The 72089-nt window shown below is 35.6% G+C and overlaps 4 protein-coding genes across 4 annotated transcripts; all 4 read right to left on the reverse strand.

Annotated features, from left to right (window-relative positions):
• Positions 1-10478: 10478 nt before the first annotated feature.
• On the reverse strand, positions 10479-11318 carry LOC122358716 (uracil nucleotide/cysteinyl leukotriene receptor-like). Its single transcript, XM_043258555.1, has one exon. It carries the CDS (start codon positions 11316-11318, stop codon positions 10479-10481), a length of 840 nt encoding a protein of 279 aa, XP_043114490.1.
• A 13367-nt stretch (positions 11319-24685) lies between these two features.
• Positions 24686-25513, reverse strand: LOC122358717 (somatostatin receptor type 1-like). The gene has a single exon (XM_043258556.1). It carries the CDS (start codon positions 25511-25513, stop codon positions 24686-24688), a length of 828 nt encoding a protein of 275 aa, XP_043114491.1.
• A 10702-nt stretch (positions 25514-36215) lies between these two features.
• On the reverse strand, positions 36216-37052 carry LOC122358718 (uracil nucleotide/cysteinyl leukotriene receptor-like). The gene has a single exon (XM_043258557.1). It carries the CDS (start codon positions 37050-37052, stop codon positions 36216-36218), a length of 837 nt encoding a protein of 278 aa, XP_043114492.1.
• Positions 37053-38121: 1069 nt separating this feature from the next.
• On the reverse strand, positions 38122-38958 carry LOC122358719 (C5a anaphylatoxin chemotactic receptor 1-like). Its single transcript, XM_043258558.1, has one exon. It carries the CDS (start codon positions 38956-38958, stop codon positions 38122-38124), a length of 837 nt encoding a protein of 278 aa, XP_043114493.1.
• Between the last annotated feature and the right edge of the window lie 33131 nt (positions 38959-72089).

A 72089-nucleotide genomic window follows, 5' to 3' on the forward strand; every position in this document is an offset into this window, starting at 1 on the left:
GACACGGTACACAGTTTGATAAATGGGTAGTGATACAAGGATTAATTAACTCAAAATGTTACTGGTGCTTAAACAAGACAGTTTTCCAACTCGATGCAGATAAAGAACAGATGGTACAAATCCACCCAGCATAAAACAAATGTAATTAGCTGAGTCGAAAACATCAGAAAAATAATCCGTCACAAGTAATAACAATACACTTACAGTAAATGGAACATATCGATAACCGTGTTTACGGTAGTTATTAGAAAGAGATAAAATGCTCTTTTCTTCACATGGTTTTCCTCCTCTCTCTCTCTCCCCTTTCTCTCCTGGTCCTGACTGCTTCAGAGCTCTGAGAACAGCCACACAGCAGAACATCTGGATTGAGAGGAAGAGGAAAAATTGCAGAAAGAGGAACCACATACACATATAAAAATCAAACATGAGAAAACCAAGCATGCAGAGTATACAGGATGCAAGAGTGATTATCCAGGCCGCAGAGCAGCAGATCACTCTGTATCTGAGAGGTTTGTACTTCAGAAAGGTTACAGGATGAATCACCGCCAGGTAACGCTCTACACAGATCAGACACTGAAAAGTGGTGAACCAGTGATGGCAGACCCTAGGAAAAACTGGGTTAACATTTCTAGATTTGGAAACGGAAACAATTTTGCGAAAAATTCAAGTAAACAATTCACAGAGTACAAAGCCCACAGATAGAGAGATTGAGGTTGAACAACTCTGCTGCAACTCCACTTCCTGCTCCTGTGAGGATGAGCCAGATCACATAGGCGTTTGTAGGAAGAGCAAACAAGAAACTGAAGCCCAAAACATTCAATTCTAGGATGTCAGGTATTGTGAAGTTGGTGGATGTTGGTGGATGATCTGTGGTGAAATTCACTGCAGAGTTACTCATGTCTTCCTCGTCCATCTTCTCACTCTAATAGATAAATAAATGTTGCAAGTGTGATCTAAAGAGAGAAGTGCAAACACAAAAGTAATTGTAATGGTCAAACTATATGTATCAGTTAAATAACTAAAGCAGGATTAGAATTGCATTTCAATAGAAAATCTCTCAAGATATGGTTTTAAGTAAATAGTACCACTTCAATGACCCCTTATACAGTAACCAATCCATTCTTACATCCAAATATGACTGATGATAACAATGAAGTTAATAAATAACAAAGCACAACAGAAGAAAAAACTATCTAAATTAAAAGAAGAGTTTGTCACCTGAAGAGTGAATGCTCAGTCTCAATGCCTCAGGCTTCAAAGGTGTCAGATATAATTGTGGATGATTTTACGTTGTAACCATCAGAGCACATCAGCTATGCAAACAATAAATGGAAAAATGCATTTCATGGTACTTTGTTTTGTGGCACAATTTCACGGCACACAACTTCTGAAGCCCAAAAGAATGCATTCAAGCAATAGATGCAAAGTATAGGTCATTTAATGCAAACACCCACAAACATGAGTACATATAATAAAATGCATTTAAGGCATTCCAGTCTGGAAAATCACCAACAAGATATACACAGATAATCAAACAACTTCACTTCAATTTTAGAAAATCCTAGGTAAACAGAAAAAAAAAACATATATAATGTCATTTTCATATTTTCAGAAACCTGTATTGTGCATTGTTCTCAGAATGTCAGCCCTGACTTAATATAGCTGCCAACTGCAGATTCACAAAGTAATTTCCAATCTGTGAAACAGATATGATTCTTAAAAGGTTCACCCAAAAATGAAAATTCTGTAATTGATTACTCACGTTCAAACATATAAAACCTCTGTTCATCTCTGTTTCACATAAATTAAGCATTTTTGGTAATATCTGAGAGCTCTCTCAGATATTATAGATAGATAAATCAGTTCATGTGACACCGGTATAACACAATGCTCTACAGGCTGAGCTACAGGACACCCAAATTACAAAGCAGATAAAATATTACAAAACAGTGTAGGGACAGCGCGATTGTAGTGTACACTCTGATGGGTCATATTTCAGGGATTCGATCTATGCAGGCATGTTGGTTGGAGGACATGTAGGTATGCAAGTAATCTTAAAAATTTGACACAATACCCAGTTTAACTACTTTTGATCCAAGGTCAAACATTACATTCTAGGTACAAGTTTGCAAGTTTATAAAAAGATAATGATACAATTATTCATCAGCTAAAAATGTTACAGATGTTGAGGCAGGAGATTTTTCTTAATCGATGCAGATAAAGAATGGATGGTAAAAATCCAGCCAGCGTAAAACAAAAACTACCAACTGTCCATAGGATCAGAAGAAAGTGCTTTGTCACAATAAATATCAATGCAGTTACAGTTAATGGAGCATATGTGATAACCGTGTTTACAGTAGTCATTAGAATTAAATAAAATGCTCTTCTCTTCATGTGGTTTTCTTCTGCTTTCTCTTTCCTCTCTCTCCTGGTCCTGACTGCTTCAGAGCTCTGAGAACAGCCAAACAACAGAACATCTGAACGGAGAGGAAGAGCAGGAATTGCGTGAGAGGAACCACATATACATATATTTAGTAAGAAAACTGCGCATGCAGATTAGACAAGAACCAAGAGTGATTATCCAGACCCCAGAGCAGCAGATCACTCTGTATCTGAGAGGTTTGTACTTCAGAAAGGTTACAGGATGAACCACTGCCAGGTAACGCTCAACACAGATCAGACACTGAAACACAGGATGACCGGTGACAGCAGTTCCTAACATAAAGTTAGTAGATAATTTTAAACTTCGATTCACAAAAAACTTTATGAGAAAACTTAGCAAAGAGTACACAGAGAAAAACAGCCCACAAACAGAGAGATTGAGGATGAAGAACTCTGCTGCAACTCCACTTCCTGCTCCTGTGAGGATGAGCCAGATCACGTAGGTGTTTGTAAGAAGACCAAAGAAGAAACTGAAGCACAAAATATTCAATTCAAGAATGTCAATTTCATTAAATACAAATGTTGTAAGGTTGATGAATGCTTCATCTACGGTGAGGTTCACTGCAGAGTTACTCATGTCTTCCTTTATCTTCTCACTACAAAATAATTAAAGAAATATTTCAGTTGTGATCGGCAAGAAAGAAGCTTAATGCAAAGCTTAATGCTAGGAATCAGACCTTATGCACTTCAGTTAAATCCCAACCAGTTGTGAAAACAAAATAATACAGTAAAATAGAAATGAAATTGTTTCTATATAAATTCTAGAAAATTATTATTCCAAAGGAAAAAACTAAACAAAAACAACTTACATCAGTAATTACAACGGTAAATTACATGCAATTAAAAAAAAGAATTCACAATCTTTTTTTATAAAATAACCAATTCATCTTACACAGCACAACAGAAGAAAATGATCTGAACTGAAAAGAGGAGTTCATCACCTGAAGAGTGAATGCAGTGTGTGGATTACTCAGATTTTATGTTCTCAATATCACACAGTACATCAGCTATGCAAACAATAAGTGGATATAATGCATTGTATTATACTTCATTTACATTTTTGTGATACCATTTAATGCAAACTCTAACCATCACACAGTACGTTAGCTTTGCAAACAATAAGCAGAAATATATTTATTTCATGTACAGGTCAATAACTTCATTTAAACATACATGAAAATGCATTTAAATCAAACATACAATGTTACATAAAATGATGACATAAAATGATGGTTATTTTTTGGGGGGGTAAAATACAGAAACCTTTGTGCTCCATTTGTACTCAAACATAGAAAAATCCTAGGATGTTCCAAGTAGGAAAGTTTGACTGGAACGGCCCTCAAGCTGGATTTCCAACAGCCTTGACTCCCAAATCCAATATCAGCATAACTGAAATAGTAGCAATACACTATTTATTAGCATTTCTGTTTGTCTGTGTCTAATGATAAAGTTAAATGACACATTCATAATGGCCATGCTTTACATCAAAACAGATCAAAAAGGCCTGACCAACACATTGTAGACTTCTGGATACTGGAACAATGGTGTAGTGATTATTTTCACCAAAAAGGTCGAGCTGAAAGCTACACTGACTCTAATTAGTCTACTTAGTAACATTCCAGAACATTTAATTTTAAATTAAAGTATGATTGTGTTTTATAATGGGGTCTGACTGCAGGATAGATTTGCACACAATTTTAAATGTCCTCAAACGTACCAGTCACAATTTAATAATAACTAACACAGCTAAACAATTACACTTGCCATAATTGCAGAAAACACATCTTTTGTGTTACACTACCTCATTAAATATTAATAAGCAGCAAATAAGGAGTTTATTGAGGCAAGAGTTGCTGTTAATGGACCAGAGATCTAAAGGCACACGTTAATATGGATAATTTTGATAATGTTATTTTCTTTTACCTAACTATATCCTTTGGATTTACATTCAGGCACTTGGCAGACACTTTAAACTATTGGCTAACATTGCATCTAAGGCATGCATTTACGTTTTGATAATGAATAATGATACATGGATCAATTAACAAAGAATTTTGAGATGTCAAGGTAAGAGAGTTTTCCAAGTCGATGCAGATAAAGAACAGATGGGACTAATCCAGCCAGCATAAAACAAACATAACTAACTGACCAGAAAAACTGATAAAGTTGCTCTGTCAGAGCTGATACTAGTCCAGTTATAATGAATGGAACATATGTGATAACTGTGTTCACAGTAGTTATTAGAATAAGATAAAACACTCTTCTTTTCATATTGTTTTCCTCATCTCTCTTTCTCACTTTCTCTCCTGGTCCTGACTGCTTCAGAGCTCTGAGAACAGCCACACAGCAGAACATCTTAATAGAGAGGAAGAGTAGAAACTGCACAGAGAGGTACCACATATACATATAAACAGTAAATCTAAGAAATGTAAGCATGGAGATAATACAGGATCCAAGAGTCATTATCCAGGCCACAGCACAGCAGATCACTCTGTATCTGAGAGGTTTGTACTTCAGAAAGGTTACAGGATGAACCACCGCCAGGTAACGCTCAACACAGATCAGACACTGAAACAGAGGAGAACCGGTGACGACATGTCCTAACAAAAACTGGGACAAGACTAGTACACTTGGAAATAAAAACCATTTTGTGAACAAAATGAGCAAAGAGTTTATGAAGGAAAAAAGCCCACAAATAGAAACATTGAGGATGAAGAAGTCTGATGGAACTCCAGCTCCTCTTCCCGTGATGATGAGCCAGATCACATAGGCGTTTGTAGGAAGACCAATCATTAAACTGAAGCCAAAAACATTACATTCTAGAATGCCAATATCATTAAATATAGATATTGTGAGGTTGGTGGATGCTTCATGTGTGCTGAAGTTCGCTGCAGAGTTATTCATGTCTTCCTTATCTATCTTCACCAAAAAAGGTAAAGGTAAAATAAAAAATTAAACAAATAAATATTGCAATTACTTTCTAAAGTGTGAATTACAGAGCCACACACAATAAAAAATTAAAATATATATTTTTTTATTATCATTATTTACTGAAATGTGCACACAATTACTATTTTGTTTCCTATTTTGCTAATTTTCTAATTTGCTAATTTGTTCCCTTTGACTTATAATTCATGCACAAGATTTACTCATTCGTTCCTCGATTTTTAAATTGACTGCACGAGAGAACAAGTAAGTTGTTTGCGCAATTTATAAGTCAAGGGAGCTAAACAGTACACACAATTTAGCCTACAATTTTTTCCCCTACATGCCATGTGCCGGGCTCCGTAGTGTTCAGTTTGAAAGGTTTGGGATGGTAGACACAACCAGATTTGAAGATAAATTTGAGGGTAAAATGAATGCAAACTACAATTCTAATAATTAAAACAATAATGGTTTTAAATAAATCACCTACAGAGACATAAACAGAACTCGAACCCTTTTTATATAACCACCAATCTATCTAACCTTCCCAGAACTCCTAAAATTTGACTTACATCAACACTGAATATCACACAGCACAACAGAAGAAAACAAACTGAACTGAAAAGAGGAGTTTATCACCTGAAGAGTGAATGCTCAGTCTCAGTGCGTGGATTTCACAGCCATCACAAGTAGTCGTGTCTCAATTTATATTCACACAGTACATCAGGTATGCAAACAATAAGTAGAAATAATGCATTTCTTTAGGAAATAAACTGAACACATTCAAGCCGCAAATGCAAAAGTATGTCTTTTATCATGCATGGGTTATTTAATGAACGGGCCATTTCCTTCACACATGGGTTAAAAAAACGAGAGACACCCGTCCAAAATAAATCTACAAAGGTCATTTTATATGCATAGAAATGAGTGAAATTTCTAGTGAAAATTTTTTTTAATAGCGTAACAGACATTTATGTACAAATGAAACACAGTATATAGCCCCATCTATTTACTAAAGATGTTTTAAATGTTTTTAATCTCCATTTCACAGTACTGAAGAATTCTGTTCTGCTGTTGAGCGGTGTGTCCAGAATAATCAAATATATGAAGCCAAAATTAATCTTGTGAGATTAAAAATAAATAGCAGGTTAAACATGGATCTGTAATAAAATTTTAACTCAATCCTAATGAATTAAGTGAACTTTGCAGAAAGACAAATAAAACACGTCTCTCCTGTGTAACTCCAAACCAGCAGAGGGAGCCCGCGCCCGAGTACTGTCTGGGCTTTCGCCCTCTGCTTCTTCTCTCCTCATTTCCTGTTCTGAGGCCTTTATAACCAGAGGCCCTCCAAAAGTACGATGTGAAATATTGCCAGTTGACCTGCCTTACAGAGCGTTCTGATCTACTCTGAATATTGCTGTTCCTGTGTATGATATTCGCCTGTTTCTCTGTTTTATGACCTTGGATTTGCCCCTCTGCTCTGGTTTAGACCCCTTGCCTAACTAATCACGTTTGCTTCTTGAATTCACCCTGTGCCTCTCGACAGATCAGACTACCATTGTCTACACTGACCTCCTGCCTGCCTTCTTGTATCTGATTGTTGTCTACCGCATATGGATTCGAACTCAGCCTTTGCGTCCTCGTTACATCCTGATACAGAGGAATTTTTAATTATCTTGGTGGCCAGAAATAAAAAAATTATTATAATAAAAATATATAAAAATAATTAATTTGCTGCAAGTACGAGTTGTAATTAACAGTATACTGACATTTCCATTTATTTATGCTGATGCTTTACATCTAGCAATGCTTAAAGTTTAGGGTATACTTTTTATTTTGATATTATCATTATTATTATTTTTAGTATTATCACGACTATTATTTTCAACATTTGTATTCCATAGTTGTTGCCCTGGAATTGAGTCTTTTAAATAAAACAATTAATTCTATAGTGTTTACATATTGTTGTATTTCTTTCTCAGTTTAAACTAAATCATATTTGTAACAATTTACTTTTTTAACATTTTATTTGTTGATATTAGTTAACGATAAACCACACTAATATGAATTACAGTAACAATTAACAGTACTTCAACATCAGTGATTGATTCATCTTTCAGCAGTTACCTACATTTTTAGAAACAAATGTTAACAATCAGCAGAAGTATTTATCAACTAACTTGAAAAAATGAATGATTTGACGCTGTAAAAATATGTACTGTTTTTTAAACAGAAAATAAATAAAAATATGGAACATACAGTGCATGAATCTAAAAATTTATGATAAATGCTAAATTACACTTCCATTAAAACAATATCATGCATCAAATTCATTTAACCTAAATTATGTATTGTAAAAAAAAAAATTTTTTGTAATATTATTGTATGTTATTCTGACTGATCAGATGTTCTGTTCAACTTGTGTTTCATCTCTCTGCAATCTCTAGTAAGTGTCTCAAATGAACTTTTCTGTGTGTATGAAAGTAATTTTTTTGAAAAATTAACAACATAATATCAGGTAATCAGGATTCTGGCACTAAGCAGAGAATAAAAGGATTTATGACCAAATCCCTCAGTTACAAACACGTCATACCTGTCATACCTCTAGCTATTTTGTATATATGTATATTATTCCTTTTTATTATATGTGTCTTGTCTTTTCTGTTGCACTGTTGAGCTTCCGTCACTAACGGAAGAAGTATAGTTTTCCAGTTCGGTGCAGATAAAGTACCGGCTGAACAAAACCAGCCAGCATGAAACAAGTATAACTAAGTGACCAAGCGATTTGAATATTCTGCAGCGTCGCAACAAAATGCCATCCAGTGATAGTAAATGGAACATATGTGATAACCAAGCTAGCAGTAGTCACTCGGATTACATAAAAAGCTCTTCTCTTCATGTGGTTTTCCTCCTCTCTCTCTCTCACTCTCTCTCCTGGTCCTGACTGCTTGAGAGCTCTGAGAACAGCCACGAGACAAAACAACTGGATGGAAAGGTAGAGAACAAACTGCAGTGAGTAGAACCATATATATACATGAACAGTAAATGACAGAAAACTGAACATGCAGAACAAACAAGAGCCAAAAACAATAATCCAGGACACGGTGCAGCAGATCACTTTGTATCTGAGAGGTTTGTACTTCAGAAAGGTTACAGGATGAACCACCGCCAGGTAACGCTCTACACAGATCAGACACTGAAACAGAGGACGACCGGTGACAATGAGTCCAAAAAAAAACTGTGTTACTGCAGTGAGGCTTGGGAATGGAAACCATGTTGTGAATACAGAGAACACAGAGCCCACAGAGAAAAAGATCCCACAAACTGACAAATTAAGGTTGTAGAATTCTAATGCAATTCCACTTCCTGTTCCAGTGATGATGAGCCAGATTACGTAAGAGTGTGTAGGAAGACCAGATAAGAAACTGAAGGCCATCATCCAAATTTCCAATGTGTCTACTTTCCAAAATGAAGACGCTGTGAGGTTGGCAGATGAATGAGGTTCAGTGAAGTTCTTCATCAGTTCCATGTTTATCTTCTCCAGCCAAAAACAAAATACCAAGCAAAAAAAGTTGCTGCTGTGATCAATGGAAAGAGAAATGTCTAAGTGTTTCAAGGAAAATCAATAAAAAGCAGATGATGACAAATGAACTGACAGATAAGTGTAGGTAAATGTAATAATTCTACGTAATACCCCAATTATATACAGAAAATAAGTACAGAAATGTCGAGCAATAAAACAATAGTAATTGAAATAATTTTTTCCCCTCAGAGCTCAATACAGTTGTACTTAAAAATTCATCTAGCATGCTCATAACCATTGTCTTATACTCAACCACAATGAGTTTATTACATATCATAGAGCAGAGACAGGGTTAGTCACCTGAAGAGTGAGTGTTCAGTCTCTCTGGTTTTGCTCGCTGCTGTTTTATGTGGTAACTTCACTGCTGTTATAAGCCCATGTGTGTATAATTTTGCTTTTAAATCATCACATAGAACATCAGCTATGCAAATATTTAAAGTGTACATCAGGAGGTTAAAAACCATCTTGAGTAACCATGAACAGACACAAAAAAAAAAAAAAATTCTCTGTGGAAAAATAATTTGAATACAAATATACACAATTACCAACTAAAACACTACTTACAAGTATGCCAATTCATTTTTTACTCTTTTTAAATACTTTACTATGACTGTCTATTTGACAGAATAACCATACTTAAGTAATTCTGTAAAGTATATCTCTGATTATAACATTTAGACAAAGTATACACTCATATTTTGGTTTAATAGAAGTAAAAGCAAACTTTATTTATTTATTTTAGGGGATGCTTACGAGGAACAGATGCAGGAGAGTTTTCCAGTGCGGTGCCGATAAAGAACCGGCCAACAAAACCAACCAGTGCGTAACAAATCAAAGCAGAGATCCGCAGCTCCAGACTATTCTGCTTTGTCACAAAAGCCCATGAGATAGTAAATGGGGGAAATATTCATAAATATTCACTAATTATTCCCAACTAACAATTTCTTTATTACAAGCTAATTACATAGTAATTATTGTATTAATTACAGTGACTAGTATGTTTATCTATGCATTGATTATAAACTATTAATTTGCTAATTATTTGTAAGCACTTTATTAGTGTATGCTTACTATAAAAACTAATTAGCTCAACAGCTAATTAATAATCAGGCCTGAATGGAATAACAAACAAATTAGGTTAAAATTTTTCACCTGAAGAATGAATGTTCAGCCTCTCTGGGTGTAAATTACACGCGGCCCTGTTTGTTTAGTCTCACAAACATTTATCAAAGATGTGTCACATTAAACAAAACATGAGCAAATACATGTGGTTGAAAAATGTGTGATTTGAATGATGTCCATTCAAACGAATGAAAACATTTGAATAGATTGAGAGATGGATTAGCTCACATGCAGAGCTGTGGAAAATAATCTTGTCTACTTTTTAAACATAATTAAATATTTGTATAATGTTTTAACATAATGAAATAGCTCTTACTACCCACAAACAAACAGAAAACATGATACTGCACAACATTTATTAACACATAAAAAAATGTACATTAAAAACGTTAATAATAACAGTCAATTAGCAAACCTGAAAGGAAGAGAGGCAGGAGAGTTTTCCAAAGCGGTGCAGATAAAGAACAGGCTGAACAAAACCAGCCAGCAAATAACAAAACAAACAAATGCACCAAAGTGCATAGATATTCTGCTTTATTAAAATGGTAAAGAATCCCGCTAGAATATATGGGACGTATATGATAGCTGTGTTCACAGTACATATTAGAATGAAATGAAACGCTCTTCTCTTCATGTGGTTTTCCTCCTCTTTTTCCCTCACTCTCTCTCCTGGTCCTGACTGCTTCAGAGCTCTGAGAACAGCCACGAGACAAAACAACTGGATGGAGAGGAAGAGGAGGAACTGAACTGAGAAGAACCATGTATGTGCTATCGTATATGGTGGGATGAACTCAGAGAAAAAACATGAGCCAAGAATAATTATCCAGACCACAGAACAACAGATCACTCTGTATCTGAGAGGTTTGTACTTCAGAAAGGTTACAGGATGAACCACCGCCAGGTAACGCTCAACACAGATCAGACACTGAAACAGAGGACGACCGGTGACAGCTAGTCCTATCAAAAAACATATTAATTTTGTGAGACTTGAAAACCAAAATGACAATATAAAAATCAAGCTCTCCACACAGATACCAATCTCACAAACACATAGATTCAGTTTGAAGAACAACAGTGCAACTCCACATTCTGTTCCTGTGACAGTGAGCCATAAAACATACAAATGTATTGGAAGACCAACCAGAAAACTGAAAGCGCACACACACATTTCAAGAATGTCCACTAGCACAAAGGAAGGGGCTGAAGAAGCTTCAGGTCTGGTGAAGTTATCTGTAGAGTTGTTCATTCTCTCCTTGTGTTCTCGAAATCTCACAAAATGAATAAATAGATGCAGCAGTGATCTACTGGAAGAAGAAAATTTCATTTTCTATAATACAACTTTTATGTAATTTTCCTTAACAAAACGCCTGGTGAAATATTAAAATCTGGACTCAATTCATCAATAAAACAAATTATATCTAATAATCACAAGATGTTTTGTTGCACATTACTTAATGGAATAACAAGTAAATTAATCAAAAGAAGAGTTGGTCACCTGAAGAGTGAATATCCAGTCTCTCTAGGTGTAACTGATAGTGTTGTTTTTGCAGTATCACTTTACAGCTGGCACAAGGCATGGCTTCATATATGTCACATAAAACAAAACGTATGCAAACATATGCAAGAAATGCATGCAATTCTAAATTATCCACGGGCTTCTATTCAAATGGATTAAAACATTTGAATGCAAGTGAGAAATTGTGTGCATTTGTTTTTTGTGGACCAATTTAACCACGGAAATGAAATTATATATAGCACTGAGCCTTTAACCATTCGAGTCCGAGTCTAAAATGGGCAGAGTCTGCCTCAGATCTGAGCCAAGTCTGTACTGATACTGTTTGTCAGTGTCTTGTTTTAACCTTTACAGTTACTCTATTTCATCTCGCCATTTAGATTTCACATCATCTCATAATTAGTGACCTGCTCAGCAAACTTATGCCACTTAACAGAAGTCATCAAAGACTTGATTTATGTATTTCACATAGTTCAGAGTGAAACAGCTTTTAGAACGTGAAAATTATAAGGCGTGAGTCATCGTGATACATCTACAGCAGCAAATTCAAGGGTGGTGGTGAATGAAATTTGGAAAAAGAGACCTAAAGAGCAGAAAATGCACAGAATCTTGTACACTTTTCCCAAACTGGCAGACTATAATGTAAGAAATCGAGTGCAACATTTGGAGACATTTAATTTCATCTTGTAGAACCCATCTGCATTTTAGCTTGCAATTTAGAGGCATGCTGACCCTCAAAACAAGTTTTTTACTTCAGATAATTTAACACTGCATTTATAAATTAAGTAACGTGACTTTAGTAACTAATGAAATTACAATGTAACAGACTGCATTACTGCGCTAACAGGAAAAGTAATTAGAGTGCAGTAATGTAACAACATTATACCCAACTGTGATTAAGCCATATAGGGATTTCAGTTTTAGTTTGCTTGACAGATACAGTGCAAAAGCATAAATTGAAACTGAAATGTTTGAATAAGTCAAAATAAGACAAAATACCCATTTCATATGCACTATGAAAGTTTTAAGGAAAAAATGGTTGTAAAAAATGGTGAAACCGGGTGAAGCAGGAAGTATTTATTCAAATGAAATAAACCACGAAAAACTACTTCTGACAAACACACACATAAAAGGCTTAAAGTGTATGCAAATGACAGTCAATGATTTACATCATAAGTTGGTTTGAAGTGGTGGACCTCTCTCTATAGAAGAAATGACCATGAACATGTTTTGGGATCATAAACTCTGAATAAGGGAAATGATATCAATTTAGATAATAAATACATAAAAAGTAAAAGCATTACGGTGTCAGCAGGTATCATGAGGAACAACTTAATTTTCCAGTTCGACGCAGAAAAAGAACAGGCTGCATAAATCCATCCAGCAAATAACCAACTGAAGCGATAAACCACAGAACTGAAATATCACTGTGCGTTAAAATGAACGCTGAGATTTTATATGGGACTAACACGAAAACCAGGGCCATAGTGGTTATTAGAATGTGAATAAATGCTCTTCTTTTCATCTGGTTTTCTTTCTCTTTTTCTTTCTCCTGCTCTCCTGGTCCTGACTGCTTCAGAGTTCTGAGAATTGCGAAAAGAGAAAACAACTGAATAAAAGTGAAAAGCAGAAACTGCACTGTGAACAACCGTGTATACGGACTGCTGCTGAGGGAAATAAACATGCAAAACAAACAAGAACCAAGAGTGGACGTCCAACCCGCCGTGCAGCACATTAATTTATATCTGAAAGGTCTGAACTTCAGAAAGGTTACAGGATGGACCACCGCCAGGTAACGCTCGACACAGATCAGACACTGGAACAGAGGACGACCGGTGATGACGAGTCCTTGCAAAAATCGTGACAATGTGTTAAAAATCGTAAACCAAACGGACAAAACATCAATTAAACATTTCAGACAGTTTGCAACTTCACAAACGGACAGATTAAGGTTAAAGAAGTCCGTTACAAGTCCGGTTTCTGTGACAATGATCCATATAATATAAAAGTGTAAAGGAAGACCAAGAAGGAAATTGATGCTGCACACACACAGCGTCACGCTGCTCACTAGTCCAATGGAATGAGTTGTTGAGTTTGTAGAGAAGTTGACTGTAGAGTTCAATTCCTCCATTTCTTCTGAGCTTAAGATGAAAAAAAAACGTTCTATCATTCTGCAGTTCCAAATATAAGATCAAAATAACCAAAGCATACAGTATTAAAATAATTTGTGATTAACGTAACTTAATAAATACACAAATTCTGTATTTTTGCTGTGCAATACTTATATAGTGCATTAATTATTATCAAGCAGTTTGAATTTATGACGATCACATCATTATTTGCATATTATTGACTGCAAGAATAAATCGTAGAATTCGTCCGAATGTTCTACACGCGAATAATACTCACCGTGTGCTGTTTTTGTAGTCTTTAAAGCTGTCAAATGAATAAATGGCTTTATACGCAACACTGCACATAAAGTGGATATGCAAATTAATAAAAAAATCCTGAGGTGCAAAATGATACATTTGATTCAAATGGCTTAAACATTTGAATAGAAAGAAAAACAGAAAAAATAAACTCTAAAGAAAATTTTTTTGAATTTCTCACTTCTATGAGGCATATTTTGATTAACAAGTTACTACATCGCAGTTGGCCCGAAATGCAAAAGCATGGCATGGTATTATATTTGTGGTATAATAAACACAAATGCAAAAAAATGACGAGACAAGTCTGATAGAATTTTTAAGACAACTCTAACGCTCGTCATGCTTTATTCAAAAAGTAAACCACGCAACAAGTAACAATGTATATCAGTAATATTTGATAAACAAGCATACAAAAATGATCATTTGCATATGAATAAAATGTTGGTGTACATGACTGCTGGTCATGCTAACCATGCATGCCCTGGACTCACACTAAATAAATGGAAAAAATAACTTTATTACTTAACGTTGCTTCCATTGTGGTTGCAAAAAGGTTTCTTAGAGAAAAAGAACCGGCTGCGCAAAACCACCCAGAACATAGCAAAACACAGAGGCAAACCAAAGACCCGGAAAATGCTGTTCAGTTAAAATAACAATGAATCCTGTCACTGTAAATGGAACATATATGATAGTCATGCTAACAGTTGTTATTAGTATAAGATAAAATGCTCTTCTCTTCATAGGGTTTTCCTCCTTTCTCTCTCTCCCTCTCTCTCCTGGTCCTGACTGCTTCAGAGCTCTGAGAACAGCCACGAGACAAAACAACTGGATGGAGAGAAAAAGTATGAACTGCATCAAGAAGAACCACGTATAGATGTTAATGGCAAATGATATTAAAATTAAAAAGCTGAATAAACAGGAAGCAAAAGTAATTATCCAGACAGCAGTAGAACAGATCACTTTATATCTGAGAGGTTTGTACTTCAGAAAGGTTACAGGATGAACCACCGCCAGGTAACGCTCTACACAGATCAGACACTGAAACAGAGGACGACCGGTGATGGAAAGTCCTTGTAAAATCTGTGACAATGTCTTGAGATTTGAAAACCAAAATGACAGTACAACAAACAAACTTTTCAGACAGTTACCGATTTCACAAAGTGAGAAATTGAGGTTGAAGAACTCTAATGCAACTCCGCCTGTTCCATTTATAATAAGCCATATGACATAAGAATGTGTAGGAAGACCAATAAAGAAACTGAAGCTGGACACACACATTCTGGAGATTAGATCCAATGAATTCACTGTGAAGTTTGTGGATGCGTCAGGTGTGGTGAAGGTCACTATAGAGTTATTCATCTCTCTCTTCTAAGCTGAAAATGGGGTATTAGTTCCAATAGTCATCTATTCTAGGAAAGAGATGCAAAAGTTCAAATTATTATGTAAGAAATGAAAAAATAAAAAATAAATAAATAAATAATAAAAAAAAAAAAAATATATATATATATATATATATATATATATATATATATATATATATATATTCATTCACTCAGCATTACCAAATAAAATCCATATAACCATAACCATTCAAAAACAAATGACTTTCATGCACAGGCTATTTAAAAACAATAATGCATAACAATAATTATTTAATACTTAAAGCAAACTGTATCCTAAATTAATTACTTTAATATATAATTATATTCATTATCACACAACGTGCTATTTATCTGTTATATACAAAATCTGATTTTCTAAACATCCTTGAATAAGTTTGGTTAAACATTTACTTGATGTTAAGTCAGATATACTCAGAAGCTAAATCATTTTACTTGTCCTTACCCTTTAAACATATTTGATAATCACACAGATATTTTGCATATTTCTAAACGGAATAGCTAACAAATGAATCACAAATAAGAGTTTGTCACCTGAAGAGTGTATGTCAAGTCTCTCTGGGCGTAAATAACGCTTTGCTGTTTTTGTAGTCACACTTCAAAGTTGTCACAAGTCTATATTTGCACAGCTTCATATGCAACATTTCACATAAAATAATATACAGTTTATGCAAACGCCACAGTCAAATACAAAACATGATAGATGGCGTTTTAAACTATTTCAATAGCACACAGTGGTTAGTGTTACGATAAACGTGTGTTAAGATTCTTTCATCATAGAGTTCTGTAACGTGTGAATTCGTAAGACTGAGGTCGTATGAATTAGACATCTCGTTAAAGTATGTACGAATTGCTGTGAGATCGGAGTGGTTGTGCCGCTCTGGTAACTTGATGAAATTGTGATTTCTAGCTTTAGCTTCTAGCATTTATTTTTGCTACATAAGATATCTTCTGAAGTTCAAAAATCATTGTGAGTCATCTGCTGCATCCAATAATAACAACTTCCGATAAAAACAATGATCATCCAATATACAGTTGTCATTCTAACCCACAACTCTTTTGCCACTGTTCGTCATAAAACATAAAATTTACACCTTATTTTATGTTTATTGCTATGTGCTCTACACGTCACATTATTTGGCCGGTAGGTGGCACCAGTAGAAACTGTAGTACAAAAACAAATTCTCACAGAGATGCTGAGGTTGAAGAATATTGATAGCCACAGTTTTCCAGAACGTTCAGTAGCTGAATTTTATTCATGAGTTGTAGATGTCACAAGTTATTAATAAATAATAAAACAACTGTGATCTAGAGGAAGGGAGCGTTGTAAATGTATGTTCAAGACTAGAAGTAATAATGTTTACATTGAAATTTTTAAAGAGATTGTAATTTCTCACAATACAAGTAATTGGAAACATTTCAGAATTAATCTAACATTTACAGCTTCAAATCCGGAGTCATTCTGCTCTAAACAACACCCAAATAACTTAATAGCATATAGCACAATCTTATATTATATGATTTAAACATGAAATTATATTCAAAGAAATAGCCCATAACTTTGATTTTCTAAGAGTGATTATGCATGGGCAGTTTTATCACTTTATATCTGTTATGGGTCACACGGCACATAAAATAAGCAGATAAAATTAACCTTCTTTTATTGAATGCCTAAACCATATCACATGCTTAAAAACCTTATACATTAAACTGCATCATAAAAATGTTAACTATAAATCGTAAAAATTACATTAGTTTACTCTGTTACTCTGATCTATATTTCTTTACAGCCTGATGATTACAAAACCACAAAACTGAAGAATACATAGCTAATATAAACATTTGAACGAGTAGTACTTTCCTATTACTAAAAGAAAGAAAACTGCACACAATAAGTCTTTCTTGTCAGTTAGGAATATGTGTGTTAAAAGCATCATAAAAATATGTTTTGTATGCTCTCAATGTTAATTTATGATCTCAAGGCTAGATTACTGTCTAACTGGATCTGCTAGCGCTAAGTGGCTTATCTCATCAGTACTTATTATAGTCCTTCATCTATATTGTGGTCTCGAAATTCTGGCAATGTTGTACTATTGGAAAAACAAACAACAACAATGCATAAAATGTCAAATGCTAAATGTCGAATGCTCACATGTTTTCAGGTTCAGTAATTTAAATAATCTGATGTTCTCCTGAGTGCAAAGACGGGACAGTTTTCCAGCTCGGTGCAGATAAAGGAGATTATGAACCAAACCACCTAGTATATAGCAAAAAAACCCAAAAGAGAAAAAACCCTTAATATACTCTTGTGTCAGAATGAAAGATATCCCTGAGATAATACATGGAACATATATAATAGACATAGTCACAGTATTTACTAGAATTATATGAAAAGCTCTTCTCTTCATGTGGTTTTCCTCTTCTCTCTCTCTCGCTCTCTCTCCTGGTCCTGACTGCTTCAGAGCTCTGAGAACAGCCACGAGACAAAACAACTGGATGGAGAGGAAGAGGATGAACTGCGGTATGAAGAACCATGTATGTACATTTTTTTGATTTGCGATGAAACTAAATATGCTGCACAAACAGGAGCAAAGAATAAATATCCAGGCCATAGTGCAGCAGATCACTCTGTATCTGAGAGGTTTGTACTTCAGAAAAGTTACAGGATGAACCACCGCCAGGTAACGCTCTACACAGATCAGACACTGAAACAGAGGACGACCGGTGACGCCTAGACCTAATAAAAACCATCTTAATGTGGTTAAGTCTGAAAACAAAATACAATTATCTAGTATATAGAAGAAACATTCCAGACAGTTACCAATCTCACAAACCCACTTCCTGTTCCTGTGACAACGAACCATATAACATAGGAGTGTGTAGGAACAACAAACAGAAGATTGAAGAAGTACAGAAAGATATTCATTCTGTTCATCAACCAAAAGCCATGAGTTGTGGAGTTTGTAGATGTTTCAGGTGTCGTGAAGTTCACTGTGGAGTTCATCTTGCCTGTGTCTCTGTTCTCAGTTGGAAATCTCAAGATATGGAAAATACAGCATCTGTGATCGACAGTAAGAGGGAAGTGCAACTTTAATTCAGACTGTATAAAAAAAAAGCCTGAAACATGCTGCATGAGTTTCAGCTTTTCCGGATGAAAGATTGATCAGAAATCGCTGTGATTGGACCCAAAATCGTGCAGTGTGTTTAGGACATCCACACTTCATTCCACACAATTCTATATAAAAATTAATATTTGGATATTAAACAGAAAACACTTACAGGTCATTATAATATACTTTAATACACTACTACGAGTCATTCTGTATGAGCCACACTTTATATTATGTGATCTTAACATCAATAACAATGTACAATATACTTATTGTAGTCACATTGTATCTAAATTTTTTTCCCAGCTATTGCTATTATATGTGTAAGGTTAGGAACAGGTTCGGTGGTATAGGTAGGTTTAAGGGTGGGTTAAGTAGTAAGGGACTGGTCGAATGTGTAAGTATAAATGTATTTGCAGAAATTATATACAAATGTAACTATATATAAGTATTTTAAAATATAAGTACAATATATCTGCACACTAAATGCACTGTATTTAAATTTAAGCACATGCAGTAATGGTTGAGGACATCTAATATAAAGTAGTGAATAATATTAAACCACAAAAGGAATGCAATCTGATGTTAAATGACTTCAGAATGAGAAATGATTGTATAAATTCAAATAAAAGAGTGTTTTACTTACATGGCCTGTTCTTGTATGAAAATTCCATGCAGATTGTTTATACTCCCTTTAAACGGCTTTCACATTCTTACCTCTTTCACAAAAGTTAAAATCTATCACATATAACATGTATATCTCAACAGTCACCTACAGAGTGAAAGTCCACAAATCTCTGTGCTGTTTTACAGCTGTCACAAGAATATAAGGGAATGAACCAGATATGAAAATATTAGACGCAATTTAAAAAGATGGATGGTCTTATGTGTAAATATAGAATCATGAAAGAAAATCGCATGTCGACGGCATACAGTGTGTCGTTTACATATATGCAAACAAATGACACTGATTTAGGGAATAAGGAATTAGTTGTGGAGTTTTACATGTGCCTTTATTTAGTAAAATTGTAATTCAGATCACATGAAGGTAGTTTCTATTTAAAGGTTCTATAATAAAACATTTTAATATTCAGTATCTAACTCATAACTCATAACACAAGTCACTTGCAGAACCTGATTTTACTGAGCGTGTTGACCCCTGGAACAACATTGTGTTTAACCAATCGGGTTTGAAGAACCAGTTTATAGTTTTTGTGAAATTTAGACTTACAATCTGTGTTTTTGATCTATACTTTTCTCTGATTTCAGTGTTTACTTGTGGGTAAGGTTAGGTTTAGGTGCAGAAATATGGTCATAATTTTTGGATTAAAATGTTGTTCCTGGGTCAACAAAATATGTTGACCTAGCAACCCATCTAACTCAGCAAAATCAGGATGTGCCAGGTCACTTACACCAAAGTAAATAACAAATGCAAATCAAATAAATAAAAAATGCAATGAAATATTAAACGACTTCAGAAAATCTACCACATATAACAAGTTTATGTGCCACCTGAAGAGTGAATGTCCAGTCTCTCTGGATGTGTATAAATCTCTGTGTTGTGTTTTGTAGACTGACTTCACAGCTGCCACAAGAATATATGCATATATATGCATGGACCAAATATGAAAATATTAGAAGCGAATATAAACTTGCTAAAGATGGATCACCTCATAAGTAAACAACTTCTAAGCACTCCATCAGAAAATTCCACATTGCACACAACATTACATCAATGCAAAAAATGTATTGCATTAGCACTTAAACATTTTATTGGAAAAATACCAGCAAATAGCCTCTATATTTACATGTAGAATGAGACTAATTTAATGATTTTAAAGAAAGCGGAAGAGGCAGAAAAGTTTTCCAACTCGACGCAGATAAAGAACAGGCTGAACAAAACCAGCCAGAATAAAACAAAAAAAACTAAAAGAAAAGAGTTGACTAATAAAGTGCTCAGTGAAAATAAAATAGAATCCTATTATTATGTACGGCTCATAAATTATACCCATGCTTACTGTAATTATTAGAATGAGATGAAATGCTCTTTTCTTCATGTGGTTTTCCTCCTCTCTCTCTCTCACTCTCTCTCCTGGTCCTGACTGCTTCAGAGCTCTGAGAACAGCCACGAGACAAAACAAATGAATGGAGAGGAAGAGGAGAAACTGTGTTGAGAAGAACCATGCGTGAGTTTTACGATTATCTGAAATGAACATTGTGAGCAAACAGGATGCAAGAGTGATTATCCAGGCCACGGCGCAGCAGATCACTCTATATCTGAGAGGTTTGTACTTCAGAAAGGTTACAGGATGAACCACCGCCAGGTAACGCTCTACACAGATCAGACACTGAAACAGAGGACGACCGGTGATGGCGAATCCTTGAAAAAAATGTCTTTTTATCATTAGTTTTGGGAAGAAAAATGACAGTAGATTGAAAATGGCACTAAGACTGTAGACGGTCTCACAAACAGAGAGATTGAGGATGAAGAACTCTGACGCAACTCCACTTCCTGTTCCGGTGATGATAAGCCATACAACATAGGAGTGCGTTGGAAAACCAAACAGCAAATTGAAGCAAAACAGAGAACTCTCAAACATGTCCCATTTCAAATTTGTGGAGTTTGTAGATTCGTCATGTGTGCTGAAGTTCAATGTGGAGTTATTCATCTCCTCTCTATTTTTGTCTTTTCAGCTGAGAAAAAAAAAACATATATTTAGGCTCATGAAAGGATCCTATCAATTTCAAATGAAATAATTGCACATGCATTTATCAAAATGGACTTTTATATGCCCATATGCCCACTAATCTCATTTGCTTTGTAGTTAAATCATCTCACAAGCTAAATCTTGAAGCAAAAATTATGAATATTATGGAATTAAAAACACAGTATGAAATAAAATAAATAATAAAGACTTGTCACCTGAAGACTGAATGTCTAGTCTCTGTGGATGTACATAAATCCCTGTGCTGTGTTTTGTAGACACAAACTTCACAGCTGCCGCAGGAATATAATATGTGCATGATTTTATATGCTACACCTCACATAAAACATCAGATATGCAAATATTAAAAGTAAAAATGAGACCGAAAAAGACTGTATTATTTGTGTTAACAGGACTTTTTTTTGGATGAAAGATGGAAATCTACATTTAATTAGTGGTATAAATGACCAACAACAAATATCTGACACTGATTATATGTACAAGCCATTTACATTTTTGAACAACAATTTACTTACACTAATGAAAAAAAATACAATTCTGATTAGCTGTTTTGAAATTTTGTTACTTCATAAGAGACTTATTTTGTCTTGAAATGGTTTTGAACTAAATGTATCATCAAGATTAACAACAGAAAATATTATTGTTAGGTAATGTTCTTGAAAGCTATATATATATATATATATATATATATATATATATATATATATATATATATATATATATATATATATATATATATATAAGTCTAACTAAACCTCATAACACATTTAACAAGTTGTTGTTTTTTTGGGGAGTGGCGAATGTTTAACCATTTAATGTACTAAAAACAAAAAGCAGGACAACTTTCCAGCCCGGCGCAGATAAAGAGTAGGCTGAACAAAACCAGCCAGAATAAAACAAAACAAACCAACAGAAAAAAGGTTCACAATAAAATGCTGAGTAAGAATGAAATAGAATCCTGAAATAATTAATGGCACATATATACAAGTCATAGTTATAGTAATTATTAGAATGAGATGAAATGCTCTTCTCTTCATGCGGTTTTCCTCCTTTCTCTCTCTCCCTCTCTCTCCTGGTCCTGACTGCTTCAGAGCTCTGAGAACAGCCACGAGACAAAACAACTGGACGAAGAAGAAGAGGAGGAACTGAATCGAGTAGAAGTATATGTACATTGTATAATTAAATTGTTCTGTAGCAAACATGCAACACAAACAAGAGCCAAGACAAATAATCCAGGCCACAGTGCAGCAGATCACTCTGTATCTGAGAGGTTTGTACTTCAGAAAGGTTACAGGATGAACCACCGCCAGGTAACGCTCTACACAGATCAAACTCTGGAACAGAGCACGACCGGTAACAAGGAGTCCTAATAAAAACCCTGTTAACCTCAGATGCGAAAACCCAGCAAAATAATTAAAAACATATAACAAAGAGTTCAGACAGACACCAATCTCAGAAACAGAGAGGTTGAGGATGAAGAAATCTGATGCTACTCCACTTTCCGTTCCTGTGAAGATGAGCCATATAATATATGAGTGCGTAGGAAAGCCGAACAAAACATTGAGGCTGTAAATAAAACTGTCCAGGGTGCTTATTACCCCTGTGAAATAATTTGCGGAGTTTGTAGATGTATCAGGTTTGGTGAAGTTCATAGTCGAGTTATTCATCTTCTCTGTGTTTGTCCTATTAATTTTGCCTCTACAGGGGAAAAAGTAAGAAAACTGAGTCAGATAAATTTTGTATTTAAAGAATCAATAATATAAATATAATTTTCTATTAATAAATTTAGATTGCCTAGTTGTAACGTTACATAAAAAGGTCCAGGTTTGCTTTATAGTCTCATGAAAATAGCATATTCATGCTTTTTCTGGATGAACAGATGATTATGTCAAAATATTTCAAGACAATGTATCACTATCTATAAATATTCAAATTTGCAAAACATCCAAACTAATTTTAATTTTTAGCTAGTGTCCCACTTTGTCAGAACATCTGAAAAAAGCCAGTTTTTTAAAGAGCTTCTTACTAGACTTCTTACTAAACTGCAATGTAAAATTATCAGCTTGATAATTATTTGTTTTTTAAAAGACACAGTCTCAGGTCCAACCAGAACAGGTTGATTATTAAAAAAAAAAAAAGATCCAATTGTATCTGTTTTATTTTAAAATTAACTAGCTTGACACTGCAACTGAAATAAAACAACAATGTGAAGTACAATTTGAAATTTTCAGTATATAGATAAAAAACGACTTTCATCAGTATCATTTTCTATTGATAAAAAATAAGTAAATTTTTACTTATGCCTAACGTATACATACAACCTGTAGTTTATAAGAAGAGTTTTATCACCTGAAGAGCGAATGTCCAGTCTCTCCGGATGTATAGAAATCTGTTTGTGTTTTGTAGATTTCATAGATGTCACAAGAATGCATATGAAAGATCTAATGCATGTCACATAAACAACCAGATATGCAAATATATAATCTAAACAGACTAAACAGTAACACGGAACCCGATTTTTTGCTGACGTGTTCCTGGATGAACATCTTTGTCAACCCTGGAACAACATTGATTTAAAAGAACAGGTTTATAGTTTTTGTGAAGTTTAGGCTTACAAATAGTGTTTGGTGATTGTATATCAGTGTCATTTATCTATCATTTCTTCTGATTTCAGGCATTACTCATGGGTAAGGTTAGGTTCAGGAGTAGGGATATTGTCAAGATTAAATGTTTGGAATAAAATGTTAATATTTACCATTTACTAAAAGTCATTTATTAGTAATAATTAAGCACATTAATGCCTTATTCCACATACTTAATCCTACCAAATACCTAAACTTAATGACTACCTTACTAACTATCAATAAGCAGCAAATTAGGAAATTGTTAAAGGAGAAGTCACAGTTAATAGTGAACAAGTGTCCTTTGGACTAAACATTTGAATTGACAGCCAATGACTGACTTAAATTGGAAATGCAAAAACAGAAAGAATGTTGACAGGAAGAGAAAAAGTGCATTTTATTGTAAAATCTAGAACAAGTCTCTAAATAGCAGTAAAACCTATTATTTGATACAAATTATTATTACGAGACACTTATACATTACACTTATCATTAACAATAGCAACACATTAGCATATTACAATCCTGATAAGATGTTTTGATATTTTGTTTTAAATTTATTTTGTCTTGAAATAGTTTCAAACTAAATCTATCAACTGACTGGTATTATCTACATGTGCGTGTACAACACAACAAATTATGAAGTCTTCCTGAACCACATGAATCTATCCTGCACAGGTGCGAGAAATTTATCACAATAAAAAAAAAAAAAATTCAAAGATTCTCTCAAAAAGATTAGCAAAATGAACACATACAGTAATGTCGTTTATAAAAAGATAAAATCATTTAGTACAAAATCCTACAAAGCCATATTTTATGATGAACAGAGGCAGAAGAGTTTTCCAGCCCGTTGTAAATAAAAAATAGGCTGCACAAAACCAGCCAGTACATAACAAAGACAAGCAGGAGACCAGAAATCAAAAATATTCTGATGTGTTACAATGACGAAGAATCCTGTGACAGTATAAGGTACGTACAGGATAATCATGTTCATTGTTGTTATCAGAATAAGATAAAACGCTCTTCTCTTCATGCGGTTTTCCTCTTTTTTTTCTCTTCCTCTCTCTCCTGGTCCTGACTGCTTCAGAGCTCTGAGAACAGCCACGAGACAAAACAACTGGATGAAGAAGAAGATGAGGAAGTGCAGGGAGAGGATCCATACGTATGCTTTCATGTCGAGCAAGACTAAACTAAAAAAGCTGACTAAACAGGATCCAAGACAAATTATCCAGGCCTCAGCGCTGCAGATCACTCTGTATCTGAGAGGTTTGTACTTCAGAAAGGTTACAGGATGAACCACCGCCAGGTAACGCTCGACACAGATCAGACACTGAAACAGAGGACGCCCGGCGACTCCCAGTCCTTGCAAAAACTGTGTTAACATTTTAAAATGTAAATAGAAATATGACAGTATCCCAAAGATTGCATTAACGCTGTTACCAATCTCACAAACAGAGAGATTGAGGGTGAAGAACTCCGATGCAACTCCGCTTCCTGCTCCTGTGATGATGAGCCAAATAATATAGGAGTGTATAGGAAGACCGACCAGCAATAATATACTCATTCCTTGACTCTCCAGTAGCCCAAAGTCTAAAGTTGTGGATGCTCCAGCTGTGGTGAAGTTCACCGTAGAGTTATTCATCCTCTCAGCTCAGAATTTCACACATTCAGAAAAGTTACAGCTGTGATCTACAGGGTGAAAAAAAATGTTTATGAGGACAATCAAATGCATTCCCATATTCACCCTGAATGACAAAATCATGCAAACATAAAAACAATCTTTGCCATATTACATATCACAATGAAATTAAAACATTACAATTATTAAAATTTTTGTCACCTAAAGGGTCAGTGTTCAGTCTCTCTGGTTGTATACAAATCTCTGTGCTGTTTTTGAACTGAATTCACGGCTGTTACAAACATATGCACATGACTTCATCTGATACAAATCACATTTGCAGATATGCAAATACTAAAGTAAAAAAAAAAATGTTCAGATGTTGTTCATCTCTGTTTTTGTCTTGTTCTTTGGGAAACAAGTTAAATGTCAAACTGTATTAAAACAGCCTTTGTGTTTAATTCCATTCCACATTTTTAAACTTTAGCGCAAGCCACTTTGATACTCCCAAATAATATGAGAGAAATGCATCCCAATAAAATGCTTTGACATTGACACTTTATTCATTTCTGCTAAATTACTCTTAACTGCTTTTTACATTTTTAGCATTAATTTTAAAATTTAGAGACACCAGCCCTGTTTTGTTTCAATGTTCAGCATTCATTTCATACAGAAAATTAAATTCGTAACCTGAAGAGTGAATGTCCATTCTCCAATCTCTACGCTTTGTTTTGCAGACTGACTTCAATTCCATCACCATTATTTCATCTGCTTCACATCACATAAACATTAAATGTAAAAAATAAAATAAAATAAAATAACAATAACTAAAGATGGACAGTCAACTCTGAGTCAACTACAATGTATTCTGTGTGGAATATTTTATTCTGAATGCTTACATTATTTCATTGACTTTTAATGTGCACGCTTAACAGAACAATTACATTTAAACATAGAATAGATTAGATAACACAATTATGGATTTTGCTTTCAAATGTTCTCTTATATTTAGTACTTGGTAAAACATTTATGGGAAAATTTGTGGAAAACAGAGACAAGAGAGTTTTCCAGCTCGGTGAAGATAAATAACAGGCTGAACAAAACCAGACAGCTCATAACAGAAATGACTAAAAGTAAGAGTTCTTCAATAAACTGCTGAGTCAAAAGGAAAAACAATCCAATCATTATATAGGGCACATATATGATGCTAATGCTCAGAGTTGTTATTAAAATGAGGCAAATTATTTTTCTCTTAATGTGGTTTTCCTCCTCTTTCTTTCTCTCTCCTGGTCCTGACTGCTTCAGAGCTCTGAGAACAGCCACGAGACAAAACAACTGGATGAAGGTGAGGAGGAGAAACTGCAGCAAAAAGAGCCATGCATATGCATGACTGTTATCTGACGTTAAATTAAACATGGAACAGAAACAGGATCCAAGAGTGATTATCCAAGCCACGGTGCAGCAGATCACTCTGTATCTGAGAGGTTTGTACTTCAGAAAGGTTACAGGATGAACCACCGCCAGGTAACGCTATACACAGATCAGACACTGAAACAGAGGACGACCGGTGATGGCTACACCTAATAAAAATGATGTGAGGCTTGAAACCCAAATAAATATATGAAGTATATAGAACAAACTGTTCAGACAGTTGCTAATCTCGCAAACAGAGAGATTGAGGATGAAGAACTCTGATGCAATTCTACTTCTGGCTCCTGCAATTATGATCCATATAATATAGCAGTGTGCTGGAAAACTAAACAGCAAACTAATGCTGTGCAAACAAATGTTTAAACTTTCCACTTCCCCAATGAACTGAGTTGTGGAGTTTGTAGATATTTCAGGTGTGAAGTCCATTGTAGAGTTGTTCACCTCCTCTATTCCCAGATCAGAAACTTAGGATATAAATAAATATAGCAACTGTGATCATCAGGAAACAAAAAATGCTAAATTCAGACTGTATTAAACTGCCTCTTTTAAACTTTTACAGCCAGTTTTGTTTAAGTTACTTTTTATACATCAAATATTGAGAGACATGCATCCAATATTAAATGTATATTTTAAATAAACTACTTACATAGTCTATATATACATAAAAAATCTATTCAGTTGTGTTTTATTTACCTTATTGCCTTTAAGTTTCTTACAATTAATTTTTAAGTCTATATAGATATAAGCCTCGTTTTCTTTGAAACAATTAAACCAAGTGATATTCATTTCATACAAAAAGCATCAAGTTTATAAGAAGTTCTTCACCTGAAGAGAGGTGTCCGGTCTTTCTTGATGTGTGTAAACCTCTATGCTTTGTTTGTAGACTGAATTCACAGCTGTCACAAGATTATATGTGCATGACTTCATCTAACGTCACATAAATATCAGCTATGCAAATATATATATATATATATATATATATATATATATATATATATATATATATATATATATATATATATATATATATATATATATAATATAATAAATAATAAATAATAAAATAAATATATCTGAGATGTTTGTACTGCAGAAAGTTTACAGGATGAATCACGGTAACTCTCAACACAGATCAGACACTGAAACAGAGGAAGATGATGAGCAGTCCTAATGAAAACCATCCTAAGCTTGAGATATGTCACAGCCCCAGCCCATCAATAAATTAGAGAAAGCAATAAAAGTTCAGGAAGATACTAGTCTCACAATATGCGAGACTGAGATTGAACAAATCTGATGGAACTCCAGTTCCTGTGATGATGAGCTATGTACTCAATCAATCAATCAATCAATCAATCACTTTTATATTGCTTTAAACAATACAGATTTTATCAAAGCACTGAACAGTGCTTTGACAGGGAGAATACAATGACAGGGATGTATAATGAAAACATTGAACAATTTGTTATTAAATGCATCAAATCAACGAAAATTGCTATAAAATAACCAAAACCTCATCTATACAGAAAAGAGAGAAAAAAAAAACAGGCTCGGTTGGGGCCAGATCTCTTTTGGTCGGATGCACTTAATTTCTAGTTCAACTTTAAACAACTTAAATACGGGTTAGGAGATTTAAAATAAGCGCCGTTAATACGGTTAACAAAGTGAAACAATACACATTTTAATGCAACAAAAGTATGCTCACTGAGAGAAAAAAAACAGAAGAGAAGTTTATTAACAACTTATTGTTCCTGTTAGCAAACACTGCTAAAACATGTGCATTATTTAATGTCTAAGCAGGTAAAAAGAGCTAAAAACAAGAAAATAAAAGAATATGTCTACAGTGTCTAAGAAATAAACCAACATTTCCCAGCGTGGTTCAGATAATGAACAGGCTGAACAAAACAACCCAGCATGTTACAAGCAAGGGCAAAATAAAAAAGTGCCATAATGTTATGTTGTGTTACAATAACAGAGAATCCTACGATTGTAAATGGTACATAAATAACAACCATGGTCACAATAGTTATTAAAATAATGCGAAACGCTCTTTTTTTCATGTGGTTTTCAACTTCTTTCTCTCTCCCTCTCTCTCCTGGACCCGACTGCTTCAGAGCTCTGAGAACAGCCACGAGACAAAACAACTGGATGAAGAAGAAGAGCAGGTACTGCAGCGAGAAGAACCATACATAAATATATCTATGGTCTACCGTAAATATGCAGCACAAACAGGAGCCAAGAGTTATTATCCAGGCCACAGTGCAGCAGATGACTCTATATCTGAGAGGTTTGAACTTCAGAAAGGTTACAGGATGAACCACCGCCAGGTAACGCTCTACACAGATCAAACAATGAAACAAAGGAGAACCAGTAATGACTAGTCCTCTCAAAAAGTTTGTCAATGTCGTGAGGTGTGAAAACTGAATAAATATAATTAGTATACAGAACAAACTATTCAGGGAGCAGCCAAGCTCACAGACAGACATGTTGAGGATGAAGAACTCTGATGCAACTCCATTTTTAGTTCCTGTGAAGATGAGCCATATAATATAGAAGTGTGCCGGAAGACCAAACAGCATATTTATGCTGTACAAGCAAATATCTAGACTTTTCAGCCCGATGGAGTCAGTTGTGGAGTTTGTAGATGATTCAAGTGAGATGAAATTCAGTGTAGAGTTGTTCATCTTCTGTGTTTTTGTCTTTCTTAGCTCAAAACGCTATGACCAATAGGAAACAATGAAAGGGAATTCATAATCGATTCCACAAAACGATGTTTCTGGTCAAACAATGTTAGGTTCTCAAATACTAATCTGACAATCCAAATAACAAAATAAATAGAATCTAATATGATTTCAGAACGTAAAATGGCTCTATTCATTCAAATGGAGTACTTGTGTAGTCTATATCTCATTAAAATGACATTCAGTATCTATTACATTTTTTCAACTGTCTTTATACATTTTTACCATTTTTTTCAATTCTAGAAGATATCACATATTTTATTTAAAAACAGAACCACCTTACATTCTCGTAGACATTCTCTAGTAAACATAAGCTGAAAACAAGGAAATAAATCAAAAGTTTATCACCTCATGAATCTCTGTGCAGTGTTTTGAAGACTGACTTCACAGCTGTACCAGTATATGTGAATGACTTCATTTGTTACACTATACATTACATAAATCATCACACATGCAAATATTAAAAGGTACAAAGGTAACTTGAAAAGAATGGACAGTCTTGACTAAGTAAACAAGAGCAAAAAAAAAAAAAAAAACTATTCTATATGGGGATGTGTTTGCTGAATACTTTCATTGCTTCTTTATTTTTACAACTATATATATATATATATATATATATATATATATATATATATATATATATATATGTATGTACATACAACATACACACACAGAAGAATCAATTTAGAATGGGACAGTCAAGGATTTTACTTGCAAATGTTATGCTGTACTTTGTAAAATAAACATGATTTATGGGAAACAGAGGAAGGGCAGTTTTCCAGTTCTTTGTACATAAAGAATAGGCTGAACAAAACCAGCTAGTACATTAAAAAACTAGCTACTAAAACTAATGAAAGTACTCACTGGTGAACGATTTCTCTAAATAGACAAAATATAAAACACATCAGCATTTTTCAGTGTCATAGAGTAAGAATATTTGTTTAGTTCACTTACAAGCATTCAATAGTAAATGTAGCACAGTTGAACAACTGCATGTTTTATGGAAGACAAATGCAGAAAAGTTTTCCAGCCCTGTACGAATAAAGAACTACCTGAACAAAACCAGCCAGAATAAAAGATAAGAAAATAAGAAAGATTCTAAATTAACCACTGCATAAGAACAACAATAAATCCTGAGACAATAAATGGCATATATATATATATATATATATATATACATTATCATATATATATATATATAATAGATTGAGATGAAATGTCCTTCTTTTCATGAGGTTTTCCTTTTCTCTTCCTCTCTCTCCTGGTCCTGACTGCTTCAGAGCTCTGAGAACAGCCACAAGATAAATGGAGAGTAAAAATATATGTAAATCAGAAAATTAAATTGGTTTGTTGAAAACATGCAGCATAAACAAGAGCAAAAAACAAGAACAATAAAAAGAACAAGATCTAGTTATCTTTTTTGCAAACGAATACAGTATAGCTACTTACAATCTCATAAATAGTTAAAAAAATGATTTAATGCAATTTACACTTACATAATAAATCTGTTAACTAACTAACTAAATGTAATCTTCATGCAGAAAAATAACAAATGCGCAACTATTGGTTAGGTTCTGTTTGTGATGAGTTACACTAACATGATTTGAGCCACAGATTCGGCACAGAAAATTTCAAAAATAAATAAATACATAAATGTTTTATTGAAAACAAAAGAGTTTTCCAACCCTGTTCAGATAAAGACCAGGCTGCACAAAACTAGCTAGTACATAACAAAAAAAAGCAACAGTAAAAGGTTCCTGAAAATAGTCTTGAGACAGAATGGAATGCAATCCTGTAATAATATATGGCACATATGTGATAATCATACTCGCAGTAGTTATTAGAATTAGATAAAATGCTCTACTCTTCATGTGGTTTTTCTCCACTCTCTCTCTCTCACTCTTTCCTGGTCCTGACTGCTTCAGAGCTCTGAGAACAGCCGCTACAAAAAACAACTTGATGGAGAAGAAGAGGAGAAACTGCAGTGAGAAGCAGCAAACATGAATATAGAAGTTACATGAGACTACAATTAACATGCAGAACAAACACGAGGCAAAAGTAATTAACCAAACCACGGCGCAGCAGATCACTCTGTATCTGAGAGGTTTGTACTTCAGAAAGGTTACAGGATGAACCACCGCCAGGTAACGCTCTACACAGATCAGTAACTGAAACAGAGGGTTACCAGTGGTACTTAGCCCATATAATAAATATGCTATTGTTTTGAAACTCGAAAACCAGCGATTAAGTACATAGACCCAAATGTTCAGAGAGTAGACAAGCTCACAAACAGAAAGATTGAGGATGAAGAACTCCGATGCAACTCCACTTCCTGTTCCTGTGACGATGAGCCAGATCACGTAGCAGTGTGTAGGGAAACCGAACAAGAAATTAAAGCTGTGCAGACATAGATCCACAATTTTCAGTGGCCCAATGTGTGGATTTGTGGAGAATGTAGATGATTCAGGTAAGAAGTTATCTGTGCAGTTATTCATTTCTTTTGTGTTTAGCTCTCACCTCAGAATCTCACAGAAAATGTTGCCATTCTATCAGAAAAAGATACAAGATTTGAAGGCAAATTTTAAACACGTTCTGATACAGTTTTATTAGTCCCAATTCTAGTGAATGAGAGTTTTCTCACCTGAAGAGTGAATGTTCAGTCTCTCTGGATGTTTATCAATCAGGGCTGTGTTTTATAGGCTGACTTCACAGCTGCCACAAGAATATATATGTGTGTGACTTCATCTGCCTCATAACATAAAACATCACATATTTGAATATATGAAGTAAACAAACATAAGATCGATTATAATTTATTTCGTTTTTTTATATTAAACATTAATATATCTTACAAAGCATCTAAATGGATTGACACTGACTACAAGTCCAAAGATTTATTTTAGAAATACAATAATAGCAAAAACAAACAATAATAGCATTATATAAATATAAAAATGTCATACATGTTACAATGGAAAGCTCACTTTTAAAGGTAATGGGAGATGAGAATGGGAATGGGAGTTTATTGGATTCTATAGATGTTATTGGTTGTGACAATCACAGTGTTTATTTCCTACACTATGCTACAAAATGCTAATGCTAAAATGCTAACCAGTTAACCTACCCCACATCCAGTCTCGGCCTCAGATGCCACGCCCACAGACCATTGACAAAATGGCTGATGTATATGGTACACAATATAAAAAGTCTTAATCAGACTGGTTACATTTTACATTTCAGACTGGTTAATGTTCCGGCCTTGAAACAAAGATACCGTCAGACCAAACAGAGAGAAGAAAGCTGTTGTGTTTACGACTGTGATGGCGAGCGCTTATCAGGATCAACTAAATGATGGATTTTCAAAAATATGTGCATAGAATCTTTACAATACGTCCAAGATTAACAATACGTTATACGTTATTGTGGCAACATTTCCAAGCCCTGAAATGTGATGTGGAACATAACAAACTGTGATTGGTCATTTAACATCCACGCTCAAGCGGCCTCATGGGTGGATCTTGGCTAATGAACGCTACCATGTATTCTAGACCTTCAGCCATCAGTTTGCTCTCACAGAGAATATTGACTTATTATTTTTGAATATTCATTTATATCGCGTATTTTATTTTAGATAAGCTAGACGTGAGGTCTAATTTATAAAGTCTTATTCCGAAATTAGATTTTATACCAACTGGTTAAATCAAACCAATAGTAAAAGTTTTGGCGTAAGGACATTTTAGAGGTTCTGGCCATTTTCGAGTACCTGCCCAGTTATACCTACTTGTTTTTTTCCGTCGTTATATTAGCCAAAGTGGATTTGGAAATGCCATGTGATCTATGCACTTAGAACGTTAAAATAGTCACACTATGTCTTGTTTTGTCTGTGAGGCAAAAAAAAAAACTAACAAACAAACAAACAAATGTTTATTGAAAACATTAGAATTTCAGATAAAGAACAGGCTGAATAAAACCGGCCAATAAAGAACAACAGCAAAAAAGCTACAGTGAAAGTTTGCTGAAAATAACTTGAAATAAAAACTTGAATGAAATACAATCCTGAGATAAAAAAAGATGGAACATTATATGATAGCAGTGCTTACAGTATGAGAGTGAGGTAAAATGCTAACACATGCATTAGAACTGCTTGATTTCAACATACTCATATGTTTCAATAACAACAGTCTAGAAATAAGTGGAATAAAGTTTAACAGTGTCAGAAATAAGTCATTTTATCTTATAATTATCAGATCGGTATAGAAATGGAAATATGTGTGTGTATAATGCAATTAAGCCAATGCACATTTTTATTTCTAATTAATTTTAATTCAATTTAAATTTGTTTGTCAATTAACATATGCTGCACAACAATCAGCTGACTCGCATGCAGTGCTAAGCACGACAGCAACAGTATATACAAAGGTAAGAGCAGATCACTGCTTAAGTATTTGCTTCAGTATTTATTCATTTCTTTTTTTGAAAGCAAAGACAGGACATTTTTCCAACCCTTTTTAAATACAGAACAGGCTGAACCAAACCAGCAAAAATATAACAATATAACCCAACGGTTAAAGAATCCTCATATATCCCTATATTCAGAATGGAAAGCAATAGTGATATAGCCAATGGGACATAAATGACAGCCACGTTCACTGTAGTTATGAGAATTAGATAAAACGCTCTTTTCTTCATGTGGTTTTCCTCCTTTCTCTTTCTCTCTCTCCCTCTCTCTCCTGGTCCTGACTGCTTCAGAGCTCTGAGAACAGCCACGAGACAAAACAACTGGATGGAGAAGAAGAGGAGAAACTGCAGCAAGATGAAACATAAATATGCTATATCAAGTTTGAAAATGAAGACGAGACACAAGCAGGAGGCAAGAGTGACTATCCAGGACGCAGCGCAGCAGATCACTCTGTATCTGAGAGGTTTGTACTTCAGAAAGGTTACAGGATGAACCACCGCCAGGTAACGCTCAACACAGATCAGACACTGAAACAGAGCACGACCGGTGATGCCTAGTTCTAGGAAAAAACTTGATACGAAAAACGAAACCAAAATGCGAAGTGTGGAGAGCAAAGAGTTCAAACAGTTACCAATCTCACAAACAGAGAGACTGAGCATGAATAATTCTGATGCAACTCCACTTCCTGTTCCTGTGACGATGAGCCATATAACCCATGAATACACAGGAAAAGCAAACACAAGATTGAAAATGTCCAGCATGTCTATTGGATTAAAGTAAACAGCTGTGGAATTTGTAGATGCTTCAGATTCAGTGAAGTCTAGTGTAGAGTTACTCATCTTCTGAATTTTCCCTCAGCTCAAACACTCACAGAACAGTTCTATGGAAAAACAAAAATACTTCAAAATATCTTTATTTTGTGTTCAACAGAAGATTTTTAATCATAAGTTTTGGTTCTGATCTAGAATCTCATTTGCATTGTGGTTTCAGAATTTTTTTTTTTTTTTTACATTTTTAAACATTGGCATTTATAAAATGAATAATCAAAGCATACACCGAACAATAATCCATGCATACACCAAACTGTCCATTCACTTTCAAAGCTACAGTCAATTTATTTACTGATTTGTTGCACTAGTTTTAATTTAGAATTAAGAAGTGAACAAAGCAGTAAGATTTTGAGCACTTCCCAGTACAAACAACCAGAACACTTAGATATTGAGAATGTAATATTTGGTTACACAAAATTTAAGGTCCAATTCCCATTAATAACAAACTATTAATTACATATCTTTTCTTAATAATCTTCTAAATTGCTGCTAAGATATAGATAGTAAGATATATATGTTAGAATAAGTGCTTTATATGTACTAATAAACAGCAAGAATGTCATTAGTAGATATGCTAATAAGCAACATGTTGATAGTGAGAATTGGTCCTTATACTAAAGTTTTACCTATTTATTTTATAGTCTACAATCTGACAGAATATCTCATTATTTAATAAGAGGAATTTGTCACCTGAAGAGTGAATGTCCGGTCTCTCTGGCTGCGTATAAATCTCTGTGCTGTGTTTGGTAGACTGATTTCACAGCCGTCACGAGAATATATGTGAAGAATGACTTCATGACTTTATTGACACATTACATAAAACATAACTTATGCAAATCTTTTATGTAAAAATATTCAAATAGACAGTCATTTCTGAGAAAATATTTGAGCCAACTAATTTTGAATTGGACATGTTTTTTTTCATCTTTGCAAATAAATGACCAATCAAAACCTCCAAAGTTTTATTTATATATATTTATACTAAGTTTGTCACCTGAAGGGTGATTGTCCAGTATATCAGTAATTTTTGTAGACTTGATTTTACATATATGTGCATGAATTCATCTGCTACACGTCACATAGATCACCAAGTATGCAAATAGTAAAAACAAACAAAATAATTTGTTCACAGGCACATTACAATTTTTAACCTTTACCTTCAGTGTTGACAACAGCATGATTGTTATTATGGTATTGTTATCTTTTCCCTAAAAGAGTAAAAATGCTAGAAGATAAGACGATTTGGAAAAATATTACAATTGCGCATCCTATGAGCAACAGAGACAGGAGAGTTTTCCAGCTCTGTGCAGATAAAGAACAGGCTGAACAAAACCAGCCAGAATATAAGAAACCACGCCAATTACCCAAAGAGGCAAACTAACGTTTTTCATCGTAATGTAAAAGAATCCAGTTATGGTAAGTGGAACATATATAATAACCAAGTTTCCAGTTGTTATCAAAACTAGATCAAATGCTTTTCTCTTCATGTGGTTTTCCTCTTTTCTCTCTCTCCCTCTCTCTCCTGGTCCTGACTGCTTCAGAGCTCTGAGAACAGCCACGAGACAAAACAACTGGATGGAGAGGAAGACAAGGAACTGCAACGAGAAGAACCAAGGATATGCAACCATGATATTTAGCAGTATATTTAGGCAGACCAAACAGGAGCCAAGAATAATTATCCAGACCACAGTGCAGCAGATCACTCTGTATCTGAGAGGTTTGTACTTCAGAAAGGTTACAGGATGAACCACCGCCAGGTAACGCTCAACACAGATCAGACACTGAAACAGAGGACGACCGGTGATGCCTACTCCTTGCAAAAAATTTGATAAAATCCAAAGACTTGATAAATGAAATGACAGTACAGCTATCAAACCATTCAGAGAGTTGGCAATTTCACAAATAGAGAGATTCAGGTTAAAAAACTCTGATGCAACTCCACTTCCTGTTCCTCTGACAATGAGCCATATAATATAGGAGTGTGTAGGAAGACCAAACAGGAAACCGATGCTGTACAAAAAGATATCCAGACTTTTCAGTGATGTAATGGACTGAGTTGTGTGGTTTGTTTCAGGTGTCATGAAGTTCACTGTAGAGTAATTCATCTTCTCTGTATTTTTATTCTCAGTTCAGCATTTCACATATATAAGATTTCTATGGAAAGGGTTTTAAAATATTCATAATTAAATGATATAATATAGACAATCCTAAGTTGTAATTTTAATTACAAATAACAGAACCACTCAAAAATGTATATTCTGTTAATTCAAACAAATGGATGCATCTATAACCTTTCTTTTAAATCAGTAGATTTGAGTTAAAAACAAGAATTCAATCAAAATATAATCACCTGAAGAGTGAGTGTCCAGTCTTACTGGATGTGTATGACTTTCTGTGCTGTGTTTTATAGACTGACTTCAGAGCTGTCACAAGAATATATGTGTATGGCTCCAAATATACTACTACACGTCATATAAACATTGTATGCAAATTATTAAAAGAAAAGCTGGTTAAAAATTGACAGATGTTGTCTGTCTGTACACTGCTACAGAAATAATTGCAACATTAGACATTTTAGAAATGGAATGATGAAACTTTTGACCACATTATGGTATTATGTATCTATGGTAGAAACATTACGCAAGATTGTGAAGAAAAAGCCTTACTGCTGCGAAAATGGTCATACAATTAATGATACATCTAACCACACCAAAAAACTGACGACTGCTTTACTTTTCCGACACAACACTAAGCAAACTTATGATGCATAACAGAATTTTTATAGCTTTCATTTCATTTCATTTAAACCTATATGAATGCGTAGGATAAGTGTGTATTTTGAGCATGTTAGAATCATAGGCAAGAAAAACCTCTGACAGACAAAAGCTTAATCTGCACAAAAATGGGGAACACCTGCTATGTAAATGTTTAGTGTGTCAATTAATAAACTGTTCTTTGTGTGGTTAATAATTAATTATAGGTATATTTAATTGTAAATCTCTGAGGACCTCAAAATACACAAAGCATTGCAAAAACACACTAACATGTTCTGGCATAAACACTAATATAACGAAGAGAGACATTTCATTTGAAATTAAAAGTAATGAAATATACCATCAAATAAGAATGTAAGGAGAAGTAATCTGACTTTGTAATGTATCACAATGAGAGGTTTTATGGGTAACAGAGCCAGGAGATATTTCCAGCTCGATGCAGATAAAGAATGGGTTGAACAAAACCAGCCAATATATAACAAATTGAAGCAGGAACCCAATATATATGAGTATTCTGTCCAGTCAAAAGAACAGAGAATCCTGTGATAGCATATGGTGCATATGTGATAGTCATGCTCACAGTAGTTATGAGAATGAGATAAAACGCTCTTCTCTTCATGTGGTTTTCCTCTTCTCTCTCTCTCCCTCTTCCTCCTGGTCCAGACTGCTTCAGAGCTCTGAGAATAGCCACGAGAAAGAACAACTGGAAGAAGGTGAGGAGAAGGAAGTGTGTTGAGAAGAAGCTTATCTCTGCTTGAGTATTTTGTGCAATTACAATAAATAAACAATAGAAACATGATCCGAGAGTGATTATCCAAGCCACAGCGCAGCAGATCACTCTGTATCTGAGAGGTTTGTACTTCAGAAAGGTTACAGGATGCACCACCGCCAGGTAATGCTCTACACAGATCAGACACTGAAACAGAGGACGACCGGTGAGTATTAGTCCTTGTAGAAACATTGGTAATAATTTGAGACTCGCGACGTAAAAGGGCAGTAAAGAGACCAAATTATTCAAACTGGTACAAATCTCACAAACAGAGAGATTGAGCATGAAGAACTCTGAGGCGACTCCACTTCCTGTTCCTGTGAGGATGAGCCATAGAACATAGACATTTGTAGGAACGCCAAACAGGAAACTGATGCTGAGCGCACTGATTTCAATATAGTCCAGAGGTCCCACTGTGGAGTTTGTAGATGTTTCAGGTGTAGTGAAGTTCAGTGTAGAGTTATTCATCTCTTCAGGGTTTGTCTTCAACAGCTAATAAATCATATATAATATTGCAGCTGTGATCTTTTCAAGAAAGAATTTTACAGTAAACTAAACATTACCATAATACATTTTTTTAAATTCAGTATTCATAATTTTTATATTGTATTACTTTGTACAAAGTAACTAATTAGCAGAGTATGATTTCAAACTCTGGTTACATATATTCAGTATTATTTATGCTTATAGCCTAAAGATAATTTATTTTTGTTAATTTAAGGTGCTATGCCTGTTAAGTAAAAGAAAAATAGCTTAAATCAATAGTTAAAGCATTAAACTGAGTGAAGCCTTTTTTTAAACTGAAATAATAATTTTAAAGAAACGAAAAGTAAGGTTTATCACCTGAAGAGCGTATGTCCAGTCTCTTTGGCTGTTCATAATCTCTATGCTGTGTTTTCAGACTAGAAGAATACATGATTTAATCTCCTATACGTCACACAAAACAAGCTGCATCATTGGTGAACAAAAGGTAGCAACCACTTACAACTATTTCAGATCGAATCGATTAGGATTGATAGTTTACCTATTTCTAAAATGGTTATTGTAAAATAAAATAATAGATTTATGGGGAGAAGAATTTTTCAGTCTGGTGCAGATAAAGAACAGGCTGAAGGAAACCACACAGAAAACAAATGAAATTATAAAAAAAATATCCTGTTTTGTCATAATTAAAAAGAATCCAGTGATGGTAAAAGGCCAATATGTGATGCTGACAGTAGTTATTAGAATCATATAAAAAGCTCTTCTCTTTATTGGGCTTTTGTCATCTCTCTCTCTCTCCCTCTCTCTCCTGGTCCTGACTGCTTCAGAGCTCTGAGAACAGTCACGAGACAAAACAACTGGGTGGAGAGAAAGAGTAAGAACTGAACTAAATGTATGTATTGTATGAAATGCGGGGAAAAAAAGATTCTAAAATAAACTTGAAACAGAAACAGGATCCAAGTGTGCTTATCCAGATCACTATGCAGCAGATCATTCTATATATATTTAAGAATAGAAAAGTAAGGTTATTACTGTAATACAAAGCTGATTGTATTATGCACACTAATAAAGTTTCTAAGATGAAGGCAGTTTATCAGTGATTTAAATATTTAAGAAATTATTACCAGCTCAGTGAAGTATTTCTGATGCTAATAAGCAAGCAGTTAATAGTGAGAATTGGTCCCTATACTAAAGTTTTATGTAATATTTTTTTTACAGTTTACAATTTGACAGAAATTCTTGTTATTTAATAAGATGAATTTATCTCCAGTTTCTCTAGATGTGTATAAATCTCTGTGCTGTGTTTGGTAGACTGATTTCACAGCTGTCACAAGACCTTATGTGAATGACTTCATGACTTTATTGACACATTACATAAAACATAACATATGCAAATATGTCATGCAAATATATGTATATGCATACATGTAAGACACTGAAATGACTATTAAAGTAAATGTAACTTTTTACTAGAGAATCAAATTGAAAAAAGTCCATCTTTCAAATTTATAATAATAATAATAATAACAATAAATAAAGCAGTCAGTGAGTTTGAATCTTGCAGTGATTAAAGTTCTGTTTCTCCATTACCACAAATGAAAGCCAGTATTTAACAGGACTATGGAGCTTTACAAAAAGGTAGTTTTCCAGTCCTGTGGAGATAAAGAAGAGGCTGAACCAAACCACCCAGCACAAAACACACCTGACCAATAGACCAGAGTGATAAAATAAACCCATGTGCCAAAACATAGCTGAGTGCTGTGAACAAATATGAAGCGTATATGAGGAGCATTGCCATTATAATCATTACAATGATATTAAACGCTCTTCTCTTCATGTGATTTTCCTCCTCTCTCTTTCTCTCTCCTGGTCCTGACTGCTTCAGAGCTCTGAGAACAGCCACACAGCAGAATAATTTCACAGACAAAGTGAGCAGAGCCTGACACAAACAATAACATAGGAATGCATGAAATTTGTTGACAGTGAAAGCAGCAAACAGACAAGACAAAATAATAATTATCCAAGCCCCAGCAGAGCAGATCACTCTGTATCTGAGAGGTTTGTACTTCAGAAAAGTTACAGGATGAACCACCGCCAGGTAACGCTCTACACAGATCAGACACTGAAACAGAGGACGACCGGTGATGGGAAAGCCTGTTAGAAATTCCACAAAAGGCCAGAGATCTGGACAAACTCTGCTCACTGGACACAAAAAAGACTGCAGACAGAGGAACATCTCACAAACAGACAGATTGAGGCTGAAGAACTCTGCTGCAACTCCATTTCCAGCTCCTGTGACGATCAGCCAGATCACATAAAGGTTTTCAGGAAGCACTACAATGAGGCTGAAGATCCATCCAGGAGTGTGAAAGTCCAAGAATGACACACTGTTTATGCTGCTGTTGTTGTCCGAAGAGGAGAAAATATCCATTTTTTCATCTGACTTTCAAAAAAAGAAGTAGAAAAAAGACAAATTTCAGAACAGCTTGTAATTTCTACGTCAACAGCTCTGAAATCTAGTACATATTTAAATGCCCCTGCTAGATAAATAATCCCAAAACACACATTGTTCATGGACAATGTTGGTTACCTGAATAACAAATTTCAAATTATTTCAAATCTTAAACTTGAAGCTCTGTATCATGAGGAGATCTGTGCAGCTCGTTCCAGGATCTATAGTGCTGGATTTACTGTGTTAGCTGTCACATATGCACAACTGTATGCAAATATTATAATAAATAGAACAGGTAAAAAAATTAATAATAACAATAAATAAATCTGAAACTTTTGATTGTGAATGAAATGTACTGTATAACAAAATTGGATAAAAAACACATATAGTTTTGACCTGGCCCATCATAAAAGAGATTCGAGACAACCCTAGCCCTTCATGTGAACCCACAAAATGAAGAGGTAGGGGAATAGGTTAAGAAGATGTGTATGGCTGGGGTGTGTGCCCCATATGGGATTTTATATACTTTAAAAAATATTTTTTTTATCATGGTACTAATTCGTACGACCAGTTTTAGACAAATTGTGCAAAATCATACAAGTGAGGTCATATGAATTCTTATAAATTAGCCACAAACTTGCCAACTCTTAAGATATGTATGAATTGGTCGTGAAACTGTATAAGAATATCTTGATTTATATTTAAATAGAGTGTAAAATGCAATTTTTTCCTTTGATGCAAAGCTGAATTTTCAGCATCATTACTTCAGTGTCACATTATCCTTCAGAAATTATTGTAATATGCTGATTTGCTGTACAAGAAACATTTACTATTATTTGATGAAAACATTTGTGGGGAAAAAAAATTAAATAAAATATATATATCTCCTGAACTATAAGTTATGTGTCGTAAACTGATCAGTGCAGATATTCTGCTAAATGTACAATTCTGGATTTATTACATACAACTACATGCAAATATTAAAAATCATAGATCAGCCAGGTGAAAATGCAAAGCTCTTCTTATCAACACAGATCAAGTCTGTAACGTTGACAGGAATGAAATGACAAACAAACAGGTGATTAATCAGCTCACAAATAATTTTAGTTTATTTTTAATTTAGATGCACAATTCTGCTTTAAAATGTAGTTTCACTTTTGATGGTCAGTTGGTTTGAATCTTTGAATCTGTTAAATAAATAACATAGATCCAAGTTAAGTTCCTGCATTGCCACTAAATAATCACTGTGGACTTGAAAGCTAAAATGCTAATGGGACTATGGAGTTTTACAAAAAAGTAGTTTTCCAGTCCTGTGGAGATAAAGAAGAGGCTGAACCAAACCACCCAGCACAAAACACACCTGACCAATAGACCAGAGTGATAAAATAAACCCATGTGCTAAAACATAGCTGAGTGCTACAAACAAATATGAAGCGTATATGAGGAGCATTGCCATTGTAATCATTACAATGACATTAAAAGCTCTTCTCTTCATGTGATTTTCCTCCTCTCTCTTTCTCTCTCCTGGTCCTGACTGCTTCAGAGCTCTGAGAACAGCCACACAGCAGAATAATTTCACAGACAAAGTGAGCAGAGCCTGACACAAACAATAACATGCAAATGAATACATTTGAAATCCAGATACAGCAAAAATGCCAAACACACAAGACACAATAATAATTATCCAGGCCACAGCAGAGCAGATCACTCTGTATCTGAGAGGTTTGTACTTCAGAAAGGTTACAGGATGAACCACCGCCAGGTAACGCTCCATACAGATCAGACACTGAAACAGAGCACGACCGGTGATGGAAAAGCCTATTAGAAATGCCGTAACAAACCAGATCTTTTTAAAAGCTCTGCTGACTAAAGACAAGAAAGACTGCAGACAAATGAAAATCTCACAAACAGACAGACTGAGGCTGAAGAACTCTGCTGCAACTCCATTTCCAGCTCCTGTGACGATCAGCCAGATCACGTAAAGGTTTTCAGGGAGTGCAACAAGGAGGCTTAATATCCATCCAGGAGTGTGAAAGTCCAAGAATGACACAGTGTTGCTTGTTACGTTATCGTTGTCCGACGTGAACAAAATGTCCATTTTTTTCTCACTCTCTTGGTCTTGTTTCAGCCGACTTCCAAAAAAGAATGTCAAACTTAAATAATGATATACAAGCATTTTTCATATTGAAATGTAATTTACTGTATATTGTATATTTGCAGTTTACAAATGAACAGATCTGTAATTGAGTCAATTTTCCCATTTTAAATAATAATAATAATAAAAATGCTACCTGAATAATGCATTTTTAGTCATTTCAATCTTGAATCTCTGTATCGTGAGGTGGTTAGTGCAGCTTATGTCAGAATCTACACTGCTGAATCTACTAGCTGTTGCAGACACAACTATATGCAAATATCATGAATAATAGAACAGCCATCTTTACAACAGCATTCACCACATGTCCAAGTCATATAAATCACAGAATTGTATAATGTTAAATGTAAATGTATCTTTGTAAATATTGCTGTGAATATATTTATTGTGATCACTGCTGATTAATTGCATGCTATTCATTTATCACCAATCGGTGTACCAAAATTTGACCTTCTTAAATTTATTCTCATTTCTATTATTTCAAGGCATAAAATAGTTTCCACTGATACCAGGTGCATTTTCATTCATCTGTATTTCATTATCTGTATTATCTATCTATATATACATTCAACTAATGTCATTTTTTTCAGGCGTTCATGGTGAGAATCAGCTAGCTATTGAGGTTTAACCGGGAAAGCAGATCATTTTATTTTTATTTAATTATTACAAATGTCTAAATCAATGCCAAAAGATCTATCAGCAGTTTATTGACATTTTGTATCTAATGCATATTTTTAGTGATTACATAGTTTTAATGGAGTATGCACATTTTACATCAGTGCTGGAAATGGTGTTGCAGCATAGTTTTTCAGCCTCAATCTGTCTGTTTGTGATCGTCCTCTGTTTCAGTGTCTAAACTATAGACTGTAAAAACAATGGACGATGCGACTACAGTACACCACTAGAGAAAGTGAAGCCAGAACATTATCAGTATGGCCGTTGACATCTTGCAAAAATTTATGTCATTTGGAGACATTAGTAGTGTAGACAGTAGAGATTGTGAGGTGTAGTCGTGGAATCAAAATCCCGCCCAAACTCCCGCAGAGCCAATCACAAGCTCACAATTATGACACCACGCCCCATTTTTACAAAATCAATCAACTAGTATAAACTTTTTTGAAAAGCGAACACTTGAACATACATCAGCATGATAAGAACTACCTAAAATAATAGTAACTATCTTTGTAAAAAAGTTATTAGATGCTTTGTATTTGGTGGCAGCCCTCGTTCTGACACGTCAGGTTTTTTTAATGCTTTTTACTGTTGGTCACGTATGTTTTAACACATATTTTTTACCAGTTTAAGGAAGACCTTTTTACCTTAAAGTAATGACCTGTTTACCTGTAACATCCAGCCAGCAGAGGGAGCCCTCGCCCGAGTACTAGCTTGGCTCCCGCCCCCAGGTTCTTCTCTGTTAATTTCCTGTTTGGAGACCTTTATATTCTGAGGCTCTCCAACAGGACAATACAAAGTATTGTCAGTTTACCTGTCTTACCGAACGTTTATCAGCCACACGAGGCATGCCAGAAGAGGAGCACTGTCTCCATGAGAACAGGACCTAACCAACACAAGTGTGACTTATATACAATTTTTTTTTTCCTCTCTCTGTCCAACAAGAAAAAGAAGCAACAACATTCAACTTGTTCATGGAATGAAAATCCCACTTTAAAATCTAAAGCCTGATATGCAAATATTTGTATATGACAGGCAAGTTAATGACGATTCATTTCATCTGTTTAAACATTTTAGTTTGGTATCTCAAGTTCATGACCTTCAGACAAAGAACTGATAGGGAATTTCTAGTTTAAGGTTTTACAGGGGGAAAAAATTCAAAGTTTTTATTGCACTGTCAAGGGGTAAAAGTACAGACATCTACTTTAAGTTAGCATCGTCAAACTTCAGAAATCGTATAAAATGTTTACATGGCCAGAATACAGAAATGTGTTTCACTTGTTATATTTTTAATTTATTTTTCTATTTTAAATTTACCTTTTAGATATAACAAAGTTGATCACAAAACGGTGGCAAGATAGAAAAGTCATTCATGATTATCTAAATGACATGAACCCAACATAACTTTCAATACCTGCATACAAAACACTTCTGTCACAGTGGTTTCACTCAAAAACAACTTTGGCAGTTGTGCGTGATTTACCTTGCAGCTAATTCCACAAATATGGCCGCTTTGATAACACATGGAAGCATTCCAGGCATAAACCTATTCAAATAAGAACTATATGTATGTTCGATGAATTATTATCAAACTAAGCATGAAACGTTTCAGATTCCTTTTTCTATTGCCAGATTTCTTGTCTTTATTATAAAAGAACACTGTCGATGACATCTTTATAAATAAATATTACATCACATGTTTCAATAGGATGATAGAAGATGGATTAAAATAGTGTTTTTTTTGTTTTGTTTTTGTTTTTAATATTTGATAAAGGGCAGTTTCCTCACCCTGTAAAGAAAGAGAAGAGGCTGCAACAAACCAACAAAAGTAAAACAAATCCAAATAATAAAGAAGACTGTGTCAGCAGGTTGTGCTGACCCAAAAAAAGCTAGTAAGATTATAAATGGAACATACAAGATAACTGTGCTTATAGTAGTTATTAGAATGAAATGAAAAGCTCTTCTCTTCATGTGGTTTTCTTCCCTTCTCTCGTTTCCTCTCTCTCCTGGTCCTGACTGCTTCAGAGCTCTGAGAACAGCTAAACAGCAAAACAACTGGATGGAGAGGAAGAGAAGGAACTGTACAAACAAATAAATAAAGAAACGCAACATGTAATAGAGCATTAAACACATACTGACCCCACCAGAGAATAAACTTAACATGCATATAAAAGCAGAACAGATCACTCTATATCTGAGAGATTTAAACTTCAGAAAGGTTACAGGATGAACCACCGCCAGGTAACGCTCAACACAGATCAGACACTGAAACAGAGGACGACCGGTGAGCGCGAGCCCATCCAAAAAACACACAACTACCCAGATGATTTTAAATTTGTAAGAGACAAAAATAAAAATGGACTGCACACATATGAGGACTTCAAAGACATTAAGATTGAGACTGAAGAACTCTGCAGCGAGTCCATTCCCCGTTCCGGTTACTATAAGCCAGATTACATAGGAGTTGACAGGAGAAACCAGAACTGCACTGAGGAGATACAGTACTGAAATCCCACTGAAATTGTCTTCCACCATAGTGCCGTTGTGAAAAACGTAACTATAAAACTTTGATCCATCAGTGGTGAAGATCTCGCTGGAGATGTTCATCTCTTCACAGTGTGCAGCAAAAAACACAACTGTGATCTATGAATGAGATACAAGTGTTAATAAACCAGAAAAGTCTGGGACTGTACAGAGTAAACCTGATCAAATTTTATTCTTCACTTGTTTGAAATGCCACTCTAAAAAACAAAAAAATAGGCTCCTTACTCTTTTTGGTCTTCAAAGGTGATTATATGCTTCGTTCAAATAAATGTATATAATACTAGCAATAAAATGAATTCAGCAACATAGCAACATAAAAATATGAACAAATGAAAAACATGAAAAAATAGCAACATAGATCTGTTTGCCATCCAACGTGATCTGCTCATGAAATAAAACTTTACAATCTGAAACGTTTCCTGAAACTCTGACATGCAAATACTTGTATATGACATGCAAATGACATCATAATAGAATTTCATGTCTGGAGTGTACAAATGAGAAAACATTCACAGAAGTCATTTATGATCATCTGAGTGATATGCATATACCTTTTTAAAAACACACCAAAGCAGGTGCTGCATACAGAAAAATATAATTAGTAACTAGAATAAGATGATGTGGTTTTCCCCTTGCTCTCTCCTTCTCTCTTCTGGATCCTGACTACTTCAGAGTTCCAAGAACAGCCACGAGACAAAACAACTTGATGAAGATGAAGAGAAAGAACGGCATGCAGAAGTAGCATGTATAAATATAAGGGGACACATTGGAGAAAAACAAATATGCAGGACACACAAGATCCAGTTATTATCTAGACAACAGTACACAGTAAACTTAACATTTTCTTTTATAGAGAACATTTTCTTTTATTTGCATTGTTGAGAGGCAAACATTCATGTAGGCCTAATGCATGTTTCATTCATACTGGCTAGAGGGTGCTCTCGCTCAGAAAGTTCTAAAGTAATTTATAACAATAAACACACAACTGCAACAATATAAAGGTTATTTGACCAAGTCATTCCACATATTTTCACTGTTTATAGTATAGTTTGGGTAAAGATATTTAACAGTGTCCCACTTTACCAGAAAGTACCATTTGTTTGGAGTGCATGACCCAGTGTTTATTGGAATATAAACCTATTTCAGATTTAAGCATTAAATAAACTATAAAAATGATGGATGGATGGATGGATGGTTGGGTAATTAACTTGCACATTTAAGTGGCTCACTTTACCTCAACGTATGCTACATATAATACTGATTTCCCATTCCTAATAGTTAATTTACATTTCACAGTGGCTACATTTATGAAAACTAAAACATTTCAAATGAACTACTGAATTTTCATAACGTAGTCAATGTGAAATGAAGCATGCTAAATTTACACACAATGCATTAAAATTTGTTTAGCTACCCAATCAACAATAGAGCTTTCTATTTTCCTAAACTGTTAAACAAATATGATGATATGTTGTGCCTACCAACATCTAATACAGAGTTAGCAGGCCCCCATTGTGAAGGGGATAATGATCATTTGGCATACATTTGAATCCAAATCGACAAGTACTCGACAAGGTACACATATACAGTTTAATAAAAGGATAATGATACAAGGATTAATTAACTCAAATGTTATTGGTGCTTAAACGAGAGTCTCAAAGCAGATATAAAACAGTTGGTACAAATCCAGTCAGCATAAAACAAATGTAATGAGTCAGTAAGTTTGAATCTGTTTATCTACTGCCCAGGATGCTGGATTGTCCATTTATTATGCATTTAAATTATTTGGTTTGTGGATTTATTGTTTTGGACTTGTGACTGGAAAAGGATGAAGGAAATTGGATTTCTTTGGTACTGTTCTCTACTCACCCATTACTCCTCAGAAAGCATTCTACAACACACTTTGGACAGTGTTTTTTTACAGTGTACCATGGATCTGCCTTTCATGTGGTAGATCTGGGTACAATTACCAAGCAGGTCACCCCATTCACCTCAAAAGACCACCTAAACCCTAGCTATACTGATCCAGTCGATACCAGTAAGCCAATCCATTCAGTTCATGCTTGCTAGCCTCCAGACCTTCCTCTGATCTTCTACACACTGTTGCCACTCCCTGGCTTGGAGAATACTCACAGACATCCTGAGAATGTTAACACTAAGGAAATTGAAAATACACTTTCTAAAACTTATCCACTTGTGTCTATATTTTTGGGTCCAGTAGTAATTCCTTCACAAATCACAACTGAAATGTTCCCACAACCAGAAATAAAGTAAGGACATTTCATAAATCTTGACATCTGCCAGACCTGGTGCCATTAAACCATTCTTCTCCCAGAATTACTGTCTTCCACCATTTTGAAGAGTACCATGCATGAGGGTGAATGAATAATGCCATAACAAAACTAATTGTCCAAGCATTATCTTTGCTTTTGTATGTGGTTTCATATATTAGCATTGGACATACAAATCCACATTTCTTGCCTGGATGTATGATCATCTCCTTTCATCTTTATCTTCAGTGTCTGATGTCTTTTCTGTGTACCTGTCTTGCAGATTCCCCTTTTTTATTTTCATTAAAGCATTTGCAGTTATCTTGTATAACCTTCCACGTTTGTTAATTTTTCGTTCTCATCTGTTGACAGTTGTTAAATACCAGAGCTGTGTTGAAAATAATCAACTTATTTTAATCGACTCAAATCAATCTTTTAGTCTGTGCTGCTGAGCATACATTATTTGTAAAATCCCGGATGTGGACCAATAATCTTTTCCACTCTGCTGTGTTAACATTGTTGGCGGAATAGATCTGCTATGCTGCTGCTGTTATAGCTTTTTATTGCTGCTCTAAGCAAGTACAGGAACTTGCTACTGCAAACACCCACCAATACGGTGCTGTCAAAAGCCATACTGTAGGGTGCTGCACAAATATCATAAAATAACCTACAGCAAATCTACACAGGTTTTCAGAGGAACTTGCAAAATGCTCAAGTGAATGCCAGCTATTTAAATGTAAAGCTGCAAGCTCAACATGCAGCATGAACCAATCAGCCTGTGCCAGTTTGTTTTACACGGTAAGTATCGTCCATTTATATTAAGTACTCATCAGTCTGTGGGCTGCTAGAGTTTATGTATGTCATCTCACATTAACAAAGATACATAAGCACTTTAAAATATATCGCTCATTGTTAGATAACCTTAGCTGAAACATGAACTGATGTTAAGAAGCTTTATTGCTAAATGTTACAGCAATATGACATTGTGACCTAAAATAATTCCGAAAGAGCTGTTACAATTTATTTATAAAACAAAAAGCAACATGCCTTAATTATATAGAATGATGAAACTCACTTGTAAAAATATGGTAACTCTAAATTACATGTACAGTATACTTAACACTAAAAAAACTTGACACATGATTCATCTCACCATTAGATAAAGCAATAAATTAGCTAATGTCTTATAAACATTTTAGTTTTAAGCAATTAGTCATGTTGAAATGATGAACAGAGTAACCTAACCTAAATATCTATTTTAAAATGAAAACCACTGTGATTTAATTTTACTTTCATATTATTGAGACAAAACAACTAAATCAAAAACAAGAGTAGAATGATGCAATGAATATAACCACACATACTCACTCACTCACTCACTCACTCACTCACAATAAATTATATTAAGCTAAATATTCAGAAAAATAAGAGCCAAAATAAATATCCAGAAGAAAGTGAAGCAAATCAGCAAATCAGATTTTGATATAGAACTTCAGAAAGGTTTCAGGATGATTATCAGGCACTGAAATAGAGAAGGACCCAGGGACAATAAGTCCAAAGAAAAATTGCAATCCTTGTGAGACTGTCACTGCCGTGAAAAAAAGAGAGAGAGAGAGAGAAAAAACAAAAATCAAACAAAGAGACTGAAGCTTTTCAATTCAATTCCTGCGATGATTAGCCATTTAGATCATATATGAAGATGATGGTCAGCATTTTATCTACAGTGACTAAACATTGCACTCTAGGTACAAATTTATATTTTATGAAAAGGATAATGATACCACTTATTAATTAGCTCAAAATGTTACAGATGTTGAGGCAGGAGATTTTTCTTAATCGATGCAGATAAAGAATGGGTGGTAAAACCAGCCAGCATAAAACAAAAACTACCAACTGTCCATAGAATCAGAAGAAAGTGCTGTGTCACAATAAATATCAATGCAGTTATAGTTAATGGAGCATATGTGATAACCGTGTTTATAGTAGTCATTAGAATGAGAAAAAATGCTCTTCTCTTCATGTGATTTTCTTCTGCTTTCTCTCTCCCTCTCTCTCTGGTCCTGACTGCTTCAGAGCTCTGAGAACAGCCAAACAACAGAACATCTGAACGGAGAGGAAGAGCAGGAATTGCATTGAGAGGAACCACATATACCCATGTTCAGTAAGAAAACTGAGCATGCAGATTAGACAAGAACCAAGAGTGATTATCCAGACCCCAGAGCAGCAGATCACTCTGTATCTGAGAGGTTTGTACTTCAGAAAGGTTACAGGATGAACCACTGCCAGGTAACGCTCAACACAGATCAGACACTGAAACACAGGATGACCGGTGACAGCAGTTCCTAACATAAAGTTAGTAGATAATATTAGACTTTCATTCACAAAAAACTTTGTGAGAAAACTTAGCAAAGAGTACACAGAGAAAAACAGCCCACAAACAGAGAGATTGAGGATGAAGAACTCTGCTGCAACTCCACTTCCTGCTCCTGTGAGGATGAGCCAGATCACGTAGGTGTTTGTAAGAAGACCAAAGAAGAAACTGAAGCACAAAATATTCAATTCAAGAATGTCAATTTCATTAAATACAAATGTTGTAAGGTTGATGAAAGCTTCATCTACGGTGAGGTTCACTGCAGAGTTACTCATGTCTTCCTTACTATCTTCTCACTACAAAAGAAAGAAATTTTGCAGTTGTGATCGGCAAGAAAGAAGCGCAAATGCCAAACTTAATGCTAGGAATCAGACCTTTATGTGCTTCAGTTAAATCACAACCAGTCGTAAAAAACAAAGTAATGCAGAGTAAAACAGAATTGAAATTGTTTCAATGTAATCTACAAAATCATTATTTCAAAGAGATCAGCAATTTCAACGATATATTACATTTCAATTATAAAAACAGAACTTAGAATTTTTTAATTAACCAATCCATCTAACACAGCACAACAGAAGAAAATGATCTGTACTGAATAGAGGAGTTCATCACCTGAAGAGTGAATGCTCAGTCTCAGTGTGTGGATTACACAGCTGTCACAGTTGTGCAAGATTTTATATTCTCAATATCACACAGTACATCAGCTATGCAAACAATAAGTGGAAAAAAGGCATTTTATTATACTTTTAATGCAAACTGACCATCACACAGTACGTTAGCTATGCAAACAATAACCATGAATAATGATTTTTATAATGCTCAATTTTTGCGGTACCATTTAATGGTAAATTCACAAGGCAATTTGATTGCATTTAAGCCACAGATGCAAAGGTACATCTTTCATCATGCACGGGTTATTTAATGTACAGGTCATTAACTTAATTGAAACATTTAAAAAAACAAAAATAAATACAAATATGAAAAAGCATTCAAATCAAACATGCAACATTACACACAAACAAGAATAGAAAGAGTGGCAAAATGCAAACACAGATTAAATAACATGGTATGATGACATGATGGTTAATTGGTTTTTAAAATTAACAGAAATCTGTTTCCCATTTATAATCCGAGAACAGCCTCTCAAGACAGATTTCCTCTGAATCCTCTGAACAGCCTTGACTCCCAAATCCAATATGGCTTCTCAGTGTATCAACACAGTCGAAATAGTAGCAATACACTTAATTATCATTTCTGCTTGTCTAAATAAAGCTAAATGACACACACTCATAATGGCCATGTCTTACATCACAATCAAAACAGAACGCAAATACATTGCAAAAAGGCCTGACCAATACACTGTAGACTTTTGGATACTGGAGCAATGGTGTAGTGATTATTTTCACCAAAAGGTTGTGCTGAAAGCTACGCTGACTCTGATTAGTCTACTTAGTAACATTTCAGATATTAATTTTAAATTAAAGCATGACTGCATGTCAGGACTGTAGGGCCTCACAGGGGTAGGACTGCAGGATTGTTTTGCACACAATTGTAAATGTGCCTAAAACTTCCAGTCACAATCCAGTAATAACTAACACAACTAAATTACACTTGCAAAAATCTACACTTGCAATAATTGACCAAATCTCACTATCATCTAGTTGTAATAATAGCATGCATTGGCCTTTTATTATTATTTAAAAAGTACATATTTTGCATGAACATATTTTATACCCCTAATCCTACCCAATACTTAAATTTAACAACTACCTTACTAACTATTAATAATCATTGATGCATTTGGCAGACACTTTAAGCCATTGGCTAACATTGCATTCAAGGTACATATTTATTTATGTTTTGATGAATGAATAATGATGCAAGGATTATTTAACAAAAAAAATTTTCCAAGCAGATGCAGATAAAGCACCAATAGTACAAATCCAGCCAGCATAAAACAAACATTATATTATAACAACAACTAACTGACCAGAAAATCTGATAAAACACTCTTCTTATTTTGTTTTCATCATATCTCTTTCTCGCTCTCTCTAACTTTCTCTCCTGGTCCTGACTGCTTCAGAGCTCTGAGAATAGCCCCACAGCAGAACAACTTAATAAAGAGGAAGAGTAGAAACTGCACCGAGAGGTACCACATATAAATAGTAAATTTTAAGAAAAGCAAGCATGGAGATAATACGGAATCCAAGAGTGATTATCCAGGCCACAATGCTGCAGACCACCGCCATGTAACGTTCAACACACATCAGACACTGAAACAGAGGAGAACCAGTGATAACAAGTCTTAACAAAAACTGGGACAATACTGGTAGAACAAAATGATTAAATAGTTTATGGAGAAAAAAGCACACAAACAGAAACATTGAGGATGAAGAAGTCTGATGGAACTCCAGCTCCTCTTCCCGTGACGATGAGCCAGATCACATAGGCATTTGTAGGAAAACCAATTATGAAACTGAAGCCAAAAACATTACATTCTAGAATGCCAATATCATTAAATATAGATATTGTTAGGTTGTTGGATGCTTCATGTGTGCTGAAGTTCGCTGAAGAGTTATTCATGTCTTCCTTATCTATCTTAAACAAAAATATTGCAACCGCATTCTAAAGAAAGAAGTGTGAATATAATGGTTGGGATAGTAGTCTCAACCACTTTTGAAGATAAAATATGAGGGTAAAATAATGCAAACTGTAATTCTAATCATTAAAACAATATATTGGTTATCAAGCAAATCTCCTGCAAAGACATAAACTCAGACACATTTTATATAATAACCAATCTATCTAACCTTCCCATTACTTCTATAATATGAGTTACAACAATGAACGTGTTGTATCACACAGCACAACAAAAGAAAACGCTCTGAATTGAAATGAGAAGTTTGTCACCTGAAGAGTGAATGCTCAGTCTGAAAGCATGGATTTCACAGCTGTCATGTAAACTTGTGCATGATTTTATATTCTCACCATCACACAGTACATCAGCTATGCAAACAATAAGTGGAAATAATGCATTTTTTTAGAAAACAAACTGAACACATTGAAGCCGCAAATGCAAAAGCCATGTCTTTTATCATGCATGGGTTATTTAATGAACAGTCCATTTCCTTCACACATGGGTCAAAAACGAGACACCCCGTTCAAAATAAATCTACAAAGGTGATATTTAGGTCCCACTTTATATTGTGTCCTTAATGCCCGTGTACTTACATAGTAACTAGATATGTACGTAGTGTGTAACCACAGTGTAAAGTACACGCTGGTACATATAAAAACCCACAGAAGGGCATGTGTACAAATGTGTAATAGGAAATTGATTACAACCAGTGTTTTTTAGGGTAACACTTTATTTCAAGGTGTCAATAAAACAGAGTAAGTAAAGATTTACTAAGTACCTAATAAGGTAATTACACCTTAAAATAAAAAGTGTTACTTGGTAATGAAAGTACAAATGTGTAACAGTGTATGCACTTCAACTAAAAGAGCAAATCACAGTCGGTTCACGTCCTGAACACAAGGCACTCTCCGCTCACTGAAAATGCTTAGAGGTCCCAGACTCTCTTGATGAAACTGTATTAAGTTACAGTAACTTAAGTTTGATTGACACCAGCAGCTCAAAGAGACCCCTCTGAAGTCCAGCCAGGATGACAGAGAGATCCCAGGTGGCCACTAGGGATGACCTAGAAGGATTTAACCTCCTGGCACCCCTCAGGAACCTCACAATGAGATCACGCTTTCTCAGACACGGCCGTCCGCTGCATCATGATGGGCACCAATTACAGCCACATACACTTTCAAGGTGGAGAGTCACAGCCTACGCTCCAACCTTTCGGTTACAAGCGTACTCAGTGAAGTGTCCTGTTACACACATGTACTTACATAAAATATTCTGAGGGCTGTTTCAGGTGTGTAGTTACAGAAATATTACAGCAGTGGATACTATATACCAGTGTGTACTTACACTGTGCTTACAAATTATGTACACATCTATTTACTATGCAAGTACACCGGTATTAGTGAGACCAAATAGATAAAATAAGTGATCATACTGAATTGTATAGTTTTAAATGTATTCAATGTAATGATAGGCGTTCCTTAAGACAAAAAGACATAAAGAATATAAAAAAAACACCCTTACTAATTTGGAAAAGGACATCCAAACTTTTCTCCTCACTCCCCTTTAATGCTCCTCCTCCACCAAGTTTAAGATTATTTTATTTTTTTTATTTTTGTGTGTGTGTGTGTGTGTGTGTGTGTGTGTGTGTGTGAAATGCTCCTTTTAAATGTTGAATTCACAAATCAATTAATCACTCATTTATATAGCGCTTTTAACAGTACAGATTGTATCAAAGCACTGAACAGTAAAATAGGAGAATACAATTGTCACGTTCTCCGGACTTTGTTATTGTTTTCGTCTCGTGCCATGTGTTCCCTGTGCCCTGCCTTTCCATGTTAATTGTATGATTGTCTGCAGCCGTGTCTCGTCAGTGTTGTCAATTACCCCGTGTATTTAAGTGCTGTGTTTTGAGTTCTGTTTGTCCGAGCGTCAAGGTCCTTACCCGATGTCTGTACCTGTGTTTATCCTGCCTGCCTGTTCGACCTGCCTGTCTGTATATCTTTTATTTTACCTATTTGGAATTAAACCCATTTAAGTTCATTCTAAACCTTGTGTACTTCGTCCCGCGTAAGCGCGACCGTGACAGAACGCTCGGACCTACAAAGTGTAAATAGCGGCGTATTTTCCCCCTTATTTTTTTGTTTTTTTGCCATGTTTGCCCAGTTCAAAGACCCAAACTACCTCATCCGCCTGCTGGAGCAGGGGGATTGCTCTCTCGAGGACTATACAGAACTATTCCTCGAACTGGCCAACGACTCCCGCTACCCGGACTGCTCTCTGCTCGAAATCTATTTCCGCGGACTTAACACCTCCAGCCAAGCGCAGCTGTCCGGGAGCGGTCCTCGAGAGCCTCGCCGCATACGTCGAGTGGGTGCTGGTGTCCTGCAAATCAACCATGATGGTTGCGCCTGAGGACAACTACACCAGCCCCACTCCAGATCCAGAGCCTAGCTCAGCCCTTCACCGCATGGTCGAGCCCCAGCCTGAGCCCACCGCTGACACGGGGGCGGAGTCGAGCGTGACCACGGACCCATCGTCACAGAGAGCGACAGAGCCGTGGAGCGTAACAGGACCCGAGCCGTATACGTCAGACCAGGTGCGCGAGCCAGCAACGGAGCTCCCCGCGGTGGACACAGCCGACTGCGAGGAGAGCGCGGAGTGGAGCTCCGCCTACTGCACATCGGCTGAGGATGAGCTGATCATCCACCTGGGGCTGCTGGATCTGCAAAGGGAGCTGGATGATGTAGACTTGGACTTAGACTGGGCACCTCCCCTGTATCCTGAGTTCCTGTTTCCGCCCAGCTGTCCCGTTAGCCCGCTGGTTCCGCCCAGCCGTCCCGTTAGCCCGCTGGTTCCGCCCAGCCGTCCCGTTAGCCCGCTGGTTCCGCCCAGCCGTCCCGTTAGCCCGCTGGTTCCGCCCAGCCGTCCCGTTCCTGTGCCCGCGCCACGTGCGCTCCGTCCCGTTCCTGTGCCCGCGCCACGTGCGCTCCGTCCCGTTCCTGTGCCCGCGCCACGTGCGCTCAGTCCCGTTCCAGTGCCCGCGCCCTGTGCGCTCCGTCCCGTTCCAGTGCCCGCGCCCCGTGCGCTCCGTCCAGTGCCGCCTCAAGTTTTCCCACCCTCCCACCCATGCCACACCACGTCGATGGATCCCAGCAGCCCCTGCGCTCATCCTCAGCAAACCATCTGGAGCTCGCCACGGGTCTGCCGGTCTCCATCGCCATCGAGGTTGGAGGATCCCTCGCCTCACCGTCCTGCCTCCGAGACCCAGACTCCTCCTCGGCTCGTAGACCCGTCGGCTCCCCCTGGGCTCCTAGCTCCCTCCTCTCCACCGTGGTCCGTCAGTCCACCAGCTCCACCAGGCTCCATCGTCCCTCCGGCTCCGCCTTGGTCTGTCGTCGACCATCCGTCGCCTCGGGATTCCTCTCCTCCGGCTTCGCCTCGTCCCTCCATCCCACCGGCTCTGTCAGGCTCCTCCTTCCCTCCGGCTTCACCTCAGTCCTCAGTCGCTCTGGCTCCGCCGCGTCCTTCCCTTCCCCCGTCTCCGTGTCAGTCGCCAAAGCCTGCGGCGTCGCCTTGGACCTCCAGCGCCTCGACGTCACCCTGGCTCTTCGGCTCTCCGTCTCCACCTCAGTCTCCTCCTCCACCTGCTCCGCCGCCGTCGGTCGGCCCCATGGAGTCGATGGCTGCTCCTCCTCCATGGCTCCTCCCTCCGTCGGCTCCACCTTGGACCACCATAGCTGGGCTCTGGATCTTCTCCTGCTCCGGACTCCTCCTGTCTCCTTCCTGGCTCCTCCCTCCATCTACACCTCCTTGGACCCTTCTGCCTTCTGCCTGCCCCATCCTGGCGATCCGTCCTCCACCAGAACCTCCTCCCAAGACCCGGTATCCCCAAATCCTAGTCATCTTGGTTTTTGTTTGTTTTTGTTTGTTACCCTTTAGGTGCGAGGACGCACCTTCCGGGAGGGGGGGGTAATGTCACGTTCTCCGGACTTTGTTATTGTTTTCGTCTCGTGCCATGTGTTCCCTGTGCCCTGCCTTTCCATGTTAATTGTATGATTGTCTGCAGCCGTGTCTCGTCAGTGTTGTCAATTACCCCGTGTATTTAAGTGCTGTGTTTTGAGTTCTGTTTGTCCGAGCGTCAAGGTCCTTACCCGATGTCTGTACCTGTGTTTATCCTGCCTGCCTGTTCGACCTGCCTGTCTGTATATCTTTTATTTTACCTATTTGGAATTAAACCCATTTAAGTTCATTCTAAACCTTGTGTACTTCGTCCCGCGTAAGCGCGACCGTGACAACAATGAAGTATAATGAAGAGAACAATGTGTTATTAAATGCAGAGATGTTCTCTGTAATCAAATCAAGGATAATGAAGTGCCCCAAGCAGTCCAGAGGCGACAGCGGCATTGAACTAAAACCCCATCCATACAGAATAGAGGGAAAAAAAAACAGGCTTAGTTGGAGCCAGTTGTCCTCTGGCCGGACGCCCAGCAATTTCCAGTTCAATTTTAAATGCAGCTATGTCAAATTGCGCAAAGGACTTATAGTGTGTGTGTGTTTGTGCGTCTGGTTCCGGTGATGTAACATGCATAAAGTGTGGCAGAACCCAAATGTGATAGAAGTCGCTTTACACAGATGATCAAATTACTTATCTTGGTGACCAAAAAATTAAAAAATGCTGATGCTTTGCATATAGCCATGCTTAAGGTTTAGGGTAGGATCATCATCATCATCATCATCATCATACATTATTACAATACCATGGAATTGAATCATTTGACTGAGGTAATTAGTTCACGTAGTTGCAACTGTTTACAAGTATTGCGTTTTTTGAAACTAAATATTCGTAACAATTTAAGGTTTTATTTGTTAACAATATTTAACTACACAAGTTAATATGAACTGCAATGAACAATGCGTATACATCGCTTAGACTTTCAACAGTTACATTTTTTAAAACGCTAACAATCTAAATAATGAACAGTTATTTAGTAGCTTTAACAAAGATTAATAATTTTGATGCTGTAAAAATTAATGAAGCATATAATGTTTGACTTAAAATGTTAAATTGCACGTATTAACACAGCAGTTATTTCTTTTTAAATTATATAATAAAACTATTCTGACTGATTAAATGTTCTGCTCAACTTGTGTGCCATCCCTCTGCAATCTCTAAAAAGTGTTAATATCTCAAATATTATGAATATCTCAAATAACTATTTATTTAGCAAAATTAGCAACATTAAAATGATCAAGTAATCAGGACTCTAGCACTGAGCAAACAATAAAAGGATTTATAAGCAAATTACTCAGTTATGTTTTTTTTTGGAGAATAGAAGAAGGACAGTTTTCCAGTCCGGTGCAGATAAAATATAGGCTGAACAAAACCAGCCAGCATATAACAAATATAACTAAGTGACCAAGAGATCTGAATATTCTGCCGTGTCGCAACAGAATACAATCCATTGATAATAAACGGAACATATGTGATAACCAAGCTAGCAGTAGTCACTCGGATTACATAAAAAGCTCTTCTCTTCATGTGGTTTTCCTCCTGTCTCTCTCTCCCTCTCTCTCCTGGTCCTGACTGCTTCAGAGCTCTGAGAACAGCCGCAAGACAAAACAACTGGATGGAAAGGTAGAGAACAAACTGCAGTGAGTAGAACCATATATATACATGAACAGTAAATGACAGAAAACTGAACATGCAGAACAAACAAGAGCCAAAAATAAATATCCAGGCCACAGTGCAGCAGATCACTCTGTATCTGAGAGGTTTGTACTTCAGAAAGGTTACAGGATGAACCACCGCCAGGTAACGCTCTACACAGATCAGACACTGAAACAGAGGACGACCGGTGACAATGAGTCCAAACAAAAACTGTGTTACTGCAGTGAGGCTTGGGAATGGAAACCATTTTGTGCCTAGAATCAACAAAGAGTTCACAGAGAAAAAGATCCCACAAACTGACATATTAAGGTTGAAGAATTCTAATGCAATTCCACTTCCTGTTCCAGTGATGATGAGCCAGATTACATAAGAGTGTGTAGGAAGACCAGATAAGAAGCTGAAGGTCATCATCCAAATTTCTAATGCACCTATTTGCCAAAATGAAGACGCTGTGAGGTTGGCAGATGAATGAGGTTGAGTGAAGTTCTTCATCAGTTCCATGTTTATCTTCTCCAGCCAAAAACAAAATACCAAGCAAAAAAGTTGCTGCTGTGATCAATGGAAAGAGAAATGTCTAAGTGTTTCAAGGAAAATCAATAAAAAACAGATGATAAATCAACTGACACATTAATGTAGGTAAATTAAATAATTCAGCACAATACCTATATTATATCCAGAATGTATTCAACGTTTTTAGCACAGTTTTACTTAACTATTCTATCTAGCATGTTCTTACTCATGTTGTGTACACCAAAAATATAAAACTTTTTTTAAGGTAGGTGGTTGCAGTTGATTTATTTTTACTACATTTGAAATAAACACATTTAAAAGTAAGTCAAAAAGCAACTGATTTCAGCCACTTAAGTAAAAAAAAACAAAAAAAAAAACTTTTTTTTTTTTCAACTCAACCACAATAACTCATTATTATAAGTTATACATCACAGAGCAGAGGCAGACGATTAATCGAAAAAGTGAAAAGTCACCTGAAGAGTGAGTGTTCAGTCTCTCTGGTTTTGCGCGCTGCTGTTTTATGTGGTAACTTCACAGCTGTTACAAGCCCATGTGTGTATGACTTTTGCTTTGTAAACATCACATAGAACATCAGCTATGCAAATGTTTAAAGTGAACATGAGGAGGTTAAAAAAAAAAAAAAAAAAACAGAGATAAAAAGCAAAAACATTTTTATTTTCTGCGGAATGAAAATACATCAATTTTACTAACTAAAACACTATTTAGAGGATAAAGATAGACATTTACTGCAGATTCAAATACAGAGTAAAGAGTAAAGTACAATTCTACAAAGATTATTCTGTCTATTTGTAATAGGTACATTTCTAATTGCTACATAAAATATAGACAACATATACTCTCTTAAACTTAAACTTTATTCATTTTATATTTTTAGTGGATGCTTATGAGAAACAGGTGTGATTTTCACTGCAGTGCAGATAAAGAATCGGTCAGTGCCAGACTATTGTGCCTTGCCACAGCACAAACAACTACTGACATGATAAATGGGGCATATTTCTATAAACTATGCATTAACTATTAATAGTTTGCTAAAGATTTGTAAGTGTTTTGTGAGTGTAAGTGCTTACTTATTATAAAGTAATAAAAGAGTGAAAGAGAGAGACTTTGCCTTGTTTTACTCAACAGCTAATTAAAAAGTAGCTCATAAATCGAGCTATAATATGTCTGCTAATAACACAGATATTTTCATTTCACTGAATGGAATAACAAACAAATTAGGTTAAAATATTTCACCTGAAGAGTGAATGTTCAGCCTGGGTGTAAATTACACGTGGTACTGTTTGTGTAGTGTCACAAACATTTATCAAAGATGTGTCACATTAAACAAAACATAAGCAAATACACGTGGTTGAAAAATGTGTGATTTGAATTAAAACATTTTAATAGACTGATAAATGGAAGGCATTTTCCCCCGTAGACATTACAAAAAAAAATATATATATATATACTAGTACATGTTAATGATAAATTATACTTATATACATTTCAAATTCCATTTGCAGTACTACTTTCATATGCAGTGCTGTGAAAAATAGTCTTAATCTAATCTAATTTTAAATAGAATTAAATTTGTATAAATTTTCAATATAATTAAATATCTATCATGACCCACAAACTAGAAAATTGTGATACTGTATAATACATTAATTATTTACAGAATAAGGGGGGAAAAATAATAAATAACCACAAATGGGGCAAAAAAGGATATGCCCAAGTGAGTTTAATGTGGTGGATGTCTCTAAATAAATTGTAAGCATTTTTGATAATTACAGTTAATTGGCAAACTTGAAAGGAAGAGTTTTCCAAAGCGGTGCAGATAAAGAACAGGCTGAACAAAACCAGCCAGCAGATAACAAAACAAACAAATGCACCAAAGTGCATAAATATTCTGCTTTATTAAAATGGTTAAGAATCCTGACAGAGTAAATGAGACGTATATGATAGCTGTGTTCACAGTACATATTAGAATGAAATGAAACGCTCTTCTCTTCATGTGGTTTTCCTCCTCTTTTCTCTCACTCTCTCTCCTGGTCCTGACTGCTTCAGAGCTCTGAGAACAGCCACGAGACAAAACAACTAGATGGAGAAGGCGAGATGAACACAGAGAAAAACATGAGCCAAGAATAATTATCCAGACCACAGAGCAGCAGATCACTCTATATCTGTCTATATCTATATCTATATCTATATCTATCTAGGTCTGTACTTCAGAAAGGTTACAGGATGAACCACCGCCAGGTAACGCTCTACACAGATCAGACACTGAAACAGAGGACGACCAGGGACCGCAAGTCCTATCAAAAGTCTTGTTTTTTGAGATCTAACAGCACAGATTCAGTTTGAAGAACAACAACGCAACCCCACTTTCTTTTCCTGTGAGAGTGGAATGTATTGGAAGACCAACCAAAGTTTTGCAACAAGAAAAGATCTCTGTAGAGTAGTTAATTTTCTCCTTGAGTAAAAACAAATGTAGTGTATTACTTTAACCTTTTCTATAATTCTACTTTTTTATATATTTTCTTCAAAAAATTAGCCTGAAATGTAGGCATTTTTTCTTCAAAACTAATTTATCAATAACGCTTCTTCTAATAATCACAAAATGTTTTATTGCACATTACTTAATGGAAAAACAAGCAAATTAATCAAAAGAAGAGTTGGTCACCTGAAGAGTGAATATCCAGTCTCTCTAGGTGTAACTGATAGTGTTGTTTTTGCAGTATCACTTTACAGCTGGCACAAGGCATGGCTTCATATATGTCACATAAAACAAAACGTATGCAAACATATGCAAGAAATGCATGAAATTCTGAATTATCCACAAATGGATTAAAACATTTGAATACAAGTGAGAAATTGCGTGCAGGTCAGACTCGACTTAACCCAACGCTAGTGCTATGTATAATTTAATTTAGATATAGCACAGTGTTGTTCAAAGTTGAGCTCGAGTCCAAATTGATTCGGACTCAAATCTGAATCAAGTCTGATTCCAGTTAAACACTACTGTTTGTTAGGATCTTAATCTTAATTCAGTTAAAACCCAAATAATTAAAACACTCCAGTACTTCATTATTTTCATGTGTAGAGCAATAATTCTTTAATACTATATATATTAGTTTAACTACCAAATGCATTAGTGCTCATAGGCGTGCTGGTTTAAAACAGAGGTGTGTTCAGGCGCATTATTTGCTCGTTGCTATTTTAAGAAACTGAAAAAGACTGCACAATAGATCAACATAAACCTGGTCTACTTTTTTTATTTAAAGAGCATGTTAGTAGAAAATGCTCCTCTGAGCAGGTCCACAGCACACGTTGTCTTTGCCTATTATACACAGGGATGTGCAGCAGCATATGCCAATATTAAACAGTTAAAGGATTAAAGTGTAAGAGAATGTTGTGTAGGCTACATGCATATTAAAATGTAATCATGGACAGTTAAAATTAGCCTTGCGCATAAGCAGATTTCTTCGCTTGAAGCATTTCCGCCAACAAATTTTGCCATGTAAACTAGATCTTAAAGGGAATGGGAGACTCTGATTGTTTTATTGTGCGTTACGCCCAAAAAACACACATTACTTGCTAAGAGGATAGGGACAAGCCAATAGCAAAAGGGATTTGGATTTTTACCATTTCAATAGCTACTGTCATGATATACATAGAAAGATTATTTATGAAAAGATTAACACATCACATAAATCATCAGATATGCAAATATAAATTGTATCAGACATGGCTAGTTCTTATTTACATGCTGATAAAATTCTTTACAAAGCACAATTTGAATAAAATTTTTCAACAGGCAATTAACTTAAGCTTGACAAAAATGAGCATTTGCACAATGTTTTATACAAAGAAAAGACAGAAAAGTTTTCCAACACGGTGCAGATAAAGAAAGGGCTGAACAAAACCAGCAAGTGCAAAAAAAATAAAACCAAAATAAAAAAGTTCCTTAATAAACTGTTGACTGAAAATGACAATGAATCCTGACATAGAAAATGGTGCATAAATAGCAATCATGGTCACGGTAGTTATTAGAATGAGATGAAAGGCTCTTCTCTTCATGTTGTTTTCCTCCTCTCTCTTTCTTCCTCTCTCTCCTGGTCCTGACTGCTTGAGAGCTCTCAGAACAGCCAAACAACAGAACAATTGGATTGAGAGGAAGAGGAGGAACTGTGTTGAGAAAAGCCACAGATATACAGTGTAGTGTGAGATTATGGTATACATGCAACACATGCAGGATCCAAGAGTGATTATCCAGACCACAGCGCAGCAGATCACTTTGTATCTGAGAGGTTTGTACTTCAGAAAGGTTACAGGATGAACCACCGCCAGGTAACGCTCTACACAGATCAGTAACTGAAACAGAGGACGACCTGTGACGCTAGACCTAATAAAAAGCACACTAATGTATTGATGTATGGATTCCAACTTTGAAATATAGAGAGCAAGCTATACAGACAGGTAACAATCTCACAAATAGAGAAATTGAGGTCGAGGAACTCTGATGCAACTCCACTTTCTGTTCCTGTGACGATGAGCCAAATGACATAGGAGTGTGTAGGAAGACCGAACAGCAAACTGATGCTGTACAGAACGATGCTCATTCTGTCCACTATAAAAAGGAAACATTGGTGGAATTCATAGATGCTTCAGGTGCGGTGAAGTTCATCTCCTTTGCGTTTGTCTTCTCTGCTCAAAAATTCCTAAATGTCATTCAGATTGCATGAAACAAGTTTCTATTTAAATATCCAATATCTAACATTGTAACACATTCATACCATCATTCTATACAATATATATTATGCACAAACAACTAACCAACATGAGACAAATGCGATCACATATAAAATGTCTTCAGAAAATCTACCACATATAACAAGTAGAGGTGTCACCTGAAGAGTGAATGTCCGTCTCTCTAGATGTGTATAAATCTCTGTGCTGTGTTTTGTGGGCTGATTTCACTGCCACAAGAATATATACATATGTACTGTATGTATGAACCAAATATGTAAATATTATAAGCAAATATAACTTTGCTAAAGATGGATTGTGTTGTGTGTGTAAACAACAAAGTAATTTCTTAAAGCAAAATAAGCCGGCAAATAACCAATATGTTTGCATAGAATAGATCGTTTCATGGAGCGCGAAGGAAGAAGAGTTGTCCAATTTGGAAAACCAACCAGAATATAACAAATAAAACTTTTTTTTTTCTTTTGCTCTCGCCTGGTCCTGTCTGCTTCAGAGCTCTGAGAACTGCCAGAAGACCAAACAAATAAATGGGCAGAAGGAACTGTGTTGAAGAGCCACTCGTGTGCTGTAGCATTCTCTGAAATGAACACTGAGCAAACAGGAGCCAAGAGTGATTATCCAAGCCACAGTGCAGCAGATCACTCTATGGGCCCTATTTTAACGATTTAAATGCAAAGTCTACAGGTGCACTCAGGGCGTGTCCAAATCCACTTTTGCTATTTTAATGAGAGGAAAATCATCAGTACACCACATATAATGGGTTATCCCTATTCTCTTAATAAGTAATGCTTGTTTTTTGGGCTTAAAGTGTAATAAACTAATTAGAATCTCATCTCCCATTCCCTTTAAGAGTGAGTTGCACTTGCGCAATTGCAGATGGCTATTTACATGGAAAAATTTGTTGGCAGAAAAACTAAACACTTCAAGCTAAGAAACCGATTTTAAAAAGCAAGAATCCACCAAAGCTTACCGAAGTACATTGGATGCAGGCTTTCAAATAGCTTCGTCTGATGAGTCAGATGAGAGTATTTTCTACTAACACAATTTTTTAAATAACACAAAATACTGTGCCATAGACTTTAGACCAGGTTTGAGTTCATAAAACATTTCATAAGCACCTGTGCTCTACTTGATCGAAGGCCTTCTGCTGGTCCAATGAAATAAGACCAAAGTTTTGCCCTATCAATTTTGCCATTTCACAAACTTTACTGATTACAGCAATTGAATCAATTATTGATCCTTTATGCACACAATACGACTGGTCATTATGTATTATTTGCCTAATCACTTTCTTTAAACAATTGGCAAAAGCTTTTGACAGTATTTTACAATCAACACACAAAAAGGATACTAGTAATTCTTAATATTCTTATGAGGATATTAACAGAGCTGACATGAGGCCTACGGATTCATGTGCAGGCTTTTATTGTTAAGCAAAGTCAAACACCAGTAAACAGATATATATAGACTGCAAATCACAAGAGTAAATCAAGTGCAAGCATGGGTTTTCAATTGGTGATATAATCCAGGGAACAAAACAAGAGAATCCTTAAACATGAGCAATGGGTCATACAGGTCAGCAAGAGGTCAGAACACGAATGATTGGAAGCAGCTGTATAATCAGGTGAGAGTATGGGTATGCAGTGGAGTATGGGAAATGAAATCCAACAGTAGTATAGTGCAGAAGTCCATGTGGTGAGCAGGTGACCTCTGGTGGTGAGTGAACAGAAGTTTGTAACCCGGATTCTTGACTGAGCCCCCTGTCTAGGGTGGAGCTGGAGCCCACCAGTGCAGAGCAGATGGTGCAGGAACCTCCAAGCAGATGACCTCCAAGGTCCAAGGACAGAGCTGTTCATCTCCTATGTTTTTGTCTTTTCAGCTTAAAACCTGAAGGAAGAGGGAGAAAGTAGTTTAGTAGTAGAAACTCAATTTATATATCTTGGCCATCTCAGCACCTCTGTGTGTTCATGAATGCCAAATAGCTTATTTATAACAAGATAGAGAGAAGAGGCAGTCTTTGATCGTTGCAATTGTCATTGCATTGTACAACTGTATAGCAATTTTTATAAATTTTACAATTTTCTCAATATAATTGAGTTTCCATAAGTTTCATGTGTTATGTATATATTTTATGTGTACAAAACCACTGCCAGGTAACGCTCAATCAGACACTGAAACAGAGGTCAACTAGTGATGACCAGTCTCTATAAGAAACATGCTAATTTTGTGAAATGTGACAGCCCAGTGCAATAAGAAATTTCATATATCAAAGAGTTCAGACAGATACCAAGTTCACAAAATGAGACGCTGAGGTAGAAGAACGCAATTCCACTTCTTGTTCCTTTGATGATGAGCCAGATAACATAGAAGTGTGTAAGAAGACCAAAAAAGATACTGATGCCATACGTACAGATGTCCATGGTAGTTATTAAGCCAAATAAATCATATATGGAGTTTGCAGATGCTGAGGTATTCATCTTCTCAGAAAATGAATGTTATTGATCTGATCTAACAGTCCATCGCCAGTCTACCTGTCTTACGTTTATTCTATTGCCTGCCTTGTTCTGTTTTCTTTTATTACATTATCCCTTTGCTCTGTTTGAATTGGACTGCATTCCTGCCTGCCTCATGTTCACGCTATGTGCCTGCCGATTTCAACTTGCTGTGATTTTTTTAAAATAAACAAATGCATATGAATTCTGCAACTATTGTTGCAAATACATATATATTTTTTTAATTATCTCTAAAACTTGTAAATATACAAACTAAATTCAAAATTACATTTTTGTCTCAGAGGATCATGAGAAGATGTTAAACAGGTAATAAGAGAGTCAAGTTCATTTATGAACTATATTTTCAAGGTCTGCATAAAATGCTGAATCATAGGCAATTCTTTTCATTCATTCTATACTTAGAGTCCAAAATATTTTATAAAATGTATGATATTCCATTAATAATAAAAATTGAGTTTACTCTTACATCCTTTAAATAATAAAAAAGGATCAAATAAAACAATAATTGTGAAAACGCAATCAATCAATCAGTCAGTCAATCAGCCAGTTAACTTACAGTATGTTCATATTTTCAAATCCCACTCTAGAACTAAAATTTGTCACTGTATGTATTTTAACCTTAATTTGATGTTTAAAAAAAAATAGCATTCATAAAACCGGTCTGCGCAGGTGCAACGTCTGCTAAGCAAATGTATCTATCTAAAATTTGTCAAATTAAAGATGTTATCATAGTATGTGTGTAATGAGATTCCAGGTCTAATTTCAGGTCCAGTAAACTAGTAAAATACATATACACATAAATACACAGAATTATATAATACAGACACACACACACACACAAAATATATTTTATCTGGATGAAGAATGAAACAAATGAGACATAATCATGTGCATAAGTACATCAGTGAGGGGGAGGATATCTATAAATGAGCGATATTAAATTGCATATTGTTCCACCTTCAAAGGAGCATGAATATTCAATTAATAGAAACACAATTAAATAACTCAATGTTTTTAAGAAAAACAAAGACAGGAACGTTTTCCAGCCCTGTGCAAATAAAGAACAGGATGAACAAAACCAGCCAAAATAAAACAGAAGTAGCTGAAGGAAAAAAGGTCCAAAATAAATGACTGCTTAAGAATATAAATGAATCCTGAAATAATATATGGCAAATATATAATAATCATAGTCATAGTAGATATTAAAATGAGGTAAAACACTCTTCTCTTCATGTGGTTTTCTCCTCTATTTTTCTCAGTTTCTCTCCTGGTCCTGACTGCTTCAGAGCTCTGAGAACAGCCACGAGACAAAACAACTGGATGGAGAGGAAGAGGAGAAACTGAATCGAGTAGAAGTATACGTAAATCTGTAAATTAAATCGTTCTGTAATAAACATACAGAACAAACAAGAGCCAAGAGTAAAAATCCAGACAAAAGTACAACAGATCACTCTGTATCTGAGAGGTCTGTACTTCAGAAAGGTTACAGGATGAACCACCGCCAGGTAACGCTCAACACAGATCAGACACTGAAACAGAGGACGACCGGTGATGAACGATCCTAATAAAAACCTTGCTGATCTTATGAGATGTGAAATCCCAGTGTAATAATAAATTATTAAGAACAAAGAATTCACACAGATGCCGATCTCGCAAAAAGTTAGATTTAGGTTGAAGATTTCTGACATAACTTCACTTCCTGTGACGATGAGCCATATGACATAGAAGTGTGTAGGAAGACCAAACAAGATACTGATGCTGCACGTACAGATGTCCAGGTCTTTCGTTTCCTCTAATCCATCATATGTGGTGTTTGTAGATGCTTCAGATGTGAAAGTCACTGCAGCGTTAACCATCTCCTTTTTTATTCCTCTCCCAAAAACTGCAACACTACAACAAATCTATGAAGGGAAAAGGTGAATGTCAGGTAAACATAAGGATTTAGTCACTAATTTAACACACATATGGATGTCTTTTTTTCTGAATTGAAATAGCTGCATATATGTGCAAGGTCTGCATACAAATACAAAACAGCAGCCTGTGGTTTATTATTGTGTAATACATAGTTTGTGTACTTTTAAGACTAAAAAATATGCTCAACATATTTGTCTAAAGGACACACATGGTCTCCTGTTTTCACAGAATGCTCCTTTTTTATCATTGCTTATTAGATGTGTTAACCTCAAGAAAAAAATCTATCATATATAACCATTCTTTTATCATTTTAAAATGGACAAACGTAACATACGTCAACTGCAATTTCTGAAACAAATCCAGGTCAGTCAATTGCAATTTAACCATACATTTCAATACATACTTCTACACTTTTGACAGTCCAATGGAAATTAATTGGACTATTAAGTGTTTACTCTTGTGGCCTATGCAGAAAATAGCAAGTTTACAAGAAAAGTTTATCACCTGAAGATTGAAGATGTCCAGTCTCTCTGGATGTATACAAATGTCAGCTGTGTTTTCTAGACTGACTTCACAGCTGTCAAAAAAACACAAGTGCATGACTTATACATGTCACACAGAACACCAAAAATGCAAATGTAAAATGTAACTCAGTTCAAATGTCACATGTCAACATTCATAAAATGAATTTTCATGAATGACAAAAACGTCACACTATCATTTTCTTAGACGCTTTGCACTACAAAGATGAATAGAAGCCGTCATAAAAACATCTGTTTCATCAAAAGGCTTTTTAGATGTTGTCCCATTTTAACTAGACCAGTCAGACTAAATAAATTATGCGCAAAGTCCTTTCAGGCAAATCCTTTTAGATGTAAAATGTTAATCTGACTGGGACTGAGTGTTATAGCACTGGCATATCGTTCCTCTTTTTATAAAAGTGTCTGCTAAATAACTAAATGTAAATGTAAAAAGTTATGACTTGAAGACTGAAGTTTTAATACCAGCGAGAATGAGCAATTCGTGAATAAATCTCAGAGACTGACAACACTTTCCTTGCATCGTTTTTATTATATAAGATATCTACTATTTACACTTCTATAAAAACCATGTCTGATAAACAAACTCAGAATAAATGTAATCTTTACGTGAAAAAAGAACAATCAACGACAGAGTCACACTAACGTTTGAAGCTACTTCACACTGCAGATACAGCACAGAAAAGTTTGAAAAAAAAAATGTTTTACTGAAAACAGAAAAGTTTTCTGACCCTGTTCAGATAAAGAACAGATGGAACAAAACCAGTGAGAATATAACAAAAAAAAGCAACAGTAAAAGGTTCCTGAAAATAACCTTGAGTCAAAATGGAATGTAATCCTGTAATAATATATGGCACATATGTGATAATCATACTCACAGTAGTTATTAGATTGAGATAAAATGCTCTACTCTTCATGCTCTCACTCTTTCCTGGTCCTGGCTGCTTCAGAGCTCTGAGAACACTCACAAGACAAAACAACTGGATGAAGAGGAAGAACAGAAACTGCAGTGAGAAGCAGCAAACATGAATATAGAAGTTACATGAGATTATAGTAAACATGCAGCACAAACATGAGCCAAGAGTGATTATCCAAACCACAGCAGAGCAGATCACTCTGTATCTGAGAGGTTTGTACTTCAGAAAGGTTACAGGATGAACCACCACCAGGTAACGCTCTACACAGATCAAACTCTAAAACAGAGGATTACCGGTGTTGCTTATTCCAAATAAAAAATATTTTATTATTTTAAAAGTTGAAGACCAGTGATCAAGCACATGGGGAAAAATGTTCAGAGAGTTGACCAGCTCACAAACAGAAAGATTGAGGATGAAGAACTCCGATGCAACTCCACTTCCTGTTCCTGTGACGATGAGCCAGATCACGTAGCAGTGTGTAGGGAAACCGAACAAGAAATTGAAGCTGTGCAGACATAGATCCAAAGTTTTCAGTGGCCTGTTGTTTAGAATTGTGGAGAATGTCGATGACTCGGGTAAGAAGTTATCTGTGCAGTTATTCATCTCTTTTACGTCTGTCTCTCACCTCAAAACACCACAGAAAGGTATTCTATAAAATAAATAAATAAATGGTACATTTATTTACCTATATAAATTATACACATTAGTACTTCAGTACATAAAAATGTTGCGTAACATTGCACAATAGTCTGAAAATAAATTTAAATGAAGTTTAATACAGTACAGTTCAGTAAATGGGTCAGGAACAGGTCCTATTATATCTTTATTGTTTTAATGTATTCTTGTTTTATCATTATGAAAAAAAAAAACAATTGAAAATATGTCAGACGATACAAGATTTGAAGGTAAATGTTACGTGTATTCTGATACAAATTCTAGTGCTGATGCAGAAATTCTCGTGATTTAGAGAATAAGAGTCTTCTCACCTGAAGAATGCATGTTCAGTCTCTCTGGATGTGTATAAATCTGACTGACTTCACACAGGATTATATGTGGATGTGCCTCATGACATAAAACTTCACATATTTAAATACAAAAACAAATATAAGATTTATTTCTATTGTTATATAAAAAGCTAATATATCTTACAAAACATTTACATTTAGTTATTTAGCAGATGCTTTTA

Source organism: Puntigrus tetrazona, chromosome 15 (genome assembly GCF_018831695.1).
Source record: "Puntigrus tetrazona isolate hp1 chromosome 15, ASM1883169v1, whole genome shotgun sequence".
In the NCBI taxonomy this organism is placed as follows: domain Eukaryota; kingdom Metazoa; phylum Chordata; class Actinopteri; order Cypriniformes; family Cyprinidae; genus Puntigrus; species Puntigrus tetrazona.

Coding starts and splice junctions, on each gene's coding strand:
- LOC122358716 (XM_043258555.1), bottom strand. CDS start 11,318: ATGAACAACTCTACAGATAACTTCACCAGACCTGAAGCTTCTTCAGCC.
- LOC122358717 (XM_043258556.1), bottom strand. CDS start 25,513: ATGAATAACTCTACGGTGAACTTCACCACAGCTGGAGCATCCACAACT.
- LOC122358718 (XM_043258557.1), bottom strand. CDS start 37,052: ATGAATTACTCTACAGTGAACTTCATGACACCTGAAACAAACCACACA.
- LOC122358719 (XM_043258558.1), bottom strand. CDS start 38,958: ATGAATAACTCTACACTGAACTTCACTACACCTGAAACATCTACAAAC.